A 62,293-nucleotide genomic window follows, 5' to 3' on the forward strand; every position below is an offset into this window, starting at 1 on the left:
CTGGGCAGGCAGGTCACCTGGGAGCTTCAATGTCAGCTTAAGGTGGTTTAGCTTCAACACCTTTAATAGTGTTTGTTTTCCTTTTCCTCTGGGGTGGTTTGACAGAAGAGGGTTAAAAATGGGGCCAGCATGTATGGGTACCCCAATAGGGTTTGGGCAAAAATTCCATCACTGGCCTGGGTCTGAATCCCAAACATGGGAGCTCCAGACTGAGGTCCCAGCAGCTCCACTCCCTGGGGCCAGGAGGTACCCATGGAGCAGAGCCATCATCCTGGGGAGCCACAGGCACAGCTCACCAGCTCCATGCTGTCCTTCTTCCAGGGCACACATTGGTTCCCAGAGAGGTGTGGGAAGATTCACGCGCTGTGCCCCTCCATTCCCACAAGGAGCCACCTCCAGGCACCCACCACCATGTCCAAGGACGACATGGGCTGCAAGCTGACCTCGGTCTACAAGCACAAGGAGAGGAAGCCAAAAAAGCCCCACTACATCCCGAGGCCATGGGGCAAGCCGTACAACTACAAATGTTTCCAGTGCCCCTTCACCTGCATGGAGAAGTCCCACCTCTACAACCACATGAAGTACAGCCTGTGCAAGAACTCCCTTTCCCTCCTCATTGAGTCCGACTGGCCCTACAAGAAGGGCAATCTGCTCCACCCCGAGCTGCGGCTCCTGCATGCAACAGAGACCTCCCGCCTGCGCGGGCGGCGGGATGAGCAGGAGACCTGTGACTCCTCAGCCACATCGGGAGGGTCGGTTAGGACCAAGCAGGCCTCCAGCAGGGACGGCCATGAGGACAAGCCGATGTCAGGGGTGGAGATCCTGCCTGCTGAAGGGGCTGGTGAAGAAGGTGGCCTGTTCCAAGAGGAGGAGGATGATGTCGCTGGCCTGCTGAGGGAGATGGATGCTGGGGAGAAGAAGGAGAAAAACGAAGAGGCAGGTTGCCAAGGTGACCCAGCTGAACCAGAAGTGAACACTTTGGTCTTTGGTTTCAAGAACAAGAGGGACAAACCTTGCAAGGAGGTGGAGCCTGACTTCATCATCACAGATGTCTTCTCTCTCAAGAACCATGTCATGAAAAGCAGGGAAATGGCCTCCCCAGATCTAGATGCTAAGCCAAAGCATTGCAAAGTGCCAAAGAAATGCCTGGCCAGCAGTGGGATCCTCATGGAGCAGTGGAAGCTGGTGGCAAATGGGCAAAGGCGGAATACACCTGAGGTCTCCCCACCTTGTACCGACAGCAACATCATCCCATGCTACCCCCCTCCAGCCTACACTGACTACCACGAACCTCAGGGCCTCAACCTCTCACTGCTGGGTATTAACTACCCATTAAACTCCAGTCTCTTCTCCTACCTGAGCCCCACCATGGCCAACAGTGCTACGACACACCCGCACTTGGCTCAGCTGCCCTTCCTGGCCTCCACGGCCCAACTGATGCACCCACATGCCTCCCACTTTCAGCCTCTGCAGAGCCCTGAGCGCTCAGCCTTCCTTCCCCGTTTCTACTACCCCTTGCTCTTTGAGCACTCCTTTGGTTCCACTGAAAGCAAGATGTCCTCCAGCAAGCCAGAAGCCCAGCAGCTGGTGGGCTCTGTCATGCCCACACCACCCCAAGCCAAACCTCCCAGTGAGCCAACCAAACCAGGGCTGCTGAAGGTACCAGTTCTGAAGACAGGTTTTCCTTGGTCCAAAGGTGTCAGAGAGGAGCCAGCCTCCGAGCTCAGCCACCCTGCCATGCTGGGGCAGGAAGAAGAGGAGAAATGGCTGGGCCAAGAGAAGGAGAGCAACCCAGCTTTGGGCCTCAACAACCTACGCAAAAAACCCGCCACTGACATCTACCAAAACATGGTGGAGATGAAGGATGGCACTTTTGCCCCCAGCAGTGTCCGGAAGACAGAGTTACCAGTGGTGACCTGTCTGGAGACCAGCAGCCCTCAAGGCAACTCCCTGAAGAGGAAGTTCACTGCCAATGGGCTCGATTTGATAGGACCTGAAAGGCTGATGCCTGAAAAAGTCAGCTACCAGAGCAGGTAAGATGTCTGTGATCTCTGCCTCTTCCTCACATCTGCTTGGCTCTAATCATCTTCATACCCCATTGCATTACTGATCCCCCCACTTGCCTCTAAACTGTGAGATGAGTCTCTAAGGGCTGAGCACACTCCACGCTGGCGGTCCATACCAATGCCCACTCAGAGGAGGGCTTTCTGCCCTCCAGGAACAAAGGACCTGAGTAGTCTTCAGATGTGTCCAAGCACCTGGGCTATGGCACCACTTGTTGTCCCTCCCTTTCCCCTGTTTTATATAGAGCCAGAAGTGATGTAGCTTCTGTGTGGTGTGGACCTGCACTCCCCAGGCACCAGGAAGTCTCTTTCTCTTGGGTCTCCAGATAACGCAGGGTTGCTGGAAAAATCATTGTCTATTTTTAAACATACACATTTGCATTCCTTTGATTTGCCTTCTGGTTTCAAAGCCCAGAGGGAGGCTCACGTTTCCAAACATTTCCTTTTACCTGGGGCTAGAAATGTGCACAGCTCCTTTTAACAAAATTTCAGTTCCTCCCCTGGTTGTGCAAGTCCAGCTGTGGCTCCAAGCAAAATGTCACTGTAAAACCCACCACTTCTGGCACTTGGAGGAGCTCTCACTGGAGAAGCTCTCCATGGTTTTCTATCTCCACCTGCCTCTTCCCTGCTCTCAGGCTGGCTGGAGAGATCCCCTCCAACTGGGCCTTCAGCACTGTGGGATGGTCATTTCCATCAATGTTCTCCAGTGCTCCAAGAAGGAGAACCCAGGTTTGGCTAGTGAGGTGGGATCACTTATCAGCACAATCTTCCCAGACTGGTCTCTCCCTTTGTTGGTGGGTGTCACAAAATAGCCTGTGTCAGGGTCCATCCACCTCCTGGGAGAAAAATGCCAGGAGCAGGTCCAGCCAGAGATCTGCATGCTCAGATCAAAGCCCTTCCTGGAAGGGCCTCACGCTGGCAGCAGGCAGTGGAGGAACCCTGGCTGAATCTGGCAATGCTAGCCCTGGACATATGCCCGAGGATTTTCCTGTGTCTTTCCCTACTGATTGTATCCACTTCTTCTCTGCAGTGGTTCAAGGGCCAACCTTGGCCACATCCCCAAGGCCCTGGACCACTGGCACACAGAGGTCCTCGCAGGCCAGCCTGAGGAACCGGAGAGGGGCAATGACACTGAAGTTCTTCCCTCTGTGGGTGCTGGCCTGGACCACAGCCTCTGCAAGCAGAACAGACCCCGAGAGGCTTCTGCCACCATGACAGACTCTGAGGCCACAACCATGCTTATTGGGGACCTGTCCAAAACCTTAGAGGAGTACCAAGAGGTGGAGAAGAAACTGTCTGATCTGGCAAAGGAGGACACCCCCGGGCAAAAAGAGCTGAGGGACCAGCTGATCAAAATCCAAAGGGAGCTCTACCACATCCACCAGGCACTGGAGAAAGCCACCAAACGCCATGAGGGACCTCTAGACCTCTCAGTGAAGAGATCCTCTGAAGGTCTGGAGAAGGTCCAGCAGGCCAAGAAGGAACCCTGCAACATGAGCCTGGGAAGTGAGAAGCTCCACGGCAAAGACCAAGGGGCCCTCAACAAATGTACTGCTACCGGGGAGGCTGGAGACAGGGAGGGGCTGCCAAACTGCCTCCTTGAGGCCGAGAACAAAACCATCGACCTGCTGATCAAGATGAGCCACTCCGAGAGCCTCCGGGCACCCTCCTCTGAGGCCCACCTGGGTGCTGTAATCAAGGCTGAGGTCCTGCCGCTCACCATGCCCCTGGAGCTCCGGCATGTGATGGAGCCCTACTACAGCCGTACCACCAAGTGTGAGGCTGACTCCAGCGTCCTGCTCTGTTCCGATGGCAGATCCAGCACTACCCAGGGCCCTCAGCTCCCAGTCACCACCGAGGATGGGCCCCTGGGCTGCCGGGCCATACAGCGCTCCTTGTCCTGCAGCCTTCCCAGTGAGACAGATGCAGTGTGTGTCCACAGCCCTCTGCATGCTGACCCCTAAGTCCAGCTTGCTTGAAAGCTCCTGGATCTCACTGACCACCTCATGCTTCACCTTCCTAGTGTCTCACCTCTCTGCTCCCCCTCTTTCCCGTGGATGAAAGCTTAACCACTGCCTGGCTGGGGCCGCATTGCATGGGGTCCCAGCTAGCTCCCCAGGCTGACTCCACAAGGTGTAAACAAACAGTCCCTGTCCTACTCCAGTGTCAAGGACAGTGCTCCTGGGCTCTACATGCTCCACAGCCTCAGCTCCCTGGTCCTGGGTCTCCCTTCAAAAGGGAAGTCATTAGCAGGCAAAAAAAGAAAACTGCTAAAAGCACCAAGCTTTCATCAGAAGGCTCATCCAGCCCTCTCATCAGAGACACTCAGGGACTTTTGCAATCCCGTTCCCATGATCTGTGGACAAGGGAGGGACCACAGACAGGGTATCTGCAAGGGCAAGCCTTGGTCTAGCCATGCTTGTGCTCAAACAGACTGTAGCTGTCACCTTGTAGAGAGCAAAGACACAGTGGCTTCGCCCCATGGTGGCTTGAGGGTCACAGCAGGGAATCAGATGGCCAGCTGGACTGACCCAGAGGCCAAGTACTTTCTGCACTGTGGAGACAAGAACATCCTCCTAGCCACAATGATGAGATGACACAGGAGCCACCTTGCCACAGCTCCACACCTGGGTCCTGAGCTCTCTTGCCAAGGGTATTTGCCATGTGTAGGGACTGCTGGGTTGTGGAGACTTGTTCCTGCCCACTGGTCCTCCAGTGTCTGGCTTTTGCCTTTACACAGAAAGGACCTTCCCTCCCTCTGCCCCGATGGCCTCTCCCCATGCAGACATGATGCACATTCCTCACAAAGACCCTGATCCTGCAGAGTACAGCTCCCATGAGCTCCTGCCCAATAGTCCTAATCCCCCAAACAATGACACCTTGGACAGCAAAATAGGTGAGATGATGCTGCCATGAACCCCACTGTTCAAGGGGCAAAGACCCTAAAAATAACTGTGAAGGGACAAATTTGGCCTGTCCCAAGCTGGAATGATGCTGAGCAGCCACCCCTCAGCCAGAGCACCGGAGAGCCAACCACCTGGGCAGGTGCCTGTTGCTTGCAGGATGAGCCCTGGCATTCCCGAAAGGCCACCTTCTCCCCATGGTCACTGGGGGTTCTTGCATCTGTTGGGCAGGCTGGTACCCACCACAGGGCAGTCACACCTCCCTGTACCCTGCCACCCTGCTGACCAGCATCTGCTATGGCTCAGGATGTCCCCATGCTTGGGCCAGGATTTCTTGGACTCCCTCCCACTGTGGCAGGTATAATGTGTTCTCCTCAGCTTGGAAAAGCCAGGCACCCTTTCCTCTCCTATCCACACTCCCTGTTCAGGAGATGGTGGGGTCTTCTGCTAGCACCCAGGGCCTTCACTGACTTGACCTGGTGGCTTGTTCTTTGTAATGAGAAGAGATGGGATGGGAGGCAGGACAGCAGGACAAAGAGGACAGCAAGCAAAACCACAAATAAGGGACCTACACAGCACAGCAAGGGAGCTTTAGATGCTGGCTCTTCTCTGGGCACAAAGTGGACAATTCTTCTGCAGGTGGCTGAAGAAGGCAAGCCTGCACACAGGACCTGGGACTCCCAAGTACTTTAATGGACCCAGACAACAGGAAGAGTTGACTCTTCTCACCTGATTGCTCTTTGGACAAAGCTTCCACCTCATCAAAGGGGTTTATTTCTTGGTCAAGGACTTTGCTTAGGGCACACAGGCCTGTGGAGCTTTGGTGTCTTTTCTCTGGAGAAAAGTGTGGGGTGGAGGGCAGGGCATTCAAAAGGACTGATGCTCAGTTCAGCACCGTGGCCCTTTTGACTTGAGCTTTTGAGCCAGCTCCAGGTCTTCCTGATGGGCCATGTCCTGCTGCTTCCCAGCATGGTCCTGGCCCTGCAAGGCCCAAGTGAAGGTCATGAGACCCCACCATAACAGAACCCAGAGCTTGGATGCAAGATCCTCAATCCCAGAGCCCAGGGGAGGTGGCGTTTGGCCTTTCTTTCTGGGTTTGAATAGTGTTGTCATCTTTGGATGCCATAACACTGTCAGCACAGCAGCCTCCTCCATACCACACACCTTGCTCCCATTACCCACTCCCAACAGCCTGCCAATCTCTCTCCAGTCTCTTCTGCCACCCTGTGCCCCTCTGTCACCCACCTCTTCCCAGCTCCCTTGCTCACACAGCCATGGCAGCCGCTGTCCCCCATGCCAGCACCTCCCTGTTCCTGTATCTCAGGGCTCCCTACTCTCCCCCACACCAGCTTCTCTGTGCATCCAGGACCCTCATCCAGTGCACAGCAGGGCACCCACAGACACAGCCAAGAAGCTGGAGCCACATTTTCCCATGACATCCTTCCCTGCCCACCTGGCCTTTACCTCCTCTGAGGAACAACAAGATGTGTAGGTCCCTCCACCCACCCGGGAGCCTCATCTTCACCCAGCCCCAAGCATCGTGCTGTTGTTCAGATCCCCATCTGAACTTGGGCACCTTGGAGGTCCAAGACACCAGGTAGGTAGCTGAGCTCTGTGACCAGCAGCCCTGGGCTTCAGCAGGAGATCCATGCCCAGACCACTAGGCAGTGCTGCCTTTCACCCCTTTTTAGCTAAGATATTGCCTGCACACAAGTCACCTCTCCCTCCCCAGCCCCTGACTCCATCCTGCCACCCTGAGCTGGGATGCTGCCCTGCTCCATGGTGCCCATGCTGTGAGCTGGGCACCTCTCCTGCAAGCGGAGCCAGCTCCAGTAGCCCTCACCACATCGCTCACTGTCCCCCTCGCCTCCGCAGAAAGCCGGGGGGGCAAGTGGGACGTGGAGGCCGATCACACAGTATTTATTGTTCACAGTTTTACGAATGTACAAAACAAAAACCAAACCATTAAAGGGAAAACCTCTGAGTGGGAGTGGCTGCTGTCTGCTTTGTTCTCCTCTCCAGGGAGCCCTGCCTGCTCTGGCCAGATCCTGCAACAGCCCCACGCCATGGCTCTCTATCATGGAGCCATGCACTCCCCGGGTTTCAGAGGCTCAGGGTTAGCCACCAGCAGGATGTGGCCAGATGTTGACACTGGCTACACATGGTCAGTATTTATGTGAGTTTTGGCTGTTTTCTTCTGCTGGATCAGCACTGGGATCCCACTGGCTTGTCCCATGCTGGGGAGAGGGGCAGTCTGCTATGTCTGAAGGCAGTCATCAGGAGGAGAACTGCCCTCATGGGAGCCATGAGGGTCCTAATTCCTCCTGCAGAAGTCCCTGCACACACACACAGCCTTTTCCTTCAGAAAGAGGCAGCCCAGCTCCCTTGACAAGCTACCATGGCTGGGCCATGGGGCTGCAGCACCAGAGACTGGGTCCTGGTGCAGGGAATAGCAGAGAGGAAGGTGCGGGGTCAAGTCCCACATCCTCAGTGCCACCCTGCTGCTCAGTCTTTGCATCTTGTCCCCAGGTGCTGGTGGCACCCCCCCGCAGAGGGGATGGCTCCCCTCTCTGCCCTGCTGTGGCTGTCCAGGGCAGTCCTCTGATTGCCGGCCACCAGGATGGGACCTTCAGGAGGTGGCCAAGCTGGTGGCACCATTCCAGTTGAAAAGATGAAAGCATTTACCTTTGCATTTAAATAATGGATGGGAGTTGAACTACCAGGGTGGCTTATCCAGTCAGCAATCTGCACCCCCAGGGCCCTCAGCCCTCTCCAGTACAGTGCCCATTACACGGCTATTTGGTCACCCTAAAGGGATCTGATAGCAAGGCATTACCTGCCCTTTACAGCAGGCCCACCCGATAGCCATCTTTCTTGGTCATGGTTGACCAAAGTCCCCCTTCTTGCATGTCCCCCCACTTGCATGTCCCCCCTGACTTTCCTGCCAAGCCAAGACCAGTCCGAATCAACAGGTGGAGGACCCAGTCAAATCCCCCCCCGCGACCTGCCAGCAGCCCCCCTTCTCCCAGGGCTGGGGGGGATGTGGGGTCACAGAAGGTCCCCAGCACAGCTCAGAGCCCAGCAGCTCCTGGTCAATGGAGCTGCACAACTTTTATGAGTTTCTAACCCCAGGTGGGTACAGCTGCCTCTGCTCAAGTATTCCTTCTCCTCCAGGTTCAAGAGAACAGGAGAACTCAGGGATTGGGAGGGGGGGGAAGTTTCCTAATAAGCAAACCCTCAGGGAAGGCTTATCTCGAGCAAGGCAGTGGAAGGAATGAGATTTCAAGGTTCCTTGTAAAAGAGGAGGTTGTTGCTCTCCCCATCCCATTGGCACAAGGACGTGGCCCCAGGGAATCTGAGAGCGGAGGACACCGAGGGTGGGTTTGCTGCATTCCCAACCAGTTTTCCAGCCGTGTTGGCATGGCTGTGTGCTCTGGCTCGATGCACCACCAGGATCAACAGCAAGGGGCAACCCAGGCACCCTGGGACACAGAGATGGAGCCACAGTTTGTGGGGAAGGGTGGCAGGACGTCAAGTCAGGCTGCTTCTCATGAGCAGGGCAGTCCCAAGCACAAGGTGGGAGTATCCCACAGACTCCATGAAAATGTCCCCCATGTCCCCCAGTTCCCCTGGCTTGGTGGCAAAGGGTCAGCAGCAAATTTGGGGGATGGATCCCGTGCTGGAACAAAGTAGTCCCTGCAGAGGCACAGTCCCTGGGCTGCACAGAGGACAGCAGGGGCTGTGGTGAGCATTGCCTCCTCCCGCTGCACCCCAGCCTGGGGTCCAGGGGATGGAGCTGCAAATGGCCTGGGTCTTGCCCACAAATAAAAGATGGGGTAGACACAACCCCATGTTCAGAGAAAGAGAGTGCTGCCACACACTGGCAGGGTGCTTGCTGTGGCACCAAGAAATGGGGACATGTTTGATGCCAGGGTGAGTTAACCCCTTGCACGCACCAGTTGGCAGCTGGGTGGGGGATATGCAAGTCATTTGGGATCACGCGAATCCAGAGGCCATAGCTGAAATGACAGGGGGAAGGCAAGTGCCGAGGTGCCCTGCCTGCTGCATCTTGCCCGGCCAGCCGTGTCGAGGCATCCCGCAACCCACCTGCGGCAGGACTGGGGAGCTGGGCGCTCACTCGTAACAGTGGGCTACCAGGTGGAACCAGCTGGGGACGAGAAGTGGTTCCTGCCCAGCACAACCAGTTTTCTCTTACCCCAACACGGGCAGGCCAGAGCTCGGAGCAGTGGAAAGTTACCAAACGTGGACTAAAGAAGGGCCAAGGTCGGCCAGGATATTTCTGAGCAGACATGTGAAGCTGCAAAGACAACCTGGAGCAGAATTGCTCTGTCTCGGGCAGGAGAGAGGTAATGAACCGGCTTTGCAGCCATGGCAGGGCTGAGAGCAGTGCATGCTCTTTAACTGCAAGCCAAGGGCAGGTGGAGATACCAGGTTGGGAGGACTCTGGAGCTGGGAAGACGAATCAGAAATTGCCCCCAAAGGGTCCCCATCGTCCCAGGGAGCCTGTTCCAGCCGACCTTGCACTTCCCACCGGGGGAAAGGCATGCAAGGTTTTCTTTCTGCCAAATGACTGCATGTCAGGGGGAGTTTCCCCATGACCTTAAGTAAGGAGTGGTGGTGTTTTCAGAAGCTCCAAGCAAAGTGACCTAGAAGACACTAGCAGGGCCAGAAGGAACACCATTCTCTTTGTCTCTTCCTCAGTCCTCTTCTCAGCCATGTCCCTCCCTTTGCTTGGAAGCACCCACACATTAGGAGCAAGCAGGGGAGGATACTGACTTCCCTTGAGGCAGAAATGTCATCCCCAGGGCTGGTGGCACACCAGGGAAACAGCACAGATGTGTTGAGACCTGCTGAGGGCTGATCTGCAAGGGCAATGCAGCTGCATGGATGGACAGCCCAGCCTGCGATGCTGCCTGCTCTCACCCAAACAGCAGCTCTTGTGGAGGAACCACAAGTCCTCCTCATCCTCCTGGGATCACTTCTGTGGGAGGAAGAGAAGCAGAATTCAGCCAGCCCAGAAGGCATCACCCCATGCATTGCCTGTGGCTCATCTTGGATCTGCTGGTCCCAGCTATTTGTGACAGCAGCACTACTGCTCCTCACTGCTCTCACCATCACAACCACGGTGGTGGCACTGCTGCCTCCAGCTGTGCCCTGGTGACTGTCCCCTGGCTCTGCCAGGACACTGCTGCAGTGGTTCAAGTCTGCCGCAAGCCCTTCAACTGCAGCAGGCAGCAACAGAAACTGAACTGCAGGACAGTCCCGGGGGACTGCAGCTCTGCAGCTGCTCTGGTAGCAGTTGTATTCTCCATCCCTCCACGGCATGCAGCCAGCGTGGGCGAGTGTGGAGAACCAGCTATCCCATCTCCTCAGCTTTAAGTGAGGAAAAAAGAGTACAAAAAGCTACAAAATTTCCCTGCTGCATTTTCCCCCCGCCCATCTGTTATTGCAATTGGACATTTCCTTTCCCTGCTCGCTCCTAGATGCCACTGAATGGATTGTTTCCCTGGGTATTCGCCCAGGGCAGAACCATTCTGGCTTTGGAGTTGGATGAAAGGCCCATGGAGGGAAGCACTGAGGGTTTAAATATTTAAAAGAGCTGGGGTGGGCGAGAACAGTGTTCTGACTCTCACTAGGGCTGATGTTCCCCAAAGGCAGCCAAGCTGAGTGGGGAGAGGATTTCCCTCAGGCATCACAGGCTACAGCGGGGTGACATCCCAGCTGAAGATGATGTTTGATCAGCTCCTGCCTTGCCTGCCCACTCCCCTGCCTGGAGGGTGCATGCAAGGGGGCCCGCCCTTGCTGGGACTGAGGCGATGGGGGAGATGCTGAGTAGTGCCAAGGCACCAGGGCTGGGTGCTCCCCACTGCTGCACCCTTGGGGTGCAGGAGAAGATGCTGAGGGTCAAAGGGTTGAGAGGGAAGGAGGAAACGTTCCTGCAAGGCAGAAGCTGATGGAAGATCTGGGAGCGCCTGTGTGGCCAGGTACAGTGCCTGGTACAGTGCCTGTGCAGCCCTGGCTCCCCCAGCCCAGGCAGCAACTGCTGCAAAGTCAAAAAGCCCACATCATTTCCCCGGATCTGGGGTTGCAGGGGGTCAAACCCCCATAGCCACTGTTACTTCCTCCATAATTTTAGATGTGGGGTACCCAAGGATGTAGACAGTTTGTGTTTTGTGTGGGAAGAGGGAGCAGAAAGTGCAGTTGCTTCCTTGCCCATCTGCAGCTGGTGCTCACCAGTCTGCTGCATGCCAGCACGCCAGCCTGCACGTTTCCTCACTGGGAGCTGGAGCAACCCATCCTGGAAGCCCAAATGGCCCAGTACTGTTCATAAGAGGATGCTTCTGGCACGTAGTCTTGCTCCAGTAATCCCTGTGTCCCTGGGGTTCAGCAATGCCCCCGGACCTGGGTTCAGCAGGAGCCCTCCCCACTGGGATGAGAATGGGGCTGTGTTTGCAGAAAGCATCTGTCCCTCTTCCACTTCCCCTATGGCCTTGGGACTTTGTCCCCTGCCTGGACATGAGGACGCTTTGCTTTCCTCCCACCAGCCTCCTGGAGCCAGTGTGGAGAGGCTGCAGGAGCCAGACCAGTGCGGGATGGAAGGAGCCAGCCTGGTGGGATCACTGCCCAGCTCCCACAGCCCCGGGGACAGGCTGGTGCCTGGGGTGGGTGGGGAAGGAGGTGGCAATTGGGACACTGCCACCAGGGCTGGCTGGCGCTCACCCATGGGGCTGCTCCCCGCTGGAAAGGGACTTCGCACCAGTGCCCTGCTGTGCTTCACAGCTTTTGGCATTCTCGGTCAGGCTCAACAGGCAGCTTGATGTCTTAAAGAGGATTAAATTCCTAATCCTCTTGTGAGCCTTGTGAGAGCAGGAGGCTGCAGAGGAGGAACAGAGCAAGGGAGAAGCCGAGGCATCAGCTCAGCCCTTATCAGACCCTGGAGAATCTTCTCCATGGGTTAGCTGACAAGCAGCAGGGACTCTGGGGTGACCATGCTGGCTGGGGGACAGTACCAGGGCAGCTTTAGGGACCAAAGCAGTTACAACTTTCCTTCCTGGAGGGATTTCTGTGATGCCTGAAGAGGAGTTGAATTCCTGCTCTCTACCCCGTGTAACTGGGTTTAGGAAGCACCAGTCCCAGCCTGCGGGGGGGGGGACTGGGCTCTGAGAGCACCATTCCCCAGCGTCCCCCTGACCCCCTGTGTGTCCCCAGCTGGGCACTGCAGGCCCTTCGGGGACAGTGGGGGAGCGCAGCCAGGACAAGTGCTCTGCTCAGGCTAGAGATCATGTTTTCTGCATGTGGCTGTGCAGGCAGATTCTCCGGCTTCCCACCGAAAGCTCTTGCGCAGTCCTGGGACACCAGTTTCTGTTGCACGTGCGCGCACACGCACACACACAGAGTGAATTGCATCTTTTTAACAATTAGCGCCAACCATCCCCCCGGTTGTTCGGACAGACGGAGCCGCCTGGCGTCTGCTCAAAGGAAGGACAAGCCCGTGTGCGGCCCCAGCCAGCCGGGCACCTGCCCGCCGCCCCGTTTCATCCCCGCAACCGCCCGCTCCTGCTTTCAGCAAACAGTCACAGCCTTCGGCCAAAATCTTCCTGCACTGACGGTGGTCCAAAGCAGGCTGGGGACTGCTGGGACCCTCAGGGCTGGAGTGTTCCAGCGTCTGGCATGGACCTGAGTTACAGCGGGGTTTCGTCGCACCGCAACAATTAACCCTCCACGGACACCATGGCCATCCATGTCCCCCTCACCTGCCCCCCCCTGCCCCCAGCCACGGAGGTATGATCTAGATGGGGAAATATTCTCAATGGATGGGTTTGGGGTTTTTTCCACAAGCCTGTGACTAGGTAGCAATGACATTGGCTCGTCCCATGGGATCTTCTGTTGTGTCCCCGCATGCATGCACAGTGCCAGGCAGGTGCCATGCCCATCTCCCTGGGCACAGGGACTGGCAGAGACCCAGGGCTTGCATGTTTCTTGTGGACACTCAAGCAAGAGCTGCTGTCCCCAGGCCAGAGGAGGAAAACCCCCAAGAGGAGAAGTTCACCTCTAATGCCTGCAAATAATGTGCTCCAGAAAAGCCTGAACTGGACCCAAACACTCTTCCCCCTGGTCCATCTCCAGTACCAGCAGCCAGACCATGCCCCCTGTTCTTGAACTGGGCAGCTCCCAGTGTCGGTGTGGGCATGGGCTGTGCCAGGGCCCTGTCATGACACAGGTGTCTCCTGGGGTCTGGGGGTGGCTTTCAAACAGGTTGTGACAGAGCCACGGTCCTGGAAAGGTGAACAGGAGCCCCAGGGCCAGGCTGTGTTTGTTTATCCTGGTGATAGAGCACACAACAGCGAAACAAAAGGTCAGACCCTGTTGCCCTGGGAGATGGTTTTTGAAGCTGCCTACCGTCCTGCTGGGGTTTGGACTGCACGGCCCCAGCGCTTGTCATGTCATGTTATTTTTGTAATTTTTGGCTGGTAATAGGTCTGAAGCAGCCTCCCAGATGCTGTGAGCTTTGGGGATACACTGATACAGGACCAGAAGGGCCCTAAGCACACTAAGAGAGGAGCACCCCGCCCCAGGGTTTCAGAGGCAGATCCCTGTCCCACAGCTCCTGCAGCCAGCTGGACCCCAACCTGCATCCTTCATCTGAAGGGCCAGGCACACATGACTCCTCCAAGCATCCTGAAAGGTGGGGGGAGTCTGATCCAAACTTCATTTACCTTTGGCCCATCTGAGTAACAAACAGACACAAATTTCTTCAAGCCTTGGCCAGGTTTAAGGCAGATGCTTTCAGCTCACTGCTGGCAAGGGTGGACTGAGCATTGTCAGCAAGTACTGCCAGGGAGGGAGGGCAGGCTCTGACTGGCCCCTTGCAGGCTGGTCCCAGCTCACTCTGCTTTTACTCCTGAACCTCTTTGCTTGAGCTGAATCGATAAATGCCACTGTCAACTCCAAACACGGCCTTGCCCAGCTGCAGGGAGCCAGGGTTGAGCAGCGTGGTGATGGAGAGCAGGGCTGTGCCCAGGCGTCCCGGCTGATCTGCCTCTTCCATCACTGGACCTCAAAGCGTGGCATGGCAAAATCACCAGTCTCCTTTTTGTGAGTGGGGAGACTGAGGCACACAACTGCACAATGCCCAGGCTGGGAGCACACAGGGAGTCAGCGAAGAAGCAGTGAGACAAGCCAGGAGCCCTGATTCAAGGTGTGAGAGTATCCCTGTCCCACCCCAGCAGCTGCGTCTCATGCTAAGGGTCAGGTGGAGCATATCAGTGCCTTTGCCTCTACACAAAAGCCTCAAACTGTCCCTGTAGCTGGCCACTTTGGGGATTTTCCTCCCTCTAGCAGGAGTGGGTAGATGGGATATAGCTTGATCCTGGAGGAAAGGCACCTTCTCTCTGGGCATAAGACCAGCAGGGAATAAAAACTGTGCCTATCAGCCCTTGTCTTGCTGCTTCTGGTTGTCAGTGCAAGGAGTTTCTGTGTTTACTCAGACTCAAGGGCAATAGCCCGTCACTAACAACACAATATACCTCTGCCCCCTGAGCCTGGTGAGGAAGCAGGACGGAGCTGTTGGGAGGGCAGTGCTGCCAGGGAAGGACAAGCAGCCCCCAGGACATCAGGACAGAGGTACAAGATCTGTTGAGCTGGGCTTGTGGTCACATATGTTGTCATTAGCCTGAGCTGTGCTGGGGACAGTACCAGGGCCCTCTTTCTGGGCTTAGATGTGTGATGGAGGAGCTCAGGCTTGGCTGAGGACACACCATCAAGGGTCTGATGGCAGCTTTGGAGGCCCGGCACCCAGGAAGTGGACGCTCCTGGTACTGGGTGCGTGGTGGCTGGCACATTGGCTCCCTGGTTGCTGACTCAGTTTCCCCATCTGTAAAATCCTGTTTCCTGGATTTTGAACTCTGTCCAGTTGTGAAGGAGGACCCCAATGAGCAGTCATGGGGGGGGGGGGTGTGGCAGAGAGCTTGCTTCCACCAAGTGGGTCTCTGCTGCCAGAGATACAAAACACAACCACTTTGGGGGAAAAAAGTAGCAAAGCTGTTCCCAAGTCCCCAAACCAGCAGAAACTGGATTCCTTCCATATTCACACTCACCTCCACCACCATGTATTTGCATTTGATGGCTCTGCAAGTATTCAGGGGATGATTTTTAGACAATTGCGGTATTTCAGCTGTGGTTTGGGGAAGCATTACTTTTGCAGGCAGCATAGAGCACTGTCATGGTTTAGCCCCAGCCAGCAACTAAGCACCACGCAGCCGCTTGCTCGCTCCCCCTACCCCAATGGGATGGGGGAGAGAATCGGAGGAGTAAGAGTGAAAAAAAAAAAAACCAACACTCCTGGGTTGAGATAAGAACAGTTTAATAATTGAAATAAGGTAAATAATAATAATAATAATAAAAAAAAATGATAATAATAACAATATACAAAGCAAGTGATGCACAATGCAAGTGCTCACCACCCGCCGACCGATACCCAGACAGTTCCCAAGCAGTGATCACTGCTTCCTGGCGACCCCCCCCCCCCCCCCAGTTTATATACTGAGCATGACGTCAGATGGTATGGAATAGCCCTTTGGTCAGTTTGGATCAACTGTTCTGGCTGTGCCCCCTCCCAGTTTCTTGTGCACCTGGCAGAGCATGGGAAGCTGAAAAGTCCTTGACTAGCATAAGCAGTACTCAGCAACAACTAAAAACATCAGTGTGTTATCAACATTCTTCTCCTACTAAATCCAAAACACAGCACTATGCCTGCTACTAGGAAGAAAATTAACTCTATCCCAGCCGAAACCAGGACAAGCACATAATACCAGGCAATCATGGGACACAGGGCGATCAAGGTGGAGCGGTGGCCTGCAAACAACTTGGAACAGCCAAGTGTGTCCATTATAATAATAATTATAGTCACATTTAAAGCAAAGTTAACTTCTGGCTGTCCAGGAACTTTAATGAGGCCACATTTCTCTTACCAGCTCCTGGCTGTATGCTGTGAGTTGTGCTCCAGCCAGCCCCTGGAGAGCACACAGCAGAGCTGGGCTTTCATCTCTGCCTTTTGGGGGACTCATTCCTTATGGTTTTAGAACAGAGAGTGGGCAAAAGAGAAATTGTGGTTCTCATGGTGACTCTCGTGGCTGAAAAAATTCTTTGTGTAGGTTGAATGTGTCCTTCAGAGCATTACGTCCCTTCTTCCTGACAAGTTGTTGGCCATTTCAGAAATAATTTATTTGGATGGGGAGAAGGCTGCCCTTAGCAAAGACACACACTGGCCAAGTGTGGCATCTGATCCAGGTGGGAGTGGAGGAATAGCCATCCTCAGCGTCTCAAGTGTTAGCATGGACTGAGCATGGTCTGGAGAGATGAGGCTTACAGAAAATAGGATGTTAAGTGTTAAAGGCCTGAGAGAAGCCACTAATCTCACGAACCAGAGAGGTGGAGATCCCATCCAGTGTGCTCACACACAGGGCTCTCCTTTACACATAAATCCTCAGGCCAGATCTGGCACCAGCCAAGCTGTCATTGAAGCTGGTGGACTTTTTTGGCTGGTTCCTCCAGCTGCAGATCCAGCTTGCCAACTCTCTCATTTTTGTGCCATGGTCCCCATTTGTCTTTATATTCTCAGCACTTAATTAGCTAGCAGGGCTATGATCTGGTCTCTGTTGCATCGGAGTGAATCCAGACTAGCACCAACACCTTGACCTTGGGTAGAGAGCAAGCACCTGAGCTCAGAGCATGTCCCCAGAGATGGCAGCAGGCAGGGACAGTAATGGTCCTACTGCTTCCCCCAAACAGGGACGAGAGATTTGTCATGGACTACACTCTGGAGACCAGCCAGCAAAAGGAGAAGCTTCTGAAAACCATCTACACCCTCCAGCTGAAGTCAATCGCCACACTCCAGACAGCCAGCCCACTGCTGAGCAGCCAGCGTGGCATGGGCATGGTGACACAGCACCAAGTCCACCAGCTGGCAGACAAGGCCAAAAGCCTGTGCGGAGACCTGGACAACATTAATAACCTCCTCCGCTATTGCCAGGATGACCTGGTCCAGCGGATCCCCAACCCCACTGGCAACCACTATGGGGGAGTAAGTGGAATTCATTGCTCCATGGATGGTTCCATCTACGTGACAGCTGAGAGTGCTCCCTCCGTCCACATCCTCAGCAGCACAGGCCGAAAGCTGCAGTCCCTGCCCTGCTGGCAAATGGGGAAGGACAGTGGCACTTTCTTGCCAGAAGATGTGACTGTTACTCGGACGGGAATGGTGGCTGTAACTGACATGATGAATGGAGCCATCTGGGTCTTCAACCCTCACACCAGCCTCTCCAAGGGAGAATGGATAAAGATCAGAAAGGTTGGCTCCCCCAGGGGTATTGGAGTGGACTCCATGGGCAAGATCTTGGTAGCAGACTATGCACAAGGCCAAGTCCACAGCTTTGCTCTGGACCATTCCTTCAAGACACTCAATATTCACTCAGTCCCCAACCTGCAGGGACCTCGCTACATCAGTCCAGCACCCAGTGGAGGCTTTGTGGTAAGCGAGGAGTGCGGAGACGTCAAGGTCTTCACGAGCAGCCGCAAGCTCCTCTGCTCCCTCAGCAGCAAATACAGACACCAGTTTGGCAACCCAGCTGGGGTATGCGTTGATGTGGATGGCAGCATCCTGGTGGCAGATGAGCAGCGCCGCACAGTTCACCTGTTCCCAGAGCGTGGGGCTCCCATCTGCCTGGTGTCTGCAGGGCTGCGGAGGCCCAGCGGTGTGGCTAGCTCCTGCTTCGGGCACCTCTTTGTGGCAGATGCAGGGGAGAACTGTGTCAAAGTCTTTAAGTACCGTGTGAGGCCCCCTTACAGTCCCACCAACCCTGGGGCACCATGTGGTGACTCCAGCCTAACACCCAGGAGGGGAGTGGGGCTGCTTCCACTGCAACCCCGATGAGCTTTGGGGCTGCTGTTGGGCCATGAGCTCTACCACTCCCATAGGTAGGCACTGTCCCCACACTCGACTGCCTTACTGCCCTCCAGCTTCTCCAGATGGCAGAAGCAAGGACTAGACCAGCTCTGAGTTTCTTGGGCCCACCACAGTAGCTAAAGGAGGATTCAGCTACTCAGAACTGGCCACACATTGGTGCCTTGGCAAACTTATCACCATGCCCTAGAATCTTTGTGTGTTTTTGCAAAGATGATATAATTATTTCTCTCCCCCACACACTGTTTTTATGTGGTCGTGGTTTCACCTTCCTGATGGCAGAGTATGACTAGAGGGGTAAGGCCAGGCTGGAGCTGGCAGACGTGGTCTACCTGGCATGCTGGGTTTGCAGCGGACTTCAGGAGAACGGAAAAATGAAGGTAACTCATTCTGTGCTGCATTCCTGACCTCTACAGGGAAGCAACAACTACTGCATGGAGTAAACTGCATATGGGCATGCAAAATTGCTCATGTCAACCCATGTCCTGGGGCTGAGCCTGCCCTGCTGTCCTGGTCTCCCCTGGAGAGGAGGGCTCAGGGAGCCACAGCCACTGCCTTTATCAGCAGAGCCCAGGGGAAAGCAGGCAGGGTGTGGTGGCAGAGGGAAGGGTGTTCCTCTCCTCTCCTCCCTTCAGCCCTTGGCATGAGCATGCTGCTGCATGACTCCTGGGCCTCTGCCGATGTCCAAGATCCGAGTCCAGTCACCACCTCTCACCCCAAACGAACCCAGAGACGACCCTTTCTCCTTCCTGGCCCTGGAACAAGTGCTAAAGATGATGGACACCCTATGGTGCCCCCCCCCCTCCCACCTCATCTCCTGGCAGAGCAAGGCAGCCCCAGGAGCGAGCCCAGCAGGCAGGGAGGGAGGCTGCATGGTTTGCAGGAACAGGGATAAGCCTGTCCCATCCCCTCCCTTCATATAAGCTCCCAGGAAACCAGTAGTCCCCGACCTTAATTCCAGTTCTGTGGCACCCAACACAAAAATGCAAAACCTTTTCTCTAGCCCAGCCCTGTGGAGCCTGTGCCCCCCACCTCCACACCCGCTCTCCCTTTCCATGTGGGACCCGCTCTAGTTGCCCAGCGTACTCCCGAGCTCACTGGCACCCTCATGGCCCCAACCCACTGCTGGGTCACAGGCGGGAAGCTCCCGGGCACCGGCATCTGCACCCATGGGCCTCTGCCAGGCTGGGGGCCTGCTGAGGTGGTGGGGATGAGGGTCAACGGGGTCCTGTGAGGCAAGACGAGCCCCTGGCCTTTGGGGATGGGGGACAACGGGGTCCCACGAGGAAAGGCGGGTCCCTGGCCTTGCCCCAGGCCTGGGTGATGGTATGTCTGAGGGCTGGGCGAGCCGGCGTTTCTTATCGGCCAGCTCAGCCGGCAGCCCTACTGCCTCGCTCTTGGCCCCGCGGGAAGGCGTTGGGGCGAGCCTCCGGTGAGCAGCGCTGCTGGGTAAGGCCAGGCAGGCCTCCGCCGCGGCAGCTCCGGGCCCTCTCCAGGCTACTGGGCCACGCGGCCTTAAAAAACAGGGGGAAAGAGGAGCCGGGAGCCGGGCAGGGAAGAGCGCCGGGCGAGGAGGGCGGGAGAGGGGCGCCGGCACCGGGGAGCCCCGCAGCGCGGTCGGAACGCGGCAGCCCGGTTCCCGGCGCCGGCCGGGCCCGCCGCGGTGCACAGCCCGCCGCCAGCGGCGTCTCCGAGCAACTGGACCCCGGAAGCGGCCGGCGTGGCGGAGCGGGCGGTAGGCGGCGGCGGCGGCGGCGGCGGCGGCGGCGGCGGGCAGGGCGGGGGGGCGCGGGGCGCGCAGGCCTGGCCGGCCGCGGGGGTCTCCCTGGCGCCGCCTGCCCTCAGCGGCCCGGCCCGGGGGCTCCCTCCCCGCCGAGGCCTGGCCGGGGGTGTTAGCTCTTAGCGGCAGCTTCAGCCCGGGGATAGCCTGGGCTGGGGGCGGCGGCGCAGGGTCCCGTAGGTGTTGTAGCGGCAGCCCGAGGGTCAGGGAGTGGTGATTAAATCTCCCTTATACTTGAACGAGGGGAGTCGGGGAGGAGGCATTTCATTGCTGCTGTCTCTCGGCCCACCCGTGCCCTAAGATCACATTTAAAAACTGCAAAAAACTGCATAAGCAAGGAGTTGGTGGGCTTTGCAGGGAGAGAGCCCTGCTCCTGCTCCCCAGGGACAGCCGTGGCCAGCTTGTTAGTGCTTTCTGTATCTCCTGGCCTGGAAGCCCTAAACCCCGTGGAAAGACCTCTGGATGCTGAGGCGTGTGTTTGCCAAGGGGTTGGCAACCCTTGGCATGGCTGGTGGTGACGGGGCAGCCTGTGTGGTGAGACCAGGGCTACATCCTGTTGTTCACCTTTGCTTTTCTGTCTAAAATTCTGAAATGAATCAGTCCCGGGGTCCTTTCTTCATTTGTTACTTGTGTTGATGCATTTTAGGCTGTGTCCGTTGTTGGTTTTGCTGTGCCCAAGATCATTGCGTTAATGCTGTGTGGCATCTTGGGGAAAAGCTGGGGCTTTCCAGCAGAAATGGGCAGATCTGGAAGACTTTAAGCACTTTATGAGCACGGACTAAGCATATTGGTAGGATATTTCTGTTAAAATTAACAGCAGTGAAACAGTTGTCTGTGATGACATTTAAAATGTCAACTTTAGATTTCAAACAGTCTGTTGAAATGAATAAAGTAGGATGCACGACCAGTCATGGATTTGGGAATACCAGCTCTGCCACCTGAGCTCCCAGGCCTGCTCCCTGGTTACTACTGTATACCACATTAACATATGAGTAGTTGATAATTTTCAACTGTCAAGATATTTTGTACAGCCTGAAAATTGTATCAGAGTCTTCTCTGCCATATCTGCAGTAGCCACATGATGTGCTGCAGCCAGATGATATGCTTAGGCATTATTTAACCTGACCTATAGCCAAAGTAGTTAGCTGCATAAAACTAAGTTAATTGAAAAGGTTGGGGAAGGTGTAAGAGGAAGAACTCACAAACTAGCAAAGACAAGGATGAGAAGTGCTTCTCCTCCATGAGAAGTTTTCCCAGATAACTGTGGCTATCTTTAAAAAACATCTCAGTGAAAAATAAATGTTTGAATTAAGAGTCAGTTGATCATAATTCTCTGAAATGTCCAATGGATGGACAAACCTTTAAGGACAGCCGTGCAGAGACACCGGAAGTCTCTTGTGGCAATACTCTCAAACAACTGTTACATCTCTCAAGGAAAAAGAATCACAGAATGGTTGGGGTTGTAAGCGACCTCTGTAGATTATCTAGTCCAACCCCCCTGCTAAAGCAAGTTCACCTAGAGCAGGTTGTACAGGATCACGTCCAAGTGGGTTTTGAATATCTCCAGAGAAGGAGACTCTACAGCCTCTCTGGCAGCCTGTTCCAGTGCTCTGTCACCCTCAAAGTAAAGAAGTTTTTCTTCATATTCTTCATATGGAACTTCCTGTGTTTCAGTTTGTGCCCGTTGCCCCTTATTCTGTCACTGGGAACCACTGAAAAGAGTCTGGCCCCGTCTTCCTGGCACCCGCCCTTAAGATATCTGTAAGCGTTGATAAGATCCCCTCTCAGTCTCCGGTTCTCCAGGCTAAACAGACCCAGCTCTCTCAGCTTTTTCTCATAAGAGAGATGCCCCAGTCCCCTAATCATCTTCGTAGCTCTCCACTGGACTCTATTTAAAGTAGTTCTTTGTCTTTCTTGAACTGTGGAGCCCAGAACTGGACACAGTACTCCAGATGTGGCCTCACCAGGGTAGAGTAGAGGGGGAGGATAACCTCCCTCAGCCTGCTGGCCACACTCTTCCTAATACACCCCAGGATACCATTTGCCTTCTTGGACACAAGGGCACATTGCTGGCTCATGGTTAATTTGTTGTCCACCAGGACTCCCAGGTCCTTCTCCACAGAGCTGCTTTCCAGCAGGTCAACCCCTAACCTGTACTGGTGCATGGGGTTGCTCCTCCCAGGACCCTACACTTGCCTTTGTTAAACTTCATTGGCTTCCTCTCCGCCCAACCCTCTAGCCTGTCCAGGTCTCACTGAATGGCAGAAGAATAAAAAATCAGCTTTAAAAAGTTATCTGTCCAATATTGCTGGTGGTAGCTTTGGTAATTAAAATAGAAATAATGAAAAACCCCATTCCCGTACCTATTTTTGCCATTTTTCTCTGGGTTCTTTAAAATATCAAGCTCAATTTCAGTTTTTAGAGTATTCAGTTATTGGTAAACTTCACTTGTAAGGTTTTGGTACTGCGATACAGTTAGAATGTTATCACTCTAGCTAAATTTATATTCTTTTAAATAATTTCTGAGCATATGCGTGTATGTACATTCCCAACACATTCAATCTGTTATTTTGCCTTTCAGAGCCCCTGTATTTATATAATTTATTTCCTTTTTCCTGGGAATATGTCTGTGGGTCTTAGGGAAAAAGAATGAAAATCCTTTTTGAAACCTAAAGCTAAATTGTGAAGCAAGTCTCATCTCACCTGATAATGTTTCTTTAACAATGAGTTAGGCAAGAAGATAGGAGAGGCATTGAAGGGAAGACTATTTTGGCCAGTATCCTTGGACAAACCTCAGTCTTTGTGGAAGAAAGAAGAGCAAAATGTAGGGGACAGGTTTTATTTCAAACCTTTTTAAGGACCAGTCTAATTAATTGTGTCTTTTAGCTGATTTTCACCAGTTTCGTATGTGTGTCAGGAACAGCTCTTTCAGATAGGATGTGTCCTTTGATGTCTTCCAGAAAAAAACCACCAAAAAATACCCATCTTAGCTATTTCAACAGAATTGGAAAAATAAGCTTGGATGTCTTATTTTTCGGTCCATTTTGGTCTAATAGTGATTAAACTTTGTTTGGTGAAAGATGACATTTTTCAGTTGGTCTTTCCCATGCCTGGTGTCCTACACCCTTACAGTCTCAGGGTGTCACACCTGCCATTTTTCTACCCTTCCTTTATACATCTTTCCGCTTCCATTCCCCTTCTGCTGGAGGCTTGCAGCCCTTTGGAAAAACACATATTATTTGAGGTTCTTCTGAGATCCTCCTTCCTCACAGACTCCACTTCTCTGAGGTTATCCTTCTGGTCAAGGAGGGAGAGATGTGGCCTCTGTGGCCTCCAAATCTCGCCGTGGGCTGGAGGGTCTTGTGAGGCAGTGAGGGACGGTGCTCACTGCTCTCAGCACCTGCAAATGCTGTCTGCTTCCAGCAGCATGCTGTGAACAAAATCCCTCATGAGCACCCTTATGGCTGTTTGAGGGGAAGTCTTGGGGTGTGCTTTGCAGTTTTGCAGTAAAAGCGAAAATTCAGTCCCAGGAAAAAAAACATTACTCCTTGCAAATGCAGCAACTGTGATGCTTTTCCCATTGGAGGTGAGAGCTGTGCACAAGAAAACTTCACCTTGCTGCCTTGAGGGGCTGACAACTCATCCATAAGCAGACATTTCTTACTGCTGTACTTGGCAGGTCTGTGGGGCTGGGAGTAGGTTAATCACTCACTTTTGCTGCTTCCCCATCGCCTTGTCCATGCCATAGCAAATTGCCAGGTGCTGAGATTTACTAGATGAATTGTCCTGTATTAAAAAGAGAGAAAACCAAAACCACCAGGGACCTCCACATTGCGCATCCTCTCTACATGTTATAAATACACTCTGTGCTCCTCTTTCCGATTGACTGGGTCCCTCGCAGAAGAGCCAGCCTCGGGGGCCTGCAGAGTTTTCACATCTCTAACAAAGCACTGAAGGACGGGAAAGGACAACGGGCACCGGATGCCGACTGTTCTGCACCAGCGCCCTCCTTACTGCAATTATATTTCTGTTAGAAACCTCCACCTTATTTAAAAAGACATTGTCAACTGCCTCAAAGCTCCTTTTTGTAAAATTCTTACAAAGCCATTGAGATGTTTTCTTAATGACGTGAAGAAAAATATTGTAGATAAAGAACACTAATAAAGCAGAGATGCTTCTCCTTTTTTAGGATCTTGTATCTAATGAATTAAAACTACTATGTAAACTTCAATCAGTTAATCACTGTAGTCCCTTTTGAAAAAATCATCTCTGTTTCCAGATGAGGGGAGTGAGACAAGAGGAGATCAGTGACCTGACCAAGGTTGTTCAGTGAGTTTGTTGCAGAGCACAGCTCTGGGTTCCTAGATGATAAAGAAGGCTTTGAAATTATCTGGCTTTGTAGCATAAACCAATATTTGATTATCAGTAATAGGAGGAAATATTCCCCAGAGGCATCAGTGTGCCACGATGTAGTCCCTTCTCTAGGCAGTGCTCAAGTGCATCCAATGTCAGATCCAAGATCTGCGGCTGGATGTATTCCTGATCTTGGCTGGTCCAATAGGCTGTGCTTATCAGTGGACCATCATGAAAGACTGCTCCAAGGAGTCAGAGAAGGGCTTTGCTGAGAAAATCCAGGCTCACAACCCCTCACTTCAAAGACTGCAGATTATCAGGAACCTCCTAAATACTTTTCTGATGTGTGTATATTTGTTGGCTGTCACTAACATCATTATGCAAGTGGTTGGACTTAGTGTTTTAAAACTTGATTGGTCCTCCTCCCCAGTGACTTTGGTCAGCTCAAATTTTCCTTGCATTTAATCACCATTCTCAAGTTTTATTTCTGTGTTTATTGGCAGGCGTACTGTTCTTCCAGAATCGCTGACATGGTACTTAAGGTCTTCTTTCCATCATGCTGCTCCTCAGCAGAAAGTGGCATTTTGATCGGCCGCTGGATCTCAGAACAGAACTCTGCTGTTATCCTTGCCGTGGTCCATTTCCCTTTTATTCCTGTCCAGGTGAAGCAGTATCTCAGTGAAATCCAACGGGTGACTAAAGTCAGTGTTTCTGTCCTTGGCTCATGGAGCAACAGCAAACAGGAGAAAGAGAGTCTGAGTGAGTTCTTGGAAGACCTTGGGACAATATTCTCTCATGAGCCATGGATTCAGATGAGCAAAGAGGGAGGCAGCAAATTCTGGAGCTGTTCTACCCTTCAGAAACACTCTAACAACCCTAAGGAAGAAGAAATCATCTTAGTATACTATGACCAGCGGAAAGTCATGCTTTCCCACCTACATCCCCCTTTGGACACAGCTACCTCCACTGACCACAAGGCAGATGAGGCTTCAAAGCTCTCTGCCATCTTTGACACAGTTGCGAAGAGTAAGATACTGTTCATGACAGACAGATACAATGATGGGCCCATCAAGTTGACCCACTGGCAGTCGGATGGCGTTGAAGCTAGTATCATTGTGGAGCTGATGAAGCAGGCCTCTGTGCCTGCGTGCATGCTGCTGACATTCCTGCTTTCACTTATCTCTGGGATCTGCAGGAGCAGGTAAGTGATGCGACATCGGCCAGCTTACATTTTGCGTGGATATGTAATACCTGTTTAGGCATTTGCTCAACCCCAGTGAGAAATACAGTTGATACAAATAGTTCTGCTGGAAACAGGCTGTCGCAGAGCTGCTATTGAAGTTTGGGGAGCTCCATTGAAAACACAAGGCTAAAGGCTTCCTCAGATACAGTAGAGCCCTTCAAGGAGCTGGGAGGTTTTCTGGGGAGGCAGCCAGAAATTTGCATTTGCAGCAGGGGAAGCTCAGCCCCACTTCAGTTTCATCACAGCTGAAACATTGGGTTTCAGTTATTCCATGGCTGACAGAATGACATGAGGATCTCCTTAATGGCTCAATAGCTGGGACTCCCTACTCCCTGTTTGCTATGAATCCCTCCACAGCTGTGAAGCATCAACAAATAGTGTGTCTAAATCCATTGTCTTTCTAAGAGATGGTGGTGCTGCAACCATGGCACCTTATAGCGGGCTACAAGGGATGGTGGTCTACATGAATCCTTGGTGAAATCCCGTTGTCATAACCATGAAACTGAATAGAATGCTTTGAATGTAATGTGTGGCAACTGCTTGCACTAAAGAGGAATTCTGAGCAGATTTGAAGGGGAGAAGCTTCTGCGTATAGCCTAAGGTTATGGGGAACGAAGTCTTTTAACAGGTTTCCAGTTGTATGATACTGTCATAAAAAAATTACAGTTAAACTCTTCATATGCAAAGATTTTATGAACAGTTGGGTTACACATTTTGGTACACAAAGGGAAAACTGTCAGTTTTTGGACTACTCTATTAGAAGAGACCTAGGGTCAAACCCAAACCTGCTATAATCAGGGACCACTGTGGTTCCTGGGACTGCTCTGTAGACACTGACTATGCATTAATGGTTGCTAATGGTAATTAAGTTAATGGTTGTTAATGGTAACTAAGTCAGAACTTCGTGGGTGGGAGTCAGCTCTGAAGGTCCTTTTTCTGGCTGTCCATGGACTGTGTGCAACTACCAACAACCAGGATGATCCTTTTCTGCCGTAGGCACTTGGTTTCAAGGTCAGACTTGCCCACCTTGATCAGTGCTAGGACTCAGACCAGGCTTAGAGTCAGGTTAAACCCAAGCCTCACAGGTCTCCAGAAAGCCACAGTCCAAGCATAACTTGGGAGCTTGAGCTCAGTCTCACAGGTTGGGCACAGATAGCTGCTATCCAGCTTATCAGCAGCTACTTTGATTTCAGCTTTTCCTAAGCCCAGTACAGATGTTTCAAGCCAGAGCAGCAGGCTAGCAGCAGGCAGAATGCGAGACTTAATGTACATAAACCTGGGTTGAACTTGTTCTTAACCTTGGGAGGCAGATAAAGGTTTCTTTCTGCTTTGTATAGTATCAGCATTATATTTACTTATTTTATGGGTGTTTTAAAACATCAGTCTTGGAGAACTGAGATTAGTAGCTAGCTTTATAACCTCCTGCTTGACCTTCTAAGTCATTTAATGTAATTTGGTTCAATTTAGCATGTGATATGTGGTACAGCTTCCTTTGTGCCAACATACACAAGGCAGGGAGGGTTCAAGATGTCACATGCAGGTGTCCTTCCAGTCCCCTCCTCCCTGTTTTGGGACAAGATGTCCCATAAAATAAGATCTACCAGGTTTTTGCTCCTTCTGGTCACAGGACTTCTTTCTTTCCCAGGTTTTTGTGATGTTCAGGGATAGTCAGCTTTAAAAAGCTAAAGAAAGAGATCAGTGATGTCCTCTCAGGCTGCGGAGGCTTGGGGCTTTTTTGGATATGCCACTCTTGTGTATTTGCGCTGGGGAAGCAGGGCAGCAGCGTTAGAAATCTCAGAAAGTGAGCACTGATATCTATCCAAGCTTACTGAACTCTCAAGTCCTGTGCATCTCAAATTAAGACATTTCTTCAGCACCACCTTGTGCTGAGGGATGGCCATTGCAGTTCTCTCGTCAGAGGGACTTGTGTGCAGGGTTGCCATTACCGCTGAAGGTCTCCAGTGTGCTGTTGGGGACATCAGGGTGATTTAGTATTGAGGCAATAAACTCCGTGCGCTCCTTTTAAAAAAAAAAAAAAAAAAAAAAGTCCGTTTACAAACACCGTGACTTCTGATTCCTCATCCAGAAGAACTGCACTGTTCCTGCAGTTACTAGCAAGGAGCAAAAAGGTAGCCAGGGGTTCTGGTTAATGGAGCTTTAATATTTGCATGTGATCCAGATTTGGAAAGATTGCTTTTCATCTGATATCTGAAAAATCTACTCCCACTCTTGGAAAAAAAAATTGAATTGGAAAATCAAGATTTACTCATGCAGGCTATGTTAATTTATTGCTAAAATTCCTTATACTTGGAAATACCCCAAAGATCTCCTGCTGCTTAAATAATGCAATGACACAACATCACTGGTTTTTTGGTTTTGTTTTTAAATTTTGTTGGTTTTCCATTGCACTTCTGAAAATTATTCTATATACTGTGTGGTAAAGAAGTAGGAGCATTTATAGCAATGCATAGTCAGCATGCATAGGGGTAAAAAAACACGGAAGAAATATTTTTTGCTATCTTCCTCAGTACTCTTGGAGATGGGAGTTTCTGTAGCACATCTTGCAACTATGATATTGAGCTTTTTGCAGCGTGTTTGTATTTTTATTTAAATAAGTATGTGTATGTATGTACTTTCCAAAGAAAGTATGTAAGTGGAATAGAGTGTTAAGTGGAAAGAGAGTCAGTCATAGTACAGACAAGCACAGACCTCTGATGTGCCTTGTGGACCCATCCTGCTCAATCAAGGAGATGCATTTACCCATTGCAGGCTGCAGTGGGTGCACATGTCAGGGGGGTGCTCTGGGGGATAAGGCTGCTTTGGAAACCATTCTCGCTTGTTCAAGACATTCCTCAGGCAGAAGAGAGCAGCAGCCTGCCCTTTTCTTTGACCAGGGGTGTCTGGTCAGTGGGTGATCCACAAGCTAGCTGCCTCTAGCTTGGGGAGTTGTGGAGCAGCAATGGATGGTAAGAGACACATGTTGCTGGGAGAGGATGGGGAGACTGTCAGCCCAGTGAGTGTTTAGCACAGGGCCTCAGAGCTGTTGCTTTCTACTTGAACTGGGATGGTCTGGCATCTGTTGGTTTGACCAGTAATTTTTCACCTTCAGCTGTCTGTACATAACCACACATGTAGAGCGTTTCTCCTTCTCCCTTCTTTGCATTTCAAGTGCAATTCTCTGTGCTAGCAGAGGCTTGCCACACCAGAATTTGTAACCACTGGGCTAGGATATTAATTGGAAGAGAAAACTCATCTGCACTTGTGCCTTGGTGAGTCTGCGAACCCATGTCCTTGAGATCAGTGTCCAGTGCAGTTGCCCCCTGTGTCTCCCTCCCCTGCATGGCGGCCTTTCCTCCGCCACTTTAGGTATCACCTCCTGACAAGTCAGCTGAAGAACAGTGCATTCATTTGTCTCTAAGGTGGGAGGCATAACGAAGAGCTGAGTAACTCAGAGGCCTCAAATTAAGAAGAATGATTCACAGTACACTGCGTGTATTTCAAAACCAATGTGTGTGAAATTTGAATGGGGAGGGGGAAGGGGGGACTTCAGCACTCTGGTTTTTAAGCTGACAAACCTTGCACGAGGGATGTTTGAAAGGGCTCGGGGGGATGGGGGGAGGAAGGGGATAGCAACCACAGTGAACAGAGCAGGATTTTGAACAAGCCATACCCTTGCGATTTGTGTAAAATGTATAAATAGCAGCCAGAGCCCCAGTCTGCCCATCCTGCGTTTTATCCTGGCCAGTCATAAAGGCACTCTGGTACTGGCCGACAGGCTGAAGTCCTCCATATGAAATCTGGGAAAGGCATGCACACGTTGCAGGGACGTCTCCAGGCCACGCTCACTAATGATCCAAACAGCTGTATGATTTCAAAAGCGAAGCAGAATACCAGGAATAATTTTAGTGTTTGGAATGAATGTAAACTGAAGGAATGTGCCAAAGCAGTAAGAGAGAGTAGGTGAAGAAAGTGACTAAAAGTGAACATAGATTCCTGGACCCTTAATAAGAAACAGTGAAACACTGAAAATAGTGAAACAACCATTGTGTACAGGAAAGAAGTGATCCAGATTATGTCCAGAATTTATTCCCCACAAAAAACGTGGTGCTTTGTGTTGCTGTACCGCTACTCTGCATTCTTTGACCGGCCTGGATCCGGTGGTGTCATTTTAGACTATGCAAATCACCATCATTCCTTTCTTTATAGATTGTGTGGTAATAAAAGTAACTCCCCCAAATAATTGAGCATCATTTAGTACTTTTCTTCTGTCATTAAAAAAGAACCGTGTGAGTATTTCCTCCCCTTCAGGCCTAATGTGGATGTTAACTTTGAAACCTAATTAGATGCTAAATGTTGTGTTATCTACATGATGGTGGTCACCCTTGGCAAGGCAGTGGAGAGAAGATAGAAATGAAGACCCTGAGAAGGAATTTGGAAGTAATAAGAAAAAAGAAGAAAAGGATCAAGTGGAAGAAAAAGAAAAGAGGGGAAAAAGGCACAGAAACTGCGGGGAGAACGCAGCTGCTTGTTATACCAAGCTCACACTAGATAGAGACTTGTGATTAATAATACTGGGATTTGTGAAGCAGTTGCACCATGTTGTGTTGTTGCACTGTACACACAACTGCCTTGAATCCAGTCTCCTGGAGACTCAGAGCAGTGTGCAATCCCAGTGATGTGTCCCAAAGCACAGGGTGGAATCAGGATTGCGTTCTGGGTTCCTTGGAAGAGTGAGACGTGTGGTTTTACAGAATGGAAATGAGAGTTTAGGTTGTCTGCTTTAAATGTCTTGATCTGGAAAGGCTGCCTTAATTCTGTTAACCTTTAAGAGAGTGGTTAGCATCTAATATTCTTTAATGATAATATGTTGACACTGTCTCTGGTTGTACAACCTTAACTTTACACTGAATGCTTTGCATGGAGTTTGCATGCTGTACAGCCTACTATACGGCAAAAGCAAAACGGGACATTCCCATGGTGTTTCTGCAGGGTGCTGAAGTTTTGGCCTTTGTCTTTCTTATGGAGCAAACTCTCAACTTGTGAGCAGCTGGGACATCGCCTGCAGCACCTCCAGGTCATCAGCAGCAACAAGAAGGCTCAAACCCAGACTCAACTAATGAGGTATGGACTACACATAAAGTCATGTACACCTTTGCTCTAGCCCTGTCTCCTCTGGGGAACCCAAACCATGGATTCTGTGCCCATGCAGCACTATGGGATCCTCTCTACACCATGTCACGTTGCCTTCCTTGCTCTACTCCCTGCTAGGTTGCAGATCTTTACTCTGCACTCTGTTTGTATTAATTATGCCTTTTGCCAGATATATGCCTTTTTCCCTAGCCTAGGAAAGGCAGCCAGGATATTGCCCACAGAAAGCTTGTACTGCACCCATGTGTGTAGTGCTTTGCTGTCAGTACTCCCACAAGCTCATTGCTTTGACATATGCTGCTGTTAACCAAAAATTGCAGTCAGTATTCAGTGGCACTTTCCATAAGAGCAGAACGGTTTAAATGCTCCCCTCTTTCACCCACTCTTTTGGGGAATCTTTCTTGCAGTAACTGGAGACCAGAGACTCCAACAGCAGTAACAAGGTCAGTGTAACAGAAAAAGCAAACGTGCAACACAGTGAGGCAGATATTGAATGCCCTACAGCCATTACACAGTGAGTCTTGTTCTGTGTCGTTCTCTGATCCTGCAGTAATAGACTCCCAGGGAACACTTAAAATAGATTAGCAGATTTGAAGGCCAAAAGTAACTGTGATTGTTTAATCTGATTTCCCGAATAACTCACGTCATGGAATTTCATTCAGAAACTCTAGCAGTGAGGGGGCAGTTCAGCAGCCCTTCTATGTGTGTTTATGTACCTAGAAACACTGTTTATTACATTGACTAGTGGTTTAACTAAAGTATACCTCTTTAAAGCCATCTGATTTCGATGTGGATACTCCAAGTGCTGGTGCCCTTAGTATTGGTAAATCCCCTCTGAGTAAATCCCCTCTAGACAAAGTACACACTTTGTCTAACATTACTCTTTGTAGCTTCAATCCTACTCTTTGCTCCCCTTACTAAGAAAGGTTTTGTGGTGTGGCAGGCTCTGAGTGGCTCCATGTTTGGCCATAGAAGTAGGGGCACACCACTGAAAGTCAAAAAATCTCTACACCATGTCTCTTCAGTAAATTGTACTGGTCTCCCTGGGACATTAAAGATGCTATGTAAGTGAAGCCGACAATTGTCATTGAAACATTAAACACCGTCCTTCCTTTTGCTCTAACACTGTTTCTCTTGTGTGCATGCAGGAAAGCCAACATCTTTGTCTCTCTGCTGATTGATGTGTCTCTGGGGATACTGCTGATGTCCTGGCTCTACAGAAAGAACCGAATTGGTCACCTTGCTGACACCCTCATCCCCATGGCTGATGTAGGTCTGGGCAAAGCCATTTTTCTTTCACCTGCTGTGGGTACTGACCAGCTCTTGATGCCTGGGGTAGCTGTAAGGAGGCAATGCCTTACACACAAGGATTTCAGAGAGAGTCCTGTCTGAAGTCACGCAAATTAGGTCTCCTCAAGAACAGTGAAATCTTCAAATCAAGTCTGCTGGGGCTGCTCAAAAGGAACACAGCTCTGCTTTGTGTGTGCAGTGAATAGTAATTAGGTGTTTACCAGAGGGCTGCTCTGGCTCCTAAAGTAACAATTATGGCTTGGACAGAGCTCTGCAGCTGCAGGTTGAGTGGTTATCAAGCCAGAATGCTTTTATTCTGGAGTCGACAGGAAGTGTCCTCAAGCTGTTGCTATATGGGGATGGGGCGTTTGGGGGGAAAAAAGCTGTAACCTGGGTTGAATCTGATAAACTGCTGAAAAGTCAAACTTGATAAGCAGTGCAGCTGTGCTTGTGAAGAGGAATTTCATGGGGAAATCCAGAGGCGTTAGCTAGTCAGGATACGAACACCTGAAATCCTGTCTAAGAGCTCTGGTGTACACATGGTAAACTAGGAGAACTTGCTGTGTCCTGTGATTTTCTCAAACATAACTCCTCTTGCCCACTAAGATCCCTCGACATCAGCATAAATTCATGAAGAACAAGTATGACTCATACTATCCTGCTTTTCTGGTGGTTCATTTTAGGTGCAGTACTCCAATATATCTGCTTAGTGGCAGTGAGGAACATATAATGTACTTCAGAGGCTGGAGACCAGACCACTAATCTGAAGTTAGCTCCGTTTTAAGAGCTGCTGTGTCTTGAGAGTACGTGTGCAGCCAGTGTCAAGCACTGTCATGCAGCTGCACAGCCTAATGCTTTCTCTGCCCACTTTCCTTTCCTTTCTGGGAGAGAACGTGGATCTTTCCACTGGTTTCTTTCTAGCAGCTGGAGAACATCCTCTCTTTGCTCTTTCTCCAGCTTCTTGGTTGGGAGGAATTTTATTCTGATTAGAGAATTCCAGCAGCAGTTTATTTTTCCTACTTATCCTGTCTTTCTTGGGAACAGCTCACATTTCCCTTGATTATGATCTGCTTGGTCCATGTCTAACCTTTTAGTTCTTACAAGCCATAGGTCTGTTGTGGTTTAGCCCCAGCCAGCAACTAAGCACCACGCAGCCGCTTGCTCACTCCCCCTACCCTGATGGGAATGGGGGAGAGAATTGGAGGAGTAAGAGTGAGAGAAACCCCTGGGTTGAGAAAAGAACAGTTTAATAATTGAAATAAAGTAAAATAGTAATTATAATAATAACAATATAATAATGATAATAAATATACAAAGCAAGTGATGCACAATGCAATTGCTCACCACCCGCCAAACGATACCCAGACAGTTCCTGAGCAGCGATCGCTGCTCCCTGGCCAACCCCCCACAGTTTATATACTGAACATGACGTCATATGGTATGGAATAGCCCTTTGGTCAGTTTGGATCAACTATCCTGGCTGTGCCCCCTCCCAGTTTCTTGTGCACCTGGCAGAGCATGGGAAGCTGAAAAAGTCCTTGACTAGCATAAGCAGTACTTAGCAACAACTAAAACATCAGTGTGTTATCAGCATTATTCTCCTACTAAATCCAAAACACAGCACTATATCAGCTACTAGGAAGAAAATTAACTCTATCCCAGCCGAAACCAGGACAAGGTCTCTGATCATTCCTGTACATGCTGTGCTTTCAGAAAGCATGTATGGAGTATCCAGCATACCTATGGATCATTACTATTGCTTTTTTTTTTATTTTTCATAGTCAAACTTTTAAGGATTGCTGCAGACACTATTCAGTAGCAGTCATGACATAGAAAGGACCACAATTTTTGCAATACACTTGCTCTTGTATTTGACCTATACACTAAAAATATTGTTCTAAGTCTTATTCCTAAGTCTTTTCCCTTACAGATATTTCAGCTGGTGAAGTTTAAGTTCTCTAGAGCTCTCCCTGTGAGATTACTGCAAGTGTCCAGCTCAGAGAAATCTGATTTCTTAACAAGTCTGCAAGGAAGTGGCTTTTGGCTGCATTCCTGTTTGCACAGGTGGCTCCAGGAGGGGTTCCATCTGCCCAGTGTCGTTGGCAGATGGATGCTTTCTGTGCTCAAAGGTGTATCTGATCCCAGCACCTGTCCTGGGTAGGCTTGCTTGTGACAGTTGCTTGTTTGTTCCTCTTTCAGTAATTTAGCTCATCTGTCACTCAACTTATGCATCATAGTGTCAGTTATTTTCATCATGTCTCCTACATGTGTGGACTTTATTACCTTGGTATCACGAAGAGCTTACTTTCCTGGAAGTGTTAACTCGTCCTTGTGTTGGTGACCTCATAGTCAGTTGGTGCCTTTCCTCTCTGCAATATCTCCAAGTTTATCAATTCAGGCTACTTACAACTCTTCTTACTTTCCAGCCTTACTTTCTTCTTTCAAGCATATTAAATTGTAGACATAAAATCATTTGGAGTCCTTTTACTGTCTTCAGCGGGCATTGATTTACATGCGTTATGTGCAGGCCTTAAAAAATGCAGATCTGAGTGATCCCAAAATATACCAATGACTTCAGCATTTGCTGTGCAAGCCAGCACCACTTCTTTTCCAGTATGACAGCAAAATCTCCCCTTAGCCATTCAGCAGTGGGTTTCCTCTTTGCTGCTGAGTGTCCATCTGGTATGCATTATTCCCATCACTTGGGCTTTCTCAAGTGCTTATGTGTTGCCAAGTTCAGTAACGCAAACTTTCCCATGTGCAGAATGAGTTATTTTTCCTTCCCTAATGCTCCTTGCTATTCTGCTTTTGATATTTCTCCCAGATCTGATGATGGCATTGACCTTACATCTCTGTATCTGCTAGTAAATAGAACATTTTATATATATTATAATAAGATTATTATATTTTATACGGTTATATTGATAACCTTATTTTAGCCTTATTGATTTGATTGATTTTAATATTGACAAACTAACCTTATATAACGTGTAACCTTATTGGTTTGATTGATTGATTTTAATATTGACAAAATCATAGCTCTGTGGGGCCTGGATGCAGTGCTCGGTTTTTTTCCTAGCAAACGTCTCTCTGGAAGGAAGCAGATGCGGGTAGGTTATTTTAGCTCTCAACAACTGCCAGGGTCACAAGCTCAGCCTGCTGACGTGAGGATCAAGCCGTGTTCCCTAGCCATCATTCATCATCCCCTGATAAAATGTTTCTCAAATCAGCACTTAGCTAGCAGTTGTTGATGATGCACAAGACATCATTGACTGCAGCTCCCACTTTCACAGCTTGATGAGCTGCACTGCACTGACTGTAATAACAAGTTGCTTTTGTCAGTAAATGAGGCAGATGTGATTCAGAGACACCTAGGGAGTAACTGGTGAGTAGCTGTATGCAATACGAAGGACTGATTTTTGGAACAGGCTTTCAAATCCAAGAAAGGAAAATGTGAATAATCTTCTCTCTGTAGGTGCCCTCACAAATCCTACCCTCCTTCCTCTTGTTCCTGCCAGGCTTCCCAATGGTTGTCCTTGGTTTTGCCTTCCACACGACAGCCTTCTTTCAAAAATACCCAATTCAAAGTGCTACTTTTGTCTGTTTTAAAAAGAACTGTTTATAAACAGTCATCTTTTTTTTTTTTTTTCTCCTTCACCTCTTTCATCCTTGCTAATGTCTCTTTTTCTTAAGCTGTAATCTCTTTGAAACAGTTAAATATTTGTCATAGATCATGCCTCCAAAAACATTACTGGGGCTTATAGATAATTGGATGTAAGTTGCTATTCAGTCATATTCTGCTAATCCATAAACAAAGCAAGCAGAGAGGACACTTCCTGGAAAATATTCTTAGATGTTAATTTGTAAAATATAACTTAGAGCCCCAAACACCTGCAACAGACACAGGGCAAGTGTGTCTGGTGGGGAGTGCTTTGGCTCTGCGTGCTCTGACTTGCACTAGATACTCTGCTCGGGAAATTTTCACTGTGCTTCCTGGTGCCCACAGTGCCCACCTGCAGTGCACTGTGTATCCTTCTCCATCAATGTCACATCACCATGACACCCGCTGCATATGGAGAATAGAAAGAAGAGCATGACAGTAAAGAAAATATTTCCACAGTGATCTCATCTAAACCATGTTAGCTTTAGTCTCCAGTTTGGTAGTGTCCCTACACCCCTTTATGAAACACTTCCAATTCATTGTATCTTATTTATTAATACTGGCTACATTCAGTATTCATGACTGCAACAGGAGAATTGGACTCCAGTCACCTTTTCTGATTCTGCTTGCTATTGATCAGTCCTAAAATATCTGGCTGGAAAACAGGCCTGCAAGGTTATGCCTTAGGACTGTGTTTTGAAATGTGTTGTCCAGCTAAGTAACAGCAAGCTAGGGCACCTTCCCAGAGCTACGTGCCCCTGTCAGAATTTAGTAGCACCTCTGGGACTGACAGCCTCCAGAAGTATTCAGTGCTGAAAAACAGCCTTGCTGAAGAACTGCTCTCAAGCATTTAAATATTTCATTAAAATCCCCAAATGCTTTTTCTAAGTTACCAGTCCAACACTTAAAATATTAAAACCACTCTATTTATAAAGTAGCTAACACTTCTCAGCCACAGAGGTAAGATCCATGGGTTCAAATCAGTTCTGACTTCCAGTGAGATATTTTAAGGGACAGAGGGAAAATGAATGAAATAACAAGGCATTCCTTTTGGATAAGTTGAAGGTGGAGCTCTTAATTTGGCCACTACGCTAAAAGTAAATATTTACAAAAAGTGAATTTACAAACTCATTTTGCAAGGATCCTGTTGGTTAATAAAATGGAATCATTCTTGGAAATCATTTCCCCTTAGGGAAATTATTCATACGAATGATGGGGGGAGTAGGCTACAGTGCATCAGCTTCAGGTAGCATGTCTTGATTCTTCTTCACATGCACAATTTGCAGTGCAGTTTGCATGCATGGACTTGACTATAAGTGGGATTTTACTCCCAATCTCTGTTCATGTGGGACAGTGTGAGAAGGCACTTATTCCAGGTATGTTCCCCACCTGTTTGCTGGAGGTTACCACTCTCAGCTACCTCAATTCACAGCCTTGTAGATGGACTTCACCACTGATTTCGGCTTAGGTGAGTAGGTCAGGTGCAAACTGCTGAGGAGCAGAGCCACCCCATCTTCTGCCCCGTCAGCTGCAAGGGGGACCTCTGGCAGAGTAGTGGGGTGGAGAGAGAAAATCAGTAAATAACATCAGCCTGGGATTACATCACCAGAAACTGTGAGTCAAAGCCCTCACTGATTTGGGAATGAGCTCCATTAGGCTTTTTCTTCAGTGATTCAGAGGGCTTCTTTTTTACTGGAATGCCATGAGTATCTCTCCATGAAGCCTGCAGAGACACAATAGTGGTAGGCAAGATCAGTGCTATGTAGCATGGTTAATCTTGCCTAGTACACTGCAGAGTATCAAGAAAGTTTGTTTATGTATGAAATACATATATATAATTGTGTTTTCTATCCTGCTGTAAACACATACAGGTTATTTGTAAAAATTCACTTTTTATTGCCCATGAGTGCACTGCCATCTTGCCCCTTTTAAAATCCTGACAGCCTTCCCCATAGTTAGATTACTTGCTCAGTTCTGACTTTTCAGTTGACTGTCCAAAGAAGTCAATTTGTGCACCAGCATTTGCCACCTATTTCAAGAACTCTTATTACACCAAGAAATCATACTGTGTAAGTCTACCCAAGATGGCCATGAACAAACACTAGGTTTGTGTTCCCAGCACTGTTCCACATTTAAGCAGTTCGACTTCCTCTCTACTATTATGTTTGGGCTCAGTAAAGAGTAATTTTCCAATAAAGGTGCATTTCTGATTTAATGAATTTAATTAGTTGTCTGTAAAGTAGTAGTTTGGATGGGTTTTTTTCCATTGGTTTGAAGGGTGTGGTAAGAATACTTGGGCAGGGGGGCAGCACGTGCAGTACACTGCACCTGTTCAGTGTGGTAGCAGTCTTTTATCTCAGGTGCCTTCCTTCCATGTGTTTGTAGCATGTAGCTGAGGAGCTCCAGGACCTGCTCCAGTGGCTAATGGGAGCACCAGCTGGACTGAAAATGAACCGAGCTTTGGATCAGGTTTTGGGACGCTTCTTCCTTTACCACATCCATCTTTGGATTAGTAAGTGCAATTGTTTAACTTTTCAGCCTCCCTTTTCATCTCTTCCCTCCTGAGTGTTTAATGTTTGCCTAGAGGTGAATAATGAATCAATATGCACTACTGCAAGTACAAACTTGTCTGTGAGTCTTTCTGCTGTGGGAACTCAAGCCAAAGTTGGATTCCCACACAAGGAAGTCATGTATATTAAATAAAGTGCTTGTATTGATGCTTTGCAAGAAGTGCAAATCGTGATGGAGCTTATTTACTTGGTGCCATTAGTGGTGAGTGTCCAAGGGAAGGCTTTAGGTGTTATGTAGGCTTTCGTAGTCTTTGCCCTGTAAAAGGCAGCTGGTAGGATAGGGATGAGAAGTGTGCTCTTGGGATACAAATGCAAAGTGTGTCTTGTCAGTAACTTCAGCTTAGTGCAATTTTGTTATTTCAACACACCCCTGTTATCCTTGATAAGTGTCTTGATGAAGGAGTATAGTCATGATGGATGTGAACTCATCATTTATTACACTGATTTACTCTGCTCACCAATCAAGTATGGTCTCGTTTCTGTGACTTTGCTCCACTTTAGTGATGGAAGAGACTCTGTGCCTCCCCACTGTTTTATTTTACAAAAGCCATATGGGATGGCTTTTGTGTGAATAGCAAGAAAAGGGGAATAGTTGCAGTAGAGCTTGATGTGTGCAGTTAAAAATGTAATTAGGAACCTGGACACAAATCTAGAAAAGCAAATAACCTGTGGAGCAAGGTGGGTGCTCTGTTTAAGCTGAGCATGTCCTCCCTTCCTCACAGAGCTGCCACACCTGGACAAACCTAGGGGGAAAGAGAGTTTTTGTTGGCACTCCTAAACAGAAGATGGCACCTAAAGGAGTTTTCCAGTTTACTTCCATGTTTTTGTGGCTATGATTTCTGGAGCAATGTTCTAGGGCACAGATAATCAGTCTTTTGAGAGCGTCAATAGGAAGATGTCTCAGTCAAATACTGCCACTCTGCAATGTCCACTAGGCTACATTCACTTGATGTCCCCATTCATTGAGATGATCCTCTGGTATGTCGGTCTGTCGGCTTGTCTGGGCCTGACTGTGGCTCTCTGCATCCTCTCTGACATCATTGCCCTTCTGACTTTCCATATCTACTGCTTCTATGTCTACGGAGCCAGGTGAGTTGATCTCTCTTGGTTATGTCTTGGGTATGTTTGGAGAGAAGGGCCACTGAACGCTCAGGGCACATGGTTAATTTGTGGAGCATTCAATTCTGGCATAGTTCTCTTGAATTCACAATTTAGCCAGCAGTTAATTTATTGCATTCTTTTATGCATGTAGAAGTGATGGCTGCAGCAGTACAAGCAACCTATCTTTCAGTTCTCTTGCATTTAAATATTTATTGTGGTAGTGACCTTGAAAAATAAAACTACATGATAGGCAGAGGGCAAGAAAGCAGTTCCCCCTGTCCCTTTGGTTCAACCTTATCATAGTCTTTTCACTTGCAGCCTACCCAGTAGTTTTGAGAGGAACTGGAGGAGAGGAGAAGGAAAGGGGAACTCTTGTACCTCTGGAGAAGCCCCAAAGTCCCTGCCTCTGCCCTACTTCAGAGGTTCTTGTCTGCATTGTGGAGCAGAGCTGGTGGGTTTGTCACATGGCTGTGACACCATCCTGGTGTCATTGTCTGAGCCTACTGGAGGGCCCCATGGCCTGAGAGCCAGGCAGAGGCTCTGAGGGAGTGTGTGGGAGTGCAGAAGGCTTTGGGGCACATCCAGGGCACGTCAGGGTTACTGTGCAAATGGTGCTCACCAACGTGCTCTGTTCCTGCCCTGCATTAACATATGCTGCAGCAAGGCATCACACAGGCCACTGGAGAATAGCTGCCCTTGCCAAGGAGATGAGACACAAGGTAATAAAAAGAAACTTTTGGCTTATAAAGTACAGAATGGTCATTGTTCCTCCCCAGGCTGAGGGCTTTACATTGCAAACAACAGAAGAAATAGCAGAACTTCAGTTATGGGTAATTTAGGGGATGATTAGAAATATTGAGATATGGTTTACGAATCAATTCTGTTGTGAGCATAGGGCTTATGCTTGAAATCAGTAATGTCAGTAATGAGGAGTCTCTTCCCAACACCTCTAATTACTGGAGTTTCTGTTTTGGGCTGTGAGGAGTGGCCTTGCTCCTCCTAATTGTGCAGAGTGGAAATAGGAAAAGCATTTTCTCAGCTGATTGCCTTTCCCTTGAGCTGCAGGGAGCCAGTATACCTGCCTTGGCTGCTTGTTAGAAGTACAGAGCAGCTATATTTTATCTTGCCACTGGCACCAAAATGCCCCTGCTGTGCCAGTTGCTCCCTGTGGAGAGTCAGAAAGGGATAGCAGTCACTCACATCAACACAGCTACCACAACACCTTGCGTTCCTGCAGCTGGCAGAAGAATTTGCTGGTTCAGGTGCCGGTGAAGCCTGAGATCCCCTTCTGAAACAAACTGTGTGGTGAAACAAGAGCGGGCATGTGTGTGCAGGCAGCCAGGGAAGGTGGGGCAGGTGCTACAGCAGGAACACCCACTTGGTGCTATGTCAGAGTGTGCAGGGGAGTGTGTGACCTGAGTCAGAGCCATGGGGCAGGTGTGTACCAGCAACCTGGAGGAGTTGTCCTGGGCACTCTCCTGCCTACGGATTAGTGCACCGAGCTGTGCCTGCCAGTCTGGGGGCACTCTGCCAGTTTCTTGAAGCAGTTGGTGTTCCTCATTGGTATCCAAGATTCTTCTCTTGGATAAGAATGCTTGCCTCTGCTTTCACAACACTGCCTTGAAATCTGAGCAGCCTCCATGCCTTAACTAGGCTGGTTAACCAGTCTGGCTTTTGTAGCTCAGGCTTTCTCAGGTTCTGTTCTGCCCCACAGATTGGCTGTGTCCCCCTTCTTTACGTCCCTGTATGTTGGACGCTGCTGCCCAGGGCTCTTCTTCATCCCAGGAGCTCTTTCTTCCTCTATGTTATTCCATAGGGGTGTCTATTTCCCACCCCTTATCACCCCAAACTTCACTCACCATTGCCATTTTTCTGGGAGGGAAGTAGCTCCAAGTGTCACAGCACCAAGTTACGAAAGCCTAAGGAAAGGATGCAGTAGGAGTGTCACCAGCCATTTAGTTGATCTCTTCCCACTCTTACGGATGTTTGAAGCTGTGGTTTACTAAAGAAGGTGCAGGGGCTCCAGTCATCTCCCTTGCCCCTCTGTGCTGCAGAGGCAAAATTGAATTGTATTGACTCAAGTGTGAGGGGTAAGACCTTGGCCACTCCTGCCGTGGAAGGCATGTGAAGCAAGGGGAACAGGGCAGATCTAAACTGGAGAGACAGAGATGAGCTTGAGGGAATAAGTTTGCTGCTTCTTTTGCTGCAGAAAAGGTGGTGGCATGGAGCTGGTGATTGCTGCTGCTCATAGGAGCCACCCTCCAGCATCACTTGCCACTTCCCATATGCCAGCCTCTTCACCAACAGGAGCAGAAATCAAGAGCATTGCTGCAGCTCCGGTGCATAGCGTGGCCATTGCCCTCCAGTGGTCCAGAGCTGTCTGCAGTAGCCTGCTTTGACTGTGCCACGGGCCAGCCCAGATATGGTTGACTGAGCAATTAGTATTTTATCTGTGTTATTCTCGGGCTGATTTCTTTTGCCTCCCTGAGTTCTGTGGCACTGGTAAGTGAGTGGGCACAGGGGTGTAATGATGACAGCTGTTTTGTGTTGAAGCTCAGGAACTTGCAACTCTGATGCACAGCATATTCTCTTTGCTCAGGCTCTACTGCCTGAAGATTTACGGCCTGTCATCTCTCTGGCGCTTGTTCCGTGGGAAGAAGTGGAATGTCCTCCGGCAGCGGGTGGATTCCTGCTCCTATGACTTGGACCAGGTAGTGCTGCAGCACCCAGGGCTCAGGGCAGGACGCTGCCCATGGGCGATACAATCCTATCCTGCTTCGACTAATATTGAGACAGAAGCCACAGGAGGCTTTGTGGTGCCCAGAACAAGTGCATGCCCTGGCACTCTGCATCCGTGGCTCTTCAAACAAATGCTTGGACTCTGCTCTCTGCAGCACCCGTTCACTTCTCTGCATGTTCAGGGGGCCTAATTCTGGCAAGTGCTGAGCACCTGCAAGGCACCCTGGTGAACTTCAGTGGGTGCTGCAGATGCTCGCAGCTCCTGGAGCATGGGAGTGGGTATGGGGGAGGAAGGCAATATGAAAAGTGGTGCCCAGCAGTGTTGCCACAGTAACAGACGTGCCAGTTTTTCTATTAAAAGGCCCTGTTTCATTCACGTTGTGCTGGAGCCTGGCCCACACATTCTCACTCAAGCAGCAGAGGCAGTTTTTTGTCAGATGCTGTAGCCTCTTTTTAATTCCAAAATGTCATGCAAAAGTTCAGCAGTTCACGCTGGCAGTTGCAAACATCACTAAAATAGTACAATAATATTTGGTAACTTCCAGGGCCAGTGCCTCTCTCTACATTGCAACAGACAACCTTGAGCTTCTTACACCACACTGGAGGAGCTATTTTTCTGTTTCTTTGGAAAAGTAAGAGCCTCTGTGCCAGGAAGGCGGTTTGTGTCAGCACTCGGTCCCTGTGTACTTTGAGGAGAATTGGTTTGGCACTTCAGGCTTCATCGTGCTGCTCCAGAGGCCAGTGGGAATTATGTCGTTGGCCTGGGTGGGAAGAGACATTCAAAGCAGACCTTAAAAGACTTTTGGAGATGTTAAGCAACTGCAGTGGAGTGACAGAGGAGGAGAGAAACAACTGCTGTGAAGAGAATGGGTTGGGTTATGATCTATTTCTGGTGACATGCGTAAAGCTGGGCTGTTGATCTACCTCTGTGACAGGACCGTCTGGGTTATTTTCTCTCATAATATACCATGGCCATGATCTCTTTTTGCAGAAATGGCAGTGCCCTGTGTTCCTGTGACCTCTCTGTTCTGGAAGTGGTAACTGAAAATTGAAGAGTCAGATCCCTATTTGTCATAAATCTGCATTTCTCCCAGTTGGAATTAGTTAGACTTACACCAACTGGGCTGGCCCAGAATAAAAATAACTTTTTCTGTAGGCAGTGGAGCTAATGACACCTGCTTTCCTATGGATTTTTTTCCTTCATCCTCTGACTATTGCTCCCCCCACCCCAGTAACTCCAGCTTCTTTGTCTCTCCCAGTTTCCAACCGAGCAAGAGGCAGAAGTTCTGTGGCTGGACTGACCACCTGACTGCTGCTGTTAGGAATGTTTATCAACCAAATTTTGTCAGCTTTTCCCCAGCTGTTTGTTCTGCTAAAACAAGGAGGAACAAAAATACTTCTCAATTCTCTACAAAATTCCCTACAAAATTTCTACTTCTTTGTACCCTTTCACGTTTTCCTGGTAAAAACTGACCAATGGCTTTAAAATTTGTGGGGATAGCGGGTGGACAAACAGCATGATCATGTAAGTCTTGTTTCATAAGGAAGCTGGCTTGAAATAGGAAATCTTGACTATTGTCTATAAAGGAAAAAATGCTGTCAGGATCCAGCTTATTTATCTTTCCAAACATAGTCCTATTACAGGGAGCTTTCTAAAAAGGCCCAGTGAGAGAGGTAGTACTGAAAATATTCGAGGTAACAGCATTATTCACATATGGACTAAAAAAACACATTAAGGAGTCTTTCAAACTTTCCCTGTCTCACAGTTTCCTATTCTTTTATTTTTATTTTATTTTATTTTGCCATTGCTCTGCTAATGATTGTTTGTGTTTCTTTTTTCCCCTAGTTATTTATTGGCACTTTGCTATTTACAATCCTGCTGTTCCTCCTGCCTACAACTGCACTGTATTATTTGGTGTTTACCCTGGTAAGATTTAACCCTTGAAGCTAGTCATATACTGTCTTCTGTCTGAGATATTAAAAAAAGGTTTCCTAGTAATTTACTGTCATCCACAAAGAAAATATAAGACTTGTCTAAATGTCCCAGGAAGGGTCTCACACAGCCCATGTAGGCCAAGCAAGTGGAATTCAGGATACGTGTTTATGTTTCTCCAAAGGGAATTCCCAGCAAATCCCAGTCAGCGGAACAAGCTGTTCCCCTCTCTTTCACTCAGAAGTTATTTTTTATCTTTCCATCCCATGTCTGGGGTGACAGCCCCTGTAGTTTGATCCAGAACTTTTTTTTCAGGAAATTAACTTGCTGTGTTAAATGCTTTCAACCAGACTTTGCTCAGAGGGTTGGACTTCTTTATTTTTCTTTTCTTCCCCCAATATGACCAGTCCTCTCTGAGGCCTGCCTGGAGCAAAATTTTCCACAGTGGCCATCACATGGTTTCAACATCTTTTTTGAGCCCTATCTTTTCAGATGAGCTTGGCAGCAAAAATAAATCGAGTCTGACAAAAGGAGGTGCTTTAATCAGGGGACAGAAAACACGGAGCAGGAAACTCATTTCTGACTGCTTTGCTCTTGCTTAGATGCTCTACATGCAGTTTCTTCAGGCAGAAATAAGCTACTTCAGTTCACTCTTGGAGAGAGAAAAATTTACGTTCACTGATACACAGTGATGAAGTTTACTAGAGATGGAAGCCTGAATTCTCCCTTTTAGGCTATGACCATTGAAAGCGGAATAGCTCTCATCCTTGCAGGTTACAGCCTCTACAACTGTAGGGGCTTCATTTCAGTTACACACTTAAGCTAAGATTGTCAAGGAACCTCACACAGGTTCTGGAAGCCAAGCACTTCTAGGCATCAAACCCACTTTGGGAGGCTTTAGCTTAGTATACAACAATGTCAGATTGCACATCAGCTCATGAATTTGCAAGTGTTGCATCTCCGGTTTCTCCAAGATTTTCTTATTAAACTGTTTCTCTGTAGCTCCGTTTGCTGGTGGTGATTGTGCAAGGCCTAATACACTTGCTGGTTGACCTGATTGACTCTCTGCCTCTTTATTCAATCATCCTTCGGCTCTGCAGGTCCTACAGACTCGCAGGTAAGTCCTTCAGCACAGCACATGCAGAAGTTCAAGAATTGTGTATTATGCATTTAATTTTGATGCGATGGGTAGCTTCTGAATAAAAAAGATGCAGGGAAGAACCTAAGGCTCGAGTCATGCAGTTGTCCATACTGTTAACCAATTACTGCAGGATGAGAATGTCAATGGAAAGAAATTTGGTGCTGAAGCAGAATCAGGAGCTCCTTTACAAAGCTTGTGGCAACTAAAAGTGACATCCAAACAAGCACCGTATAAAAGAGTTCATCTTTTGATTCCAGTTCTAGTGTGCCAGGTCAGGTAAAACTTCTGAGAGTTAAACAAGCTGTTAACCTTGCGGTTTTGGGCTCTGAAACAAGCCAAATTACAAAAATTACAAAAATACTTGGAACATTTGCTGTTTCAAAGGGCTGGTTCTACACTGGCTGTGAATCAATGGAGCTGCTTCAGGTCTGTGCTGACTTGACTAACTGATGTCCTGATCTGAGGTGTTTGGATTAATTTCAGAGCTCTGGGCAGATTTCAGATAATCGTTCCCTTTTTGAGACTAATCTGCCACCATTTTGAAACTAGTAATTGTTTTTCCAGTTTTGGTAACCATCAACTATGGTTGGCATCAGACTAAAGGGTCATTCTGAAATGGGTTTAACTGTCAACAGCTATGGTTAATCTAGTTAAAATTGAGCAGATCTAAATTATTATCTCCCATCCATTTGAAGAGCATGCAGCAGGAATTTTAAATATGAGAAAGAGCTTGATCATCACTAAACCAAGGCTAGTTATCAAATGCAAAGGAAGCTTGAGGCAACCGATAACAGCTTTGTTTGTTGGAGTAGTGCCAGGCTCGATTTTGGGAAGGTAAAGCTGAGCCATGTTACCAACTCTGTTGCTTTTCCATGTGTGCCTTCAGCAGGTTCCTATGAATTTCCTGGCAGAAACTTCTTAACCCTTCAGGGCTGTCTTTGGAGAACAGGAGATGCTGCTGAAGAAAACTGACCCAGTAAACAGCAGGTCATATGGTAGAAGGAATGTGTTGCCACTGAGAGATGAGGCCATAAATTCCTATCAGTCTGAGGTTACTTCTCAGTTTTGTTCAGCCAGCTACCTTCTGCAGGGTAATAAGCAGGGTAGTAACCCAGGCAGAGGGTTGTCTTCTCAGTTGAGTTTGTTACCTGACTTACTTTCTTTGTTGGCTATTTGTTTGCTCCTCTTAAACATTTTAAGAAAGAGAACACTGCAATGCCATGCTGCCTGCAAGATGAAGAGGCATCTCTGAGAATTTCTGCAGCCTGTGTTCCTACCCCAGCACAAAAACATGTCATGGGAGTGGTAACAGATGGAGCAGTTGAATCAAATTCAAAGGACTATAGAGAGTACACATCACTTAATGTTCTCACTGGTTAGGTTTGCCTCCCTTTTCATACTCAGAACTTGGATAAGACATGCTCTGGCATGTTATGGCAGCTGATTTTACAGGCACCATAAAGATGACTCTACCAACCTGAATGGATAGCTTTTCCTGTCAGCAAGGGTTTAGTGCAGTGGTTAAGTTCAGTTCAGTTCAGTCATGGCATCTGGCCTCCAAGTTCTTTGACTTAGTTTCTAGTTGACAAAGTATTATGTTGATGAAGCCTGGGCCAGGATAGATGAAAGAACCATGCACACACCAGAAACGAAATCCATATTTTCTTTCCACACATCAGAAGTGAAATACTTCAGACTTTAAAAAGCCTTTTGCAAATATATCAAAGCTGGTGTCCTCTCTGCAAGAGTTCTGTCCACCCAGTGTGAGCTCAAGGGTTGCCACCTTGGTTGGGATGGGTACACTGTGATGTTGATTTAGAGTGTGAAGTAAAGCATAGCAGTGAGGTCCAGGGATCTCGGACTCTGCCCACATCCAGGTTACCAACATGCTGTTTGATTGTGCACAGATCGGTTTATTTTCTCTGTACTTCTCTTTCCCTCTTGCCCAATACATAGATATTCACATCACAAACTTTGGGGCAAGTTTTGTCATGGTTCTGTAGGACCTGTCGTAGTGGTGTCTCCATGATTACTGGAATACAAAGAAGCAGTGAGTTTGCTTTAGTGCACTGTCATATGAAAAAAAGCAAATGGGTTCATGTCCTGACCTCTCTTGTGCCGTCGGTGATGCTGGTGTACAGAAAAAGCAGAACACTAAGCTCTGGAGTTGACTGGCAATCATGGAATAGTTTAGGGTTCTTCTCTGCTAGAGTGATCTGCAGTAGACTGAGCCTCCTGCTTTCTCTGTGAAGTGAATTGCTGACTCTTGAGCGTTGTAGTAATCTATAGGTCATTCTAAAACAAATTTGCAGCCTTTTTGTGCATGTATTTTCTTAAAAATTTAAGACTCTTGAACAGTTAAATAACCTAAGAGATTGTTGGCTTGCAGCTGTAGAAGGGAAATGTGTGGCCATGACCTACAGAAACAGCATTTTCTGGTCTAATGGACTGTTCCTAGGGTGAGGCTCCAGAGTACTTGACCACGTACCTGAAACTTCAGTGCCCACTTGTTTTTCTCTCCCTCTGACAAATTGCCTGCCTGAAAAGCAGTTTCTGGAATGGCTTAGACACTTACTGGTAGCCAAAACTCAATGAATAATGTTGAATGCTTTTTGTCATCCAGCAAATTTGCTTATTGAGACCCAGGGTACTCAAATATCTTTTTGAAGCCATTGGGGAAGCCCATGTTTCCATATAACCCAGCAAAACACATATAAATCCTTCCACTCTGATATAAAAAAGGTTTTATGGTTTGGGGAGACACTTTAAACCAGACTTGTCTGCTAGACAAGAGCATTCTCTCCCAGAAGGAGTAAACTGTGTAATTTTAATTAATTCAAATTATTTCAAAGCAAAAATGTTTTTTTTTTTTAAATATGTAAGAGTCACATAGATAATAGTATCTAGTGATGGAGCTTACGTAGATGAAGAGTTTTATTTCTATTTGTACTCCTGAGTCACTGTTTGATCTGTGGCAAGATCATTTCATTTTTCTTGCCTCATCTTCTTACCTGTAGAAAAGAATAATAGGGGCACACTTGGCTGGTACAGGTTTGCAGAAGATGGATTGGCTTTATTTCTGTGAAGTGATTTGAGATCTTTCAAAGAAAAATGCCACTCTAGTCTTAGTTGTTACCTTCGTTTGAAACATTGCGTTAAATGTTCATGTGCAGTATGTCACTGTTGGAATGCAAAATCTTCCCTATTTATCTTTAAAGTATTGGGAATGTAGCAAGTCCAAGAGGAAATATAAAAGTGGCAGGTTTGGCGGGGTTAGTAGTGTGTTAAAAACATATGAATGCTGGGATTAATAGGCAGTGATTGCTTTGAAATGTCTTTAATGCCTCCAGGCCAGCCACTTTCCTCCCTTAGTCTGAAAGGAGAGATTTGCATATGTGCTGTATCCACATGAGCACACATGTGAGTTCTTACACAAAGGTGAGTTCTCTGCCTGCTGTTAACACGGAGTTCCCATTCTGATGGAATTTTGGGGAAAGAGAAAGATTTTTCCAGTCCCTTTGTCATCATCTGGTCTGGCTGTCTGATCTCTAGGCTTTGTACTTTCTTTAGGACTGCGTTTTCAAGCTGGAAGTCAGAGGGCTGCTTTTAATGGAGCTAAAAGAAACGCATCATTTGTCATTACGTTTAAAACCACTATAGAGAGAATCTGTGCTTCCTGTTGAAAATGTGTAAGGGTTCACAAATCAAGAAAGGTTGAAGACTCCGTTTCTAGGAAATCGATGCTCAGCCAACAGAGCTGAACAGCAAATGGCATGGGCTTTTCTCCAGCATGGATTTGGTTTCCTTGTTTTGTTTCTTTTCAGCTGGTGTGAAGTTCAGAGTCCTTGAGCAGCAGGATGGAAAACCTCTTCGACTCCTTATGCAGGTAAGCCACTTGTGCCCTCTGTGACAGAGGCCTTCTTTGCCTCTGTGTTTAACAGCCAGACCGGTCATCCCCAGGGTACTCAGGCCCCTGAGCAAGAGGATAGGCATGGGGACCAGAAGGGAGCCCTCATAGTCCAGGAGGAAGCAGTTAACGACCTGCTATGCCACCTGGATGCTCACAAGTCTATGGGGCCAGATGGGATCCACCCGAGATTACTGAGGGAGCTGGCAGAGGAGCTTGCCAAGCCACTTTCCATCATCTATCAGCAGTCCTGGTTAACAGCGGAGGTCCCTGATGACTGGAGGCTTGCCAGTGTGACGCCCATCTACAAGAAGGGCCGGAAGGAGGACCCGGGGAACTACAGGCCTGTCAGCCTGACCTCGGTGCCAGGAAAGATTATGGAGAGGTTCATATTGAGTGAACTCAACAGGCAAGTGCAGGTCAACCAGGGGATCAGGCCCAGCCAGCATGGGTTTATGAAAGGCAGGTCCTGCTTGACCAACCTGATCTCCTTTTATGACCTGGTGACCCACCTGGTAGATGATGGAAAGGCTGTGGATGTCATTTACCTGGACTTTAGCAAAGCTTTTGACACTGTCTCCCATAATATTCTCCTTGGGAAGCTGGCAGCTCATGGCTTGGACGGGCGTCGTCTTCACTGGGTAAAAAACTGGTTAGGTGGCCGAGCCCAGAGAGTAGTGGTAAATGGAGTTAAGTCCAGTTGGCAGCTGGTCATGAGCAGTGTTCCCCAGGGCTCTGTTTTGGGGCCAGCCTTGTTTAATATCTTTATCGATGATCTGGATGAGGGGATTGAGTGCACCCTCAGTAAGTTTGCAGATGACACCAAACTGGGTGGGAGTGTCGATCTGCTGGAGGGTAGGATGGCCCTGCAGAGGGACCTGGATAGGCTGGACCGATGGGCCAAGGCGAACTGTATGAGGTTTAACAAGGCCAAGTGCTGGGTCCTGCACTTGGGTCACAACAACCCCATGCAACACTCCAGGCTTGGGGAAGAGTGGCTGGAAAGCTGCCTGGCCGAAAAGGACCTGGGGGTGTTGGTAGACAGCCGGCTGAACATGAGCCAGCAGTGTGCTCAGGTGGCCAAGAGGGCCAACAGCATCCTGGTTTGTGTCAGGAATAGTGTGGCCAGCAGGAGCAGGGAGGTGATTGTCCCCCTATACTCGGCACTGGTGAGGCTGCACCTCGAATACTGTGTCCAGTTTTGGGCCCCTCAATACAAGACAGACATTGAGGTGCTGGAGCATGTTCAGAGACGGGCAACAAAGCTGGTGAAGGGTCTGGAGCACAGGCCTTACGAGGAGCGGCTGAGGGAACTGGGGTTTAGCCTGGAGAAGAGGAGGCTGAGGGGAGACCTTATTGCTCTCTACAACTGCCTGAAAGGAGGTTGTAGTGAGGTGGGTGTTGGTCTCTTCTCCCATGTAGTTAGCAATAGGACGAGAGGAAATGGGCTCAAGCTGTGCCAGGGGAGGCTTAGGTTGGATATTAGGAAAAATTTCTTCACGGAAAGGGTAGTCAAGCATTGGAACAGGCTGCCCAGAGAGGTGGTGGAGTCACCATCCCTGGAAGTGTTCAAAAAACAGGTAGATGTGGCACTTTGGGACATGGTTTAGTCTAGTCTACCCTTGATTGGTTTAGTGTGGATTTGGTAGTGTAGGTTAATGGTTGGACTGGATGATCTTAAAGGTCTTTTCCAACCTAAATGATTCTATGATTCTATGATTTTCTGCTGCAGGCTTCACCTCAGACTGACCCCAAGGTCCTTCTCTCTCCTGTAGCAGTTCTGAGACTGGTCCCACTGAAAGGCCCCACTTAAAAAATTTCAGCTGTGAAATGCTGAAATAAGGGAAATACATTTCACATTGCAATGACTGCCTGCTGCTTTCTCTTCTTTTTAATTCCCTGCTTGAGTCTTCCATTTAGAGAAAATGCAGCGTCTTGTATTGTGTGAAATGAAATGTGAAAGATGGGAGAAACATGGAGGTCTGTTACTTCTGGAATTAAGACTTCACGTCATTATCACCTTGCTTCCTGGCTCTGTGCAGCTTCACCTTAATAATTGCTGAACAGTGAGAGAAGCAAAAGAAGGCAGCTAAACCATCCACAATGAAAAGACAGTTAAGGGCTTGTAAAAGGTCTTCCCCTCCAGATGTGCTGAAAAACCTTAGTTGCTCCATGATGCCAGCAGGATGAGTGTGTGAGTGAGACGAGATGGAAGGGCCTCCTGTTATTCTCCTGAGCTGCTCTGGTAAGGTGCATAGGAAAAGGTTACCTGTGCTTCTGTAACCTCGCATTTCCATGCTCTGTCATCAGAGGAATTTTTTTCTGAAAAGAAATGATGCGATGGTAACAGCGAAGTTCTCATTATGCTTTCAAGAGTGATTGTGAAACTTCCATTTCCTGACTTGGCGGGAGTACTGCCATATCACAGGGGAGCTTTTCTTGCTCTTTGCATCCTAGAAGGAGAGTCTGCAAGTAGCGTATAGAATTTATAAAAAACACTTGGGCACTGGGGGAGTGTGTGGGAAGGAATTAACTACGGCTTCCCAGTTCTTTTGCTTTTTCCATCACCCATCCAGCCTCAGCCCTGTTTCAGCAGAGATCAGATTAGCACAGAACCAGCACACCAGCTAGCAGCAATTCAAAAGGGAATCCCTTCAACAGATGTCTTCTAGGGCAAAATTAGCATTTCCTAAGCATGCTGTCTTCCCAGTTCCTGTGTTTCGGTGTAAGAACCAAAATCTGTCATTCTCTGTGGCCAGAAGACTCCATAAAAAGGAAACTGAACACCAAAGATGAAGCACCGGAGCTGCTGAGCAGAGAATTTGGTATCAGTGTGTTTGTGAGATGAGGTGGATAGCTTCTCCAGAGGACAAAGATCATGACTTAGAGAGCAGAGGCAGCGAGTCATATGAATATGATGACTTTTCCTTGGACCACTGCAGAAAGATACTTCTGCTATCTAGAATATAGCGTAAGTCATCATATCAAGAGGTGCAAGTGCTTTAGTGGATGTCTCTCTTGGTGTTCTGTTCAAATAATAATGAGCAGAGAGTCAGTAAAGGCACTTTTTTTGCTCTCTTTGTGCTGGTGGAAATGAAAAATGGGCTTGTGTCAGAAATCCTGTTGAATATACCACTTTCTGATAGGTCTTTTGAGAGGACAATCTAAAAAGTCTATTTTTAAGTGACATGCTAAAATTCTTATTTATGGTACATGACGATGTTCCTTTCTAGAAATTTCACAGTGGCTTTGTCCCCTCCCGATATCGTAGCCCTCCAGAGCCATGCTTGATGGAAGTAACATGTATGCATGTAACTAAGCTCAAACCAATTTAAGCTATAGGTGACTGATACATTCACAGCTGTTGTTCAGGGTGCTGGTAAGGGATTAGAAATCAATAATGCTGGTTTTGAGCATTCACATTCGGCTTGTGGTTCAGCTGAGTGATTATTTTTTATTTTTAAGATAGTGTCGCTGGAATGCAAAGTCCAGACACAGGCAGGCAGAGGGCAGGGGATATTTCCATTCCAAACGCTACTTAATTTTCTCCAGGAAGTCTTACATAGTTCAGTATTTTCATTAGTGTTTAAAATTATTTATTTTGGTGTACAAGAAGAAATATTTCTGGCAGTGTGGCTGAGCTGAACTGATAGCCCAGTGAGAAGACACGATGAGTTTGATTCATCTGTATACCTTCTGCTAGAAGTGTCATCTTTCACAGCAATTGCTTTGAAAAGGGTTAGGCAAAAGAGGAAGGGAAAAGGGAACAGCTCCATTATGAGACAAACGGTGTATATTATATCAGGGTGTATTATAGCTTTGGACTACGAAATTGCATAGAGGGAACTCATATTGCCACTTCCCTAATAAACATTTGCTTTTGTTTTGCCTGTTTGTTTCCATTTATAATAGGAGAGGCAGACACATATATTGCACTGGGTGTAAAACTATCTCTTGTTATTTCTCAGTAGGCAAGTGTTACCGCTCAGTATCACCACTCTGCCTAGGGATGATTTTCAGCGAGAAATGTTGTGTCCAAACCTTCCAGCCCACGTAGCTAATAGTCAAAGGAACATACACTGTGTATCTCCCTTGTATAGCAGCAGTTCCTATCCTCCCCCAGCATGTTTTCACTTAAAACATACTGGTTTGCCTACAGCTGAGGAAACAGGCAAAAATAGTTACTCAAGTTTTACTGTTGTTTGTTTTGGGGGCAGGTTTCTTTGGTCTTTTTATTTTTTTCTATTTTGTCTTTTTTTTTAGCTGTCTATGACCATAATGTGATGAGGTTGGTTGTAGTTATGCAGAATGTCCCATAAATGCTGTGGTTGATCCTTGCCCTTTAGGCTGTAGAATGTGTTTGAAATACGAGCTGCATGAGTTTGGGTTAGACATACCTCAGGTGGTATGAGCTCCGCTCTTCCATTTCTGGTACAAATGTTCATTTTGATCGCATTCAGAACTAGCTTCCTGTGAATCTGTTTGGGACCCATTTAATATTTGCTAATGAGTCAGTGTCCCACGGCCAGACCGTGCTGGGTCTGGCTGTTCTTTGGCTTCCTTCAGCCTGTGCGAGCTGCTGCCCTGGCCTTTTTCCTAAACTTCACAGGGATGCTTCTGTGTACAGGCATTTTCTCCTGCTTCAGCAATGTTGTATTTTGAAATTAATTTGACAAAGGTCTCCAGGATTAATTCTGATTAACTCTTTGCTTAATCACGCTTTCCCCAAGCTCCATCTTTGTAGGCACTCTTGAGTTCATCCTCCCCCTCTGCTCATCTCCCCCGATGAGCACCAGACAGCTGAAGCAAACTGGTGGTACAGGCAAACTCCCAGAAAACTGGTTGCTCTTCAGTGCACAAAGGAAATATTCAGCTTTTGACAAAGTAGTGACTGTCTGCATGGTTTTTGCTGTCTCTCTTTCCTTTTCGTGGCTGGATTTTCTACTGTGAATTATAGTCTCATGCAGCTGCTTGGTTGGTTCCAGCATAGCTGGACCCTTTCACTAGAGGAGGTTGTCCTTCCATTTCCCACCACTGTCCAAGCTTTCTCTAGCTCTGTAAGTCTCCTCACCTTGGCATCTCTCATGGTCTGTTTTCAGAGATCCACCATTTCTGTGTAATCTGTTTACTCTTTTGGAGACAATCTATTGCTGTGCAACCTTTTCATGCATCAGATCTTGGCCAGACTGGATCAATCCTCTGGACTTCACCTATCTCCCTACCCTGAAATGCTTCACTGGAATGAGATTTTCCAAGGTCTAATGTGCTTCTGTCACCCCTTGTTCAGCTAAAATGTCTGTCTGCCTCCCCCATCTTCCAAAAGACCAATACAGCAACTTTGTGACCATAATCAGAGGCCATGAGCTTTCGTAGACAGAAAGTCCGGACCTGGTCATTCTTGGGATGGTGATTGAAATCAAATTGAAAAATATTAACTCAGCCAAGGAGACTTAATTTAAAATGGTAATGACCAGTCCTGTGTGGCATTGTGTGGTATGCATCCTGTTCTGCTAGGACTCGATTCCACTGGGTGGATATCAGATGATATCAGGTTTAGCTTAAAGCATAGCTGTGGGCTGAGGGCTTAGCACATTAAAGCAGTAGGCCCGTAAAAGATATGGCTTAACAGCCACATTATAGGGGAGTTCATAAGAGTTGTAGTGCACCCCCAACAGAGTATTGCTATCTGTGGTGGGAGGCCCCCATCTCTCTAGCCACTGCAACCTCCTAACGCAACAAGGTTAGCGATAGGACGAGAGGAAATGGGCTCAAGCTGTGCCAGGGGAGGTTTAGGTTGGATATTAGGAAAAATTTCTTCACAGAAAGGGTAGTCAAGCATTGGAACAGGCTGCCCAGAGAGGTGGTGGAGTCACCATCCCTGGAAGCATTCAAAAAACGGGTAGATGTGGCACTTTGGGACATGGTTTAGTCTAGTCTACCCTTGATTGGTTTAGTGTGGATTTGGTAGTGTAGGTTAATGGTTGGACTGGATGATCTTAAAGGTCTTTTCCAACCTAAACGATTCTATGATTCTAAGGTGACAGTTCCACACCCTTGTGTAATGAGCATCACTCTCAAATCCTGCTGGTGTTTGCGTCTGCTTCTCTGCTTGAAAATTATTCTAATAATACTCCTTGCCAAGCTAGATCTGTTAATGTTTTGGGATGTTTTAGAAGGCTAAACAGCTGTAGCTAGCCAGAGAGGGATTTTGACACTTTGTGAGTAGCAGTATTGATGTTTTTTTAACAGAGGCAAGTGCTATGCAAAAGTTGGACTTGCCCTCCTCATCTGCCTGTGTTTCTTACTACAACACATTTTCATTGCTGCTATCCCTTTTTATTCTCCTCATAGATCAACCCTCTATCATACAGCAGTGTGGTACAGACATACAGGCTGCCAACCTACAGCTGTTACCCTAAGGATTCCTGGACATCTCTCTGCAAGAAGCTGTTCCTTGGAGAGCTAATCTACCCTTGGAAACACAAAGGAGAGAAGCAGGACTAAAGACAGCAAAAGGGTTTGAAAGACTTGGTCAGAAAAACATACTGAATCCTAATGCTTTTGGACCAAACGCATCTCAGAGCCAGAAACTGCTGGATGCCTTTAATTAGATTTTGGTAACATGGGAGGGGCTGAAAAAAGCAAGTATTTTTAAACATTATTTTTCACCTTTCCTCTTCCCCTGTACTGTGTTTGTGTACTATGCTAATGATTATTTTTGAAGCAAAAGGTTAAACCCATCAGCGCCTCATGGAACCAGCATTTAGTGTCATCGAGGAAGTACCTCCCAAATGGTTTGATGATGTACGTATCATTCCATGTAAGCTTACCAGGCTGTATTAAAACAGCCCTTTGGGTAGTTCAGAGCCACAATGCTGAGGTGCATTCTGCCAGAGGGTATTTTGGACCTTTTATGCTTCAGCCTTTAAGCCAGCTGATCAAAACCAAGATGAAGGATCGGCTTGTAGAGTCATACACTGAAAACTGTACAGCAGGGTTATCTGGGTTCATAGGATATTTGTTCTTTTCCTCTTGGGTGGGCTTGGATTCACCCCCACTGCAGCAGCAGAGGAGGTGTTAAGCATAGAAGCAGCAGGGCTGGAGGCCCAGAAACAGAGACTGCTGTACATTTGTGCCTATATGGTCTCATCTACATTTTTTCAAACAACTAGTGTTTTGGGGAGAGCTGAGCCCTGAGCTGACACCAGAACTGAAGTGCAGAGCACACAGCCTCAGACCCCAGACTGCTCAGGTTTATGTGGCAGCGAGCCATGGTAGCCGAGTGCTCTGGGCTCTGCCAATGCTCAGAGCTTCTTCGCTTAGTCGCAGTGTAAGGCAAACGCAGCTTTGCTGAGTCCAGCTCCGGCTGGTGTGTCTGCTAGAGGACTACAGCAGCCTGGCTTGTTACACAGCTCGACCAGCTCAGGGAAGTGTGTGCTGCGCTCCCTTGCAGAGTCAGCACATCCCCCTGTTTCTCAGGGCCCAGGTGAGAGCCTCGTCATGTGGTGCCTCATCTTTTGCACTTTCTGATAATCAAGGAGCTTTTAAAGTTGTCTCAGATATGAGGCATTTAAAGCCACTTCTTTCCCTGAAACTGTAGGCACATTTCTCTTAGGAGAGTTTTCCTGCTTTGGATACTACCTCTACTGTGCAGCAGTGCTCGGCTTTTCAGTGTCCCAGTCTGACTGTGTGCTCATCTTGATGTGAGTCTTCTATTCCCTGTCTTGGGGAGAGTGCCTCTGTGCACAAGAGTGCAATGTTCCACTGAGTACTTTGTTGTTGTGTAGACATTTACATACAATTGTTGCCCAGAAGTATGCTTTCTCCAGTTCTGCTAGCTCCTCTTGCCCCAGCTGAAACAGTGATGCAGTATCACTGTACCCTGCTGCTGTTTTGCAGGCCCAAAGTGACTGCATTAACTGGGAGGCAAGAGGTGTGCTGGGTCCTGTCCCCTTGTCCTCTAACTGTTAAAGGAACCAAGGATGGAGGAGAAAGAGGAAGATGTGTTGTGGCTGCATTGCTCAGCTCTTCTCTGGAGGGTTGGCTGCATATTCCAGTGGGAGTAGGTGGAGGCAAGGCAAGGAGCCACAGCAAGGTGCCCTTGGCTTTAGTAGCTTTCAGTCAGCACCTCCACTGGCAGGATAAAGAGTTTCCTACCCCATCCCCATGTCTCATCCATGTACCGGGAGCTGTCACAGAAGAGAAGAGGTTATGGCCCCAGGAATGTAGGCTGCTTTAAGACATCCCTGACCAGATATATTTGGTCTGTCTGTTGCTGCTAAAAGCCTCTTGTGGTGCAGCCACTGCCTCTTCAGTCATAGCTTGATCAGGAGAAAATGAAGCTTTATAGGCAGGTGCTTGGTCCAGACATTCCTTACCAGGCAAACACAGGAGCTGCCAAGGTCTTAGAGTTTTCTTAAGGACATCATGAAGGGAGGCAGCATTACATGGGCACTGCTACCCAAAGAGGATGCCCTATTACCTTGATCCAGGGAAGAAGTGCACATCATGGAAGACAGCCAGCGTGGCAGAAGCCCCCCACCACTGTCTGCCACTGCAGGCTCTGGGTGGGACATCACTGGCTGCAGAAACTGGAGAGGTTCTTGTTCTTCTTTAGTGATCAGTGCTTAAAACTCACGTACTCATGTACTTAAAACTCATGTATTCTCTTGCAATATCGATGCCCAAGTATTTCTCTCCACTCCAGGTGTGAATAACTCCAGGCTGTGATCCATTTAGTGAATGAATGGTCTGAATGTTTCTCACTTCAGCTTGAGTCAGAGCCATGGACACCCATCCTTACCTGGCACTCAGCAGAGCAGATTTACACTTTACCTCCCTCTCATGTTTCCACTGGAGTTCCCCCTGCTTCCTCCCACGCCTGCATAGTTTGGTTTACTAACTGTTGTAAGAAACTTTATTGGTTTTGGTCTTGTGAAAATGATATTCCTAATATCCTGGCTTTTAAAATCTTTCTGTGAGACCAGACAGCTTGTGATGGTCCTAATCGTGGCTGTCCTTTGGGATCAAGTGACCTGAAAGCCCCAGAGACAGCACAGAGCCATGAAAACCAGCAAATGTGACCTTCCTATTGGGAACCTGCCAAACACATTAGACGTTCCAGTGTTGGGTCTGTTTACTAAAGGCTGATACTGGCTGCGGGGATGGTGAAATACCAAACTGAGAAAAAGCTCCTCCTCAAACCCTGAATCTTCTGCGACACAGAGGACCTTGAGTAGCCCAGCTGGGAAATGAACAGCCCCTTGTGGGTGCAGTTCTCCTGTGTCAGGCAGAACTGGTGCCTGAGCTGTCTTACTGTTTCTCATACTCGGTGTTCTCCTTGCCCATGATGGTATCTGAGCCTGTGAGTTTCTTCTGCTGGATACTTGCCACGTCTCTCCTCTTCCTTTCCAGTCACTGCTGTGAAATAGTCTTCCCCCACCCTTTTCCGATTCTGCGCAGAGACATTGCAACAACTTAGCAGACATCCTGCTCAGGAGCATTTGACCTTATGTCATCTCTCTAATTAGAAGTTGGGATCAGCAGCATCTTCCATAGCAGCACAGACTGGCCTAGTGCTGGCGTTTCCTCAGGGAAGAGACTGCTGGTGAGGTTATGGCTTTAATTTATCCTCAGATCCATATTATCCATATCAGTCCTTGGATCAGAAGTACTTAAAGATTTCAGATCTTCTCTGATTCCTACCACACACCCCTTATAGCAGGCAACAAGCAGTCTTTGCCAACCATCATTCAAAGACTGTAATCTTGCAGACTTATTTTAATACTGCGTTTCCTTATTATTATTTCTTCCACTTTATGGTTCCCAGTGCTGGCACAACACTCGATACGCCTCTTTACATAGGCATGTTTTTTGTGAAGGAAAACATGATGCACTGCGTGCAAAACTCCATCCTAGATAGAAATTCTGCCTTTGAGAAATACTTTCCTTTCCTAACCAGAACAGCATGTAATGATGCTGAAAGGAAATCTCAGTAATTACACTGCACTGAAAGCTCTGGTTATGGTTTTGGGAGTTTTCCCTGATCCTGCAGCTGGACTGTGCCCTGTTCTGCTGGCACATGTAAATATACCATCAGGCCCACAGAAAAAGCATTGCACATATGTATAATCCATATGTTGACTTACACTCTCAGGAGTGTAAGGCAGGAAAATCTCCTGCTTTGTCATCATGCAGATAATGAGTTGCTTTCCTTCTGCCCTGTGCTGCCTGATCCTGCTGCCACAACACCATCTTGTTGCTTAACTCAAGCCCTTAGTGATTTACTCTTTGTGCTTAGACCTGCTGATTACACCATCACAGAATCACAAAGTGGTGGAGGTTGGAAGGGGACTTTCAAGATCATCTGGTCCAACCCCCCTGCTCAAGCAGGACCACCCAAAGCCAGTTGCCCAGGACCATGTCCAGATGGCTTTTGAATATCTGCAAGGATGGAGACTCCACCACCTCCCTGGACAACCTGTGCCAGTGCTCAGTCACCCTCACAGTAAAAAAAAGCGTTTCCTGATCTTCAGACAGAATTTGATGTGTTTCAATTCATGCCCATTGCCTCTTTTCCTGTCATCGTCTTATGCTGAGCTAGGAGACACTATAACACAAATATCTTCAGTGAATTTGAAGATTTGCAGTCCCATGTTGTCTCTGTTGCTGAGCAGTTCTATTCAGGGACTATTCAGCAGTCTCTTTGCCTTTTGGTGGGGTACCTAAGCCCTCTGCAGTTAGAGAGGGTTGCCTCTTCATTGAATCAGTTACCTGACCTGCTCTTTGCCAGCTTTTCTGGCCCTGGTAGCAGACAGAGTGCTTGCTCTCCAGCCAAACTCACTGCCTGCATTAAGCATAGAGTGGAAACTCTGGGAAGTGTGGAGCAGAAACCCCTAAGCTGGCAGCATGCAAGTCTGCTTGGATCGGGGAGCCACCTTTGTGTGGTGCTCTCAGGCTCTGCGTGGGGCAGGGTGCTTTGAATACAGATGGGATGTGTCTGGATCTCAGCTGGTCCATCCACATGTCGTGAGGCCACAGGGCTTACCAGCTAGTTCAGGAGCTTTTGGGCTGTATTCCACTGTGCGGGATAAATATGTTCAGAGCAATCCAAACCTTATGTGGGTAGCTGATCTGCCTTCCCGGATGAGAAGGGTGCGCCCATCACCTTTGCATCTGCCTGACCATTTTGCACTGGGAGCAGAACATCTGCTTGCAAGAGTCTGTCCCCTTCGACTCTCAGCTGGCAGCCTCACCTCCAGTCCTTATCCACATCTGGGCCTGGACCTCAAACCAAGAATGCTCAAATTCCCATTTATTGTCTCAGCAAGCTGAATATGAGGCAGGTACATACAATTATGAATGTGACAGAATGTAAACCCTTCATTTCCGGATGGGTGGTGAGGCTTGGAAGCAGGTGGAGGTGCTGGGTGGCTGCTTGCCTGGGGAAGCACCAGAGCCAGGGCCCTGGTCTGCACTCACTGGGGGTGGAGGGGAATTGCATGCACGTCTCCTGTCCATAGTGCTATTTAAGCATCTGGCACTGGGGAAATTCATGAGAACTTTACAACTATTGTAGTCAATCCTCCTAGTGATAATGTTTTCAGTTTTTAAATAAAGTATTATAAAAGAGTGCTGAAACATCTATAGTTTAATTAGCAGTGTGTGTGCATGCGTGTGTTTGCATGTGCATGTAAGAGATGATGAGGAAATTTGATATGCTGATTAAAAAGCACTGGTACACTTTTCCTTTGCATTCACATAAACTACCAAGTGTTAAGGAGGAGCAAAGTGCTCATGTAGTAGCAACATGCTGTTTGTTTTAAAATGTCACTGTTGACACCATTTGAAGGTGACTTCCTTCCCACCAAAGCCCTGATTTAAAATGCAGCAGTTCGGCTTACCAGTCCAGGGAACAACCCCTGGCTTAGTAAACAGACTTGCTCCATGCTCCTCATGGTACCGTTTCTGCAGACATAAGTGCCTGGCAGAGCGATGGCGATGCTAGCAGGGCTTGTGTCGGCAGGTCCACGCACAGTTGAGACCAAAGAGGCTCTGCGGGTTGCAGGTGGTTGTGTTTGGGAGTTTAGGGATGGAGATATTTGTTCCGCTGATGGGTGTGGATTTTTTTGTTAATTAAACCTTTTAATCAGAACTTAAATGGGTTTTGATTACACTAGAATAAAGATGTTGGGAGAAAAATCGAGCTCTTCCCTCTTGTTTAACTTGCCACTGAGCACTTGTGTGTGGCTGCCTGCAGCAGTGTCTGCCACCACCATCGGGACTGGGCAGTGAGGCTGCTGAAGGCTTGGCTCATCCAAGCGGGCTGCTTGTCCCAGTCCTGAGGCCTGGCCGGGTGCTTACTTAATCTCTGCTCTCCACACACAGAAGGTATTTCACCACTCGTCCCGCTGAGAGTGTTCTGCTAAGGCCAAATTGTGAAGCCCTTGCAAGGAGGAGCGCTGATCTGGTGGATCCTGCCTCAGGCCGGGGAGATGGTCGAGGTGATGCTCCTCCAGCCCTGTTTTACCCTGTGATTCTGTGAGGGGCTTCTTTGTTTTCCATGAGCCTGCCCGTGTGATGTGTTGCTGTTGTGTGAGGGGCAGGACGGAAGGACAAACCTCTGCAGCACTTACACAGTGCAGTCTGAGCAGGAGCACAAGCTGTGCCTGGGAATGATGGGTGCCTTCCGGCCTCTCCTCACATCAGAGCAGTCACACCCTTGAATTCTTTTCCTTTTCCATTTTCCCTTTTCTTTTCTTCCTTTTCTTTTCCCTTCTCTTTCCTTCCTTCCTTCAGCTCCTTCTCTTTCTTCCTCTTCTTCTTCCTCAGCAGTTTGCACCCAGCTGCCTCTTGCCCGGCTAGCAGCACCCAGTCCACCTGCCTTCTGCAGTGTGCCATCATCCAGGCAGGCCTAGGGCACCACCACTTGCGAGTGGTTGTCTGAGGCCATGCAGAGCCCGTGTGCAACCGTGACCAGAGTGCTGTCACTGGTAGAGCCCTGGAGGGCTGTTCCTTGGCAGCCAGCAGATGGGGAAGGAGCGGCTTCCCCAGGCACTCAGGCTCACACCCGGGCTCCCTCGCGGCCGCTGTGTGCTGTGCTGCAGGAGCCCAGTGGTGAAGCAGCGTTGCTCCAGGCTGGCTGAGTTGCAAGTACAGTCAGCTGCATGCACAGCTGCGACAATGTCCCTACGCCGCAGCAAGCCTCTGCTGGGATTGCCCCTCTACATCTGCCTCACGCCGAGGATGGTACCTCCTGCAGCATGCTGCCGTCAGCCCCTTAAACAACCCCAGCGCCTTCTCCACACTGTCCCTCCCTCGTGATGATTCCCATTGGTCTGGGCTCTGGTTTCCACTATCCCACCAAGGAGGTGAGAAATCACTTGAATGAGCCATAAACCAGGGCTCTGAGGTTGGCCCTGGAGGAGTGGCAGGACTGAGAACCAGAGGCTAAGAAAAGAAACAAAGTTGAGTAGATTC

At 48.5% G+C, this 62,293-nt stretch overlaps 1 protein-coding gene across 7 annotated transcripts; it reads left to right on the top strand.

Moving 5' to 3' along the window:
• The first annotated feature begins 19,369 nt into the window (after positions 1-19,369).
• Positions 19,370-59,132, top strand: PIGQ (phosphatidylinositol glycan anchor biosynthesis class Q). Of its 7 annotated transcripts, none has more exons than XM_075719031.1 (11): positions 19,370-19,397; positions 24,585-25,282; positions 30,314-30,445; positions 31,621-31,741; positions 37,809-37,935; positions 38,929-39,082; positions 41,694-41,808; positions 43,680-43,760; positions 44,769-44,883; positions 48,732-48,793; positions 55,166-59,132. In XM_075719031.1, exons 2-11 carry the CDS (start codon positions 24,612-24,614, stop codon positions 55,316-55,318), a joined length of 1,731 nt encoding a protein of 576 aa, XP_075575146.1. In that variant the 5' UTR covers positions 19,370-19,397; positions 24,585-24,611; the 3' UTR covers positions 55,319-59,132. The 7 variants fall into 7 exon arrangements, with proteins under 7 accessions (XP_075575146.1, XP_075575145.1, XP_075575147.1 ...); XM_075719030.1 differs by lacking the exon at positions 19,370-19,397 and adding an exon at positions 20,455-20,518; XM_075719032.1 differs by lacking the exons at positions 19,370-19,397; positions 55,166-59,132 and adding exons at positions 20,455-20,518; positions 50,547-51,009.
• The last annotated feature ends 3,161 nt before the right edge of the window (positions 59,133-62,293 follow it).

Source organism: Pelecanus crispus, chromosome 11 (assembly GCF_030463565.1).
Source record: "Pelecanus crispus isolate bPelCri1 chromosome 11, bPelCri1.pri, whole genome shotgun sequence".
Lineage (NCBI taxonomy): Eukaryota > Metazoa > Chordata > Aves > Pelecaniformes > Pelecanidae > Pelecanus > Pelecanus crispus.

What these genes read in the sequence shown, in the direction of transcription:
- PIGQ (XM_075719031.1), top strand. Translation starts at nt 24,612, where the DNA reads ATGGTACTTAAGGTCTTCTTTCCATCATGCTGCTCCTCAGCAGAAAGT. An exon ending in TTCTATGTCTACGGAGCCAG is followed by an intron (nt 39,083 to 41,693) that starts GTGAGTTGATCT and finishes CTCTTTGCTCAG; the next exon opens with GCTCTACTGCCTGAAGATTT. An exon ending in CTCTTCGACTCCTTATGCAG is followed by an intron (nt 48,794 to 55,165) that starts GTAAGCCACTTG and finishes TTCTCCTCATAG; the next exon opens with ATCAACCCTCTATCATACAG.